This window comes from Gastrolobium bilobum, unplaced genomic scaffold, assembly GCF_033153095.1.
Source record: "Gastrolobium bilobum isolate Gb01-03AN ecotype WA unplaced genomic scaffold, APGP_CSIRO_Gbil_v1 utg32493, whole genome shotgun sequence".
Classification (NCBI taxonomy): domain Eukaryota; kingdom Viridiplantae; phylum Streptophyta; class Magnoliopsida; order Fabales; family Fabaceae; genus Gastrolobium; species Gastrolobium bilobum.
In genome coordinates, this window is record NW_026898542.1 from 7,312 (window position 1) to 79,400 (window position 72,089).

The following is a 72,089-nucleotide window of genomic DNA, read 5'->3' on the forward strand; positions in this document are numbered from 1 at the left end:
ACAAAAGGAGTTGCTCTCAAGTCCACTACCTCCAAGGAACATGGAATTGATGAATCAATTGAGGAGGACATTGACATAGATGAGATGAGACTCTTCATCAAAAAGTATGGTAAATTCTTCAAGAAAAGGAACTTCCAAAGGAATAAACAATATGTTGTCCAAGGCAAAGGGAAAGGAGATTCTACTCCATCTACTTAACAAATTACATGCTTTGAATATGGAAAACAAGACATTATAGAAATGATTGTCCTACACTTCAAACAAAGCCCAAAAAATGCGGGTGCTCGTCCCAAAGTTATGACCCCTAATCATAAGATCAATTTCAAGTGTCTTGTCAAACATGAGCCCTTTCTAAGATGGTCTCCAAGACTGATTCCAAGAATCCGGTCAAATTTGAGCTTATTCCGAGATAGTATTGGGGTCTATATGCATTAGTGTTTTAAATCATTTTGGACCTATACCAATTCTAAAGGGTCTAGTCAAATAAGGCCATTCCTAGATAGTCACTTGAATGGGGTAAATCTTGGTTAATACACATTAGAATATTTAATAAATACTGTAACAACCCGTTTTACACCGGTATTGTTAACATTAATTGTGATATTAAGCGCAGTTACAATCATAGCATTCATTTATAAAAATGCGAGTAAACTTTTTCCGTTTATTACGCGAGCGTTTAAAACAATAAAAAGCGTAATAAATAAAAGCTGTGACCGTAACTATAAACTCTTTGCGGAATAATTATTTAAACTACTTTTATAACTTATTTCACATCTCTCAAGTCACTAAGGGGTTCCCATAAACCCATTTCGCCAAAATCTCACTTTTACGTTTTCTACCTATCCGAACATAGTTCGCTCTTTAATTTTCTGCAGAAAAACCGCATACGACAAGACTTTCTCTTTTAGTATGTTATTCTAGATTTAATTAATTTTCTAGGAAGCTATCACACAAGTCATAAAGTTCTCGTTTGCTCCGGATATCGCTGTTTGAAGTTGGACAAGCAAATCTGCCAACCAACCCCAAAACAACTCCAAACATCCTTCACTCAATCAATTATTCTGGAACATCCACTCAACCAATTGCTCTCAAATTTTTATACAAAAAACTAGACACCTAAAGCTTCAATTTGATATATCATACACCTAATTTGACCAAGAAACGAAGCGGTAATAAATTTCCCAAAGTCGGTCCAGAACTGCCCAATGTGCAGTAGCCCACTGTATAGTCCAAGTTCTCTGCCTCCTATAGGCCGACGCCCAACCCAGAATTTTCTCAAATTTTAACACGAGATAGAGGAATATCAAGCTTCAAAACGGCGTATGGCACATCCCTCTCGGACCTTTGTGGAGGGAGATATGCTCTCTCAAAGTTCGCCTAAATTCTGCCAATTTCTAGAAAATTCGCCAGAGTTTCCTTTGTTTTTCCAATAATTTCCAAGTTTGCACAAGTGATCTATGACCTCAAAATGTACCTAATAACCATTGAGTGGCACACACAAGGACCAACAATTCCTTGGGGCTCTTACAACCCATCATCGTTTATATTAAATACTTAAATCATATCACATTGCTTACTTTGTTAATGCTTAACACATTTCAATCATCAAGGTCCATTTGCATGCATTTTCTAAACATACACATAATCATAATCCTAAAATAGGCCTATTGCCCTTTCATCATATTACATGCTTCCATATTACATCAAGTATTCATGTACAAATTACAACTTCCGATGAAATATTACACTTTACAAACCATAATCTTTAAATACAACATAATGAATAAACCTCAAAATGACATATGTAACTAGATTTAGGCAAAATGACATGAAAAAATATGACAATAAATCTCATCCTAAATTCCATATGCAATGTTCATGCCCTAAGTCTAGCCTAGGCCCAATGACCACCAAAATGCAAAATACATGATCCTCCAGCTACTCATCCCATGGGCTTCTTGCCCACCGCTCATGCACCACTGCTACCTCCTGAAATAAAGCCCCCGGGACGGGGTGAGATATACAAATATATCTCAGTAACCCAGAGGTTCTGGAGAATACTCCGCCCAAAGGTTCACTTCGATGCATATAAATAACATAACATATTAAAACGGGATAAAGCAATGGATTTAGTGAAATAAGGGAGCATAGGGATACAAAATATGACGAAGCTGGAATGGTCAATGCCAAAACCACGCAACGTCCAGCCTATTGGCCTCGGCATATAAGCCTACGAGTCTCAACCAAGACGTGTTCCCAGAACATCAAACCAAGGCACCCTCCATCCAATACCATCCGAGACTTCCTAGTGTGCTCCTATCTGGATCACACGCACGACCCTAGGTCAACTGGAACTCCCTCTCGGAGACCTATCCAATGGAAGTCCGTAACGCTTGAAGGCAACACGTCTACTGGCCAGAGACACGGTACATCCTATGTACCAACACACATACTATATGCATGAACATGTTATCCTACATTACTTACATACACTTCCTACCATCATCCTCAACGGGCATGGTGGAACACACAAGGGGATCAAGCCCCAGTACCAAGAGGTTACCTGTATAATCCTCTCCACTTAGCTCCAAAGTAATATATTCTCCGAGCTCGTTACACAACAGAAATGCCTACACAGAGGACATTCCCAATTAATTACAATTCATACCAACACATGCAAGCTATCAACTCTTCAAGCATGGTTTCAAATACTCACCTCAATCTCACTTGGTCCGGGACCAAGGGCAACCCACCGAGCTCACGGTTCGGGATTCAAATCCACGTACGGCAACCTACAACGACCATATACGGATCGTCAGAACATGACAATTCTATCAAACTACGAAAACGTCAAAATCTTCCCCCACACCTAGGTAGGTTCAGCCTTATTAGTGTATTTTTACAATTTATTTTTCTAAATTTTCTTTTCATTTTTCTTAGGCCTCCCAAGGTTACAAAAATACCATATTAGGTGCCACTTTTCATTTTATACCATCCTAACATGCTTTTGCCCAATTATTTCCTTCTAGGGACAACACACCACAATACACTCCATAATTTTTCTATTGCTTTTCAAAGCTTCCAACCATCACACAACCCATATAATTACCATTTAGTATACAACACATCATCCAAACAATTTTAACAACATCAATTCCCCATTTATTCCATTTAGGCCGAATTATATATAGGTACACCTCAAAGGATTTTCAATCCAATTCAACTATTCTACATCTCATACAATCCTATTATAACATCATACAACCATACAACAACTCGCCAACACAATCCTAACCAATTCCCAAATCACAAAGTCATGGTATCATCCATAGTTTCCTAAGTTAAAATCATATTTTCACCAATAATTTTTATTGCATTTATAGCTCTAACACATCATTCTAAGACATAATCATCTAATACACATTTTCCATTTGAGCTCTCTAATAACACAAATCATCAAAAAACCCTTTAGGATTCCTGAAATCAATCCAAGAATTAAACCATCAAAAGGGTAAAAAAAACTTACTCAAAAGCTTGGCACAAGGCTCCTCCAAAACATACTAAAACATTGGAGCATCAATCAACACCATGAACACACATCTAAGCAAAATGGTCGCGGGCTTAGGGGAGAGTTTTCTCAATTTCTAGTGGTTTTCAAGGTTCAAGGATACCACCAATGGGTTTAGGAGATGATTTCCAATAAATTTCAACTCAAGGATCAATGAATTTGGTGCCTAAATGACTAAGTTAAGTGAGGAAGAAAATTGAAGTGAAATGGGTCTTGGGAGGGAAGGGGCCGCAGGTTTGCACACGGGGATTGAGAGAGAAGATGATGAATAGTGTTATGCTTATGTGTCTTAAGTGGTTTTTAAGTGAGGTGGGCCCCACCGTCACCTCACACGATTTCAAATTAACTTGAATTTTCCTCCGATTCCACTAAACGTCCATAAATTCACAACCTATTTAGAAAATATAATTTTTAACATTAACCATTGTCCTTTAATTACCCTTGATCAGATGAATTTGGAGTTTTCCGGTCGTTCGGAGAAAATGCTGTTTTAAGCTGTTACGCGCGCCATATGTACGCTTATCCAAACTTACTAATTTCCGTCAAATTTCATCAGAATTCATATTTCCTAGTTCTATAAACCATTTATAACTTGTATTCCAAACCTAGAGCTCAAAACTCAATCGACACGCTTTACGGTGCAACTGTACCGCGATATTTTTACCCGGTAAAAACACTATTCACTGAATTTTTTGAAACTTTCCTAACCACTCAATTGTTCGTTCTGAATCCATTTCCAGAGTTATTTTCATCATGTGAGACCTTCTCAATTTTACCTTCCTAGGGTTGTGTGTTTGGCTATTTACCGTTTTACCCTTTCTTTGTATTTTAGCCTAATTTCCAGGATTTTCACTACTCCATTCCTTTAATTCTCATTTAATATATTAATACATGGTTTATAAATGTGAGGTGTTATAAATACCAAGGTAGTATTAGTCCCCTTTCGTTTTTTAAATTTTAGAAGTTGACAAGAGTATTCAAATGACATGTACATATATTTTGTTGATGGTAATAATTTATTTGTTTTACATTCTAGAATAAGACTAATGAATATATATAAAAAATAGTTCAAGTGATAAAAATAATTTATTATCAGTATAAAAAATTTATTAAAATTTAATAATAAATGATAGTGTTTAGTATTATCACCTTAAGTAATGAATGAGGAAATAAAATCCTTTACTACCTTATTGAGTTGCTTTGTTCTAAGTGTTTTCTGCCATCTATGGTTCATGTATTGGAATTGTAGTCCCCCTTTGCTCCTTTTGATGTATCGATATGAGATAGTAGACATCTTCTCTGTCATCATCATTCATATGGATATACAATTCAATTATTTAGACAAAATGACTAATTTAGTGAGATTTTTTTTTTTGGTTTTTCACTAACTATTACTTAAAAACAAAAATAAAATTTGAAAGATATTTTTTCATTAATTATATTTATATTAAATCTTATTAGTATTTTTTTATTCAATATTTTTTTTGTTTTTCTTAAGTAGATAAATTTGAAGTAAATAATACTCTTTTTATTACGTTTGTAATTCATATTAATTTTTTTAATTTTGATATATATATATATATATATATATATATGTATATATATATATATATATATGGGGCAAGATCCTTTGACACCAATGTTAAACTAAAAAGTTTGACACTAAATCTTAACTGTTGATTTCGTGAATCTAAGGTTATAATTTATTGGGTTATATTTATTAATTAATTATTAATTTTCAACAAATTATAACTGTTAGATTGATGGAAATCAACGGTTAAGATTTGATATCAAAGGTGTGGAACCAATGCACTCAAAATGAAGATTTCAACAATACAAGAGTTTTGATGATAACAAACAAGCTTGGAAGAGTGATACAACTCAGAACAATAAAAAAAAAGTATAAGGAAGCAATTCAACAAGATAACGAATACAAAACCATCAATACATATGATCAAGTCAAAGAAAGATCAAGAACCAATCTACAAAGAAAGCACCTAAGTCCGAGAACCTACAAGTAGTACATCTTTAGGACTAAGACCTAAAAGTAAAGGTAATCGCTTAATATTGCATGAATGAGCTCAAAGGATACTTAATTTTATGCCTGCTTTATCCATGACACTAATCACTTGAATTTTTTTGGAAAACTCTTGGAAAAGACCCTTAACATGTTCCATAACCTCAAAACATATCTATCACGTCAAGGGACTGCATTAAAAGTGGTTGGAGGCAAGTTGAAATATGTTTAAACTGAAAAACTGCATTTTCTAGTTGTTGTCAAGAAAGTATTCAAATACTTTATTGACAAGTAATCGAATACTTCTGTGCCCAGAAAAGTATTCGACTACTTTATGAAAAGTATTCGAATACCAGTTAAAGTATTCGAATACCTTACGAAAAGTATTCGAATACTTACTGTACAAAAAGCATTCCAACGACTATAAACGGCTAGTTTCATCCCAATACATATATATACCTATCTATTTCGTCCCCAACAAGTAAGAATCAATGTTCCATGGATTTTACAATCATTCTTAACTATTCTTCTTGAATCAAACATATTCATTACTCTTCTTTACTTATATTGATTATAAATTTTCTTTGAGCTTCATTCTTGTGATATTGATCAATACACATAAGCTTCAACTTGTATAATATGTATTTTAAGAGTACTAATCCATTTCTAAACACTCTCCTGCTGTTTATTTAAGTTGAGGATAATGAGACCTAGTGGAAATGTTGCTCATAAACTAAGAAAGTGAGTGAAAGTGAAAAGATTTCAAGAACCAAAATTCTTGAAGATTGTAGTGGTTTGTCAAGCACCCTTGAAGCTTGACCAATACTGGAAAGTTGATCGAACGACTTCAATCTGAACGTAGGTCACGGTGGTGGTGACCGAACCAGGATACATCTTGTTTGCAATCTCTCTAACCCTTATCTTTTTTTTTTTTTTTTGTAATACTTGAACATTGGTAGAATACTTGAACATATTTAGATTTATATTTTGCTTATTATTTGCTTGTGTTATTTTCTATTTATTCCACTTTACTTATATCAAATCATATAAACTTAAGAAATTTGTTTTTAAGAAAAAAATGAGACATTTTATGAAAATATCTTTAAAACTCAATTCACCCTCTTGAATTTGAGACCACTTGGCCAACGAAAGAATCTTGTCAATATATATATATATATATATATATATATATATCTATATATATATATTCGTAACTTTTTTTTAATTGAGGAAAAATTAACCTCTTCAATAAAAATGTCATAAATCTTTAGTTTATTAATATGATTAGCATAAAAATGTTATTAATATGATGTGGAAGGATATTGTAACAACCAAGTTATGTTACTACCAAGTTACTACCAATCAATCTCACCGTTAGATCGATTATGTTGATCTAACGGTTATATTTATTTCCATCTTTGTACGGTCATGATTTTTCAAATTTAATACTTCATATTTATTTCCACCTTTGTATGGTTATGATTTTCCATATTTAATGCTTTCACTTTAAATATGGGAATCATAATCATATAAATATGAAAATAAATATAACTGTTGGATCAACATAATCAATTTAACGATGAGATTGATTGATAGTAACATGGTAATACCACAACTTAGTTGTTATAATATCATTCCCCTAATATGATTTGCTAAAAATATAATTTATACTTAAAATATTTTTATTTTGAAATATTTAATGATATGAAGTCAATAATTAGTTTTAAAAAAAATGAAATAAGGTATAATTTATGATAAGCTAATAGTTTCCTATTACTTTTAGAAAAACTAAAGTAACATGATGTAATTTATCTATTTATTTATCTTTTAACCTAGAAAAAAATAACATTGCTAAAAGAACTTTTGAAATAAGGGTTTGATTAATCTCATGGTAAAAGATATAAGTTATCTCATGTCATAGAGATAAATTTATGGGCTCCACCATCTGAAAAATAAAAAGAAAAGAAAAGAAAAGAAAAAAGTGGCACAATTATGAAAGGATGTGTAGGAGAGAAAGTTATCACATGTAACATAAGAGTAGTTTTTCACTTGAAATAAACCCTTAAACCCTTTTTTGTGTTTGTCTAGTTCATAATAAGCTTTCGGCCGTCTGCCTCTCGGAGACCCGATAAGAAGAAAAACAAACACCGTTCCTCCACAGCATTTCTAATGGCTTCAGTCTGCATGCACAGTCCAATCTGCTTCCCACTGCTCTGAGCCGCCACTACCGGCGGTGTTGACGGTGGTCGCGTCTGGATCAACTGGTTTGGTTCGACCCGGACCCGGACCCGTTGCTGGGGGAGTTAGCGAATCTTCAAACCCTCTTTCAAAACTACTATCATACGTCGCCGTTTCCCGTGGTAACTTCCTCTCTCTTAGCCCCTCCATAATTACTATTGAAGTTCAAATTTTTCTTTTCTATTTAATTGTTGTAATAGTTTTTTGTTTTTGTATTTTCTTTTTTGCTGTTTGGAGGATTGAATATTCTTTTTCTGCACCCTTTTATGAATTTGAAGGTTTTAAGCGTAGAGAAAGGAGAGAGTGTGGACACAGAAACCATATCGTGTGAAAGTGAAAGTGAGGAAAAGAGTAATTTTTTTTTTCTTTTTATTCAAATGGAAGGAAGGGGGAAATGTGTTAGGAGTTTTTTTTTATTCGGTTTTTATAAGGTGCTGAAATTTATCAATAAGGAAAAATAGTTGTGGGTGAAACAGTTCCGTCTGCTCCCTTAGTTACTAGTTGCAATCTTAATTTTGTAAAAAATCTCTCAGTTAAAATGTATTAAGATTTAAATCGAAAATAGTTGATAGAATGGAAGCAAAATTTCGAAATACCGTTCATATGCAGGTGGACGTTTGTTCTGTAAGTTGGGTATAACTGTTTAATATTAATGATTCTTAATAATAGTTGTGGTTTTAGACTCTTTGTTATGTTGCTGAAACAAACACTGGATATGTCTATAAAATTTGGAGGGCCTTCTATGTTTTCCATATAATAGCTTTTGATTATGGGATAAGTAATGAGGGAAAGTCTCTTTGGTAATGTACTTTGTTACTGTTTGCTATTATTTGGTGGTAATGGTTGGAAAGGAACCCCTGAGTTTAAAAGGAAAATTTATGATGTTGCCTAAAGTTGCCTTCTTACTCTTTTAGCATCTTTGTGAGTTTATGGTGCTCGGCTAATGGCTATTTAGAAAGGGTGAGATTACTGAGTTTTGCTTGGATGATGCACTTCTCTTCTTTCTTGGTCTGAATTTTATGCTTTTCATTTTTCTGGTTTTCTCTGAGATGATTTCTTATCTTGTAATTCTTTCCTCCTTTTCTCACTAACAAATATAATATTTCTTCTTTTTTTTCCCCCATAAAGGAGAATAATAATAATATTTGAGTATTATTACTCATTAAATTAATTAAGAATGATGTAATATGTAGGTTGAAGGAACACTTTTGGTTCATTTCACATTTGGCATCAATTTCAATTTCAATTTCAATTTCAATTTCAATTTGGGACAAACAAAGAGAAGTTTTAGCATTATATCCATTTTGGTTTCTTTTATATAGGACTGAACTAAATAAAATGCTTTCTAATATCTTTCTTGTGCCTTTGGCTATTGGAACTATCTTTTTACTTTTCACAACTTTTGACAAAGGTTCTCAGTTCTCATAGTAGCTTGTCTTGAATGAGCTACACTTATTTCGAACTGAGATAGAAGTGACATTCTATCTTCTGCTTTTCCAGAGATGCTATCTTTTGTGTGCTGTTGAACTTGTTTGCATTGCATTTTGAAATTTGAATTCTGATTTCTGATCAGTGGTAGCTTTTGTTTGTTTCTGTATGTATGTGTGTATACATTGTTATTAGAAGTTATCTTTTATGTTTTTGTCTAGGATTCGTATTGATATTGCTACCAAATGGGAAAGCTGGGCAAGAAGGCAAGAAAGTTTGCAAGAAAGAATTTACAGTCAGTTTTGAGGAACAAAAGGAAGTTAAACTCTAAATTCAAAAGGAAAACATCAAAAAGTAAGGATTTTATATTATTACAAATGTAGTTATCTGTTTTTTCAACAATACTTGCTTTCATGTTGTCTTTTTATGTTATCTTTGTACTCTTTAGTCTTTAGCATAATCCTACATGCTAATTTCCCTTCTTAGGATTTTAATTCTAATTTATTTATTTTTGTGGTTATATTGTCTCTGAATGCAATTTGCCTATAACACATGTTGGTGGCCTCAGGGCGAAGGGGATTAAGATTTCTAATATATCCGCATATTGGTATTAATGAAATTGTTCTTGGTTTGTTGAAATAGCATACTATTGTTGAATGGCTTAGATAGTTTATTCATGAATGAATTAAATTGCTTGTCACCTAGTCTTTCATTGAACCAACTATTTCATGAATTAAAGTATTTTTTCCACAAGAAGTCTTCCTAGTTCTGACATTTGACATGGGATATGATTGTTTTTATAACCTCTCTTTGTTGTTTGGCCAAAGGTTTCTCTTAGATATCCTTCCTAACCAACAGACAAGGGAATTGGTTGCTTTACTATATTGATGTCTGTCTTTCGTAGGTTTCTTTTTTTGTCCTGGCTTAGCAGTGTATCTTATCTTACGATGGAACCTACTTTTATTAATATGAAATTGCAGAAAACATAAATAGAGACATGCTTTTTACAAAGATAAATTGCAAAAATTAAACCCAGAAATCTCAACTCCCAGAGATCCCCAATTTCCCCATAAGCCAATACTGATTTCATGCATACCCACTCTACACACACTGCCTATTTTTTATCCTATACTTTAGGAATATTCTAGAATAGTTTCCATAACAAACTAACTAATTCACTAACTTTCAGGCCCATGGCCCATCATCTTTCTTCTTTAAAGATCGTATTGTTTTCCCCAAGTTATTCTTATTTCTTTGGTCTATTCTCCTAAAGTTGAACCCAAACTCTGATAACTCTTGAATAAGTTAATTATAAGAATGCTTCTTATTTAACAAATGATTGAAATTGAATGTAGAGTCTGAATGTTATCGTTTTGTTTCTCCATGTATTAATACGAATGGCATTGTCATAGCCACCATTTGACAACACTGCTTACTTATCTTTGCATATATTAAATCATGATTTCTTTGAAACAGTTGGCCAGTTATTATGGGGTGCTTGATCAGTATGTATAATGAATTAGTTTAACAATTAAAAAGCACCGACTCAGTTCATTTCAGAACTCAAATTTCGGTTGGGTCTTTGAGAACAGATAATTGCTCTCTTGCATTCTATTAGTTTTCTTTCTAATTAATTTGTTAATTCTCTTGGGTTATTATCGATTTGAAATTTTAATGTTCTGGAAAATTTGACTGCTACAGGAGATAGTCATGATAATGTAGAAAACCAAGAGATTGGTGCAACAAAACCTTCAAATGAAAGGTAAAATGGTGACCTAAATACATTTTTCTTACAGCGCTTACTCTGCTGATTTTGATGTCATTGTTGCTAAAAAAATCGTTTTCTTTTTGTTTGGTGAATTTTGAACTATGGTGGCTTTGTCCACTAAAGCATTGTTCTAAAGGCAATAGAAAATTGTATTAAAGACTAAAAATTCTTAACAAATGTAACTGGTTGATGTTGTCTTAAAAGCCATGAAGGAATTCTTGTTTTCTCTAAATTTTTTCTCATACATAGTTTCACATAATAATCCACTCCGTTTATATGTTGTTTTTAGTAATTATGGGAATTGTGAAATTTCCTTCAAAAGGAAACTCAATGCTTCTGTTGCCTTCTCCACAGCCTCTGCTTTTGAACCAGCAAGTCTTATTAAGTCCATATCTTCAAGATGTTACCTTGGACGTTAGGCTCACATTTTTTTAACCTTAGATTTTGATCTCGTGGTTTTTTATGTTTGTGCTATGGATGCTCCATTTGTTGCCTCTGCATTTTCTAGAATTACGAGAGTAGTAGTGAGACACTGAGAAATATTATCATCCATTAGGGATAAACTTAATTAGTGAGGAACATTTAACAGAGAAGATTTCTACAATTAAATTCTTGGTGAAATATTTGCTGATGGATCTTTAGATGCTCTTGGACTAATAACTGACGATTCATTTTTTTATCAGAAACATAGCTGGTGAAGAAATTCTAGACACTTCCCTTGATGCTATATTCAATGAAAATGACAGTGAGGTGCTTGGAGATGATTCAGACAGTGATGGATTTCTTTCAGAGGTTTGAATTATAAGTTATTGTCGAAGCTCTTGTTAATTTTATTAGTTTTATTTGGTTTAGCCTTATATATTTGGTGTATTGATTTCTTGAGTTTGTGACCAGGACTCAAGTTGTGAACATGTTACTGGAAGTGACGGTGAAAATGAAAATTATATTCAGAGTAAAGACATTTCTAAATTCTCAGTTTTAACTAAATGCAATTTCCCCTCTTTGAATGTGTTTTATTAGATTTTGATGCAATGTATTTTCAGACAACAATGGTGGTAGTTCCTTATTAGTGCAAAACAGAGATATTTGTGCAGAACTTTCGAAGAAAGCAAAAAAGTTGAACAAATTGAAACAAAAGGTGGTTTTCTTGTATCCTATGGTTTCATGGTTGATATCAGACTGATTCTTATTTTCTTTATTTAAAATTTATTTTCTGTTAAATGTTTGTTTTACTTGAATATGGAAATATGAAATAATATGTTGTGTATTAAACTGATACAAATAGATACAATATATAGAGACCCTAATGAGCTTAAGTGAGAAGCCCAGACCTAACCCAAATCCTAAATAAGGGAAAGAATATTTACAAATAAGAATGCAATCTATACAAATCTATACATATTATATTTCTATTCTAACACTCCCCCTCAAGCTGGTGCGTATATATTGTGAGCACCTAGCTTGTTACAAATGTATTCAACCCGAGGACCTCTAAGAGCTTTAGTGAAGACATCCGCGAGTTGATCATTGGAGTTGACAAAAGCTATTTTGATTTCTTCTGACTGAATCTTTTCTCGAATGAAATGACAGTCAATCTCTATATGTTTGGTTCTTCCATGAAATACAGGATTAGATGATATATGTAGTGCAACTTGTATTGTATATATTAGAATTATTTTATTATTTTTGTAATAGTTAGAATACTATATAAGTGTATTTGGGCTTAACCCATTAGGTTTTTTTAGTCTCTTTAAATAGAGAACTCTTGTACAAATATTATATAATTCAATAATATTCAAATCTTCTTTTCTAGTTGGTATCAGAGCTCTCAATTCTGAGGGCTCTGCTTTCGCAAATCACTGCCTTTAAAAACCAAACCCTATTTGCCTCTCGCTGCCACAAAGCCGCTGCCGGAAAATATTTTCCGGGGACCTTTTGGATCGTGAGCTATGATGCACCGACACTTCAATAACCTTGACGTGTTGTGTTCGACACTTCCCGACACTCTCCGATACTCCGACACTCCAATATGCGTTGCAGAGACTTAAAAAAGGCTTCAAAGATTGCGTTGAATTGCATTTTTAGTTCTAAGTATTAGATTCGTTGAATTACGATTACCATTTTACTGAGTTTAATATAAATATTTGGGATATCTTATGTTTCTTTGCAAAATTTATGGGTATTAGAAGTTTAGCTTTATTTTTTTGTTAAATTATTGAATATTAAATATAATATATATTACATAAATTAAAAATATTATTTAATATCAAAATGTGTCCTAACGTGTCAAAATCTAACATTTTTTAGAATTAACGTGTCGGTGTGTCGTGTCGTGTCGTGTCGTATGCCGTGTTCCGTGTTAGTATCCGTGCAATATAAACCATGAGGACCCTTGTTTCACTCCGTTTTCTCAAATCTATCATTCTACGGAGGTTTCTTTTTCATCATATGACCGAAATAGCTCAGAAAAAAAAACCATACTATTCACTGGCACTGTACTGTTCATCGGTACTGTTTAGGTGTACTGTTCTTTAAAAAAAGAAACGAAAGAATTTTTATTTTATTTTACTGTTCTGATCGACTATGTTGGGTAAGATCACACACCCTACATCTCTTCTTACTTCTTGCATTGATTTCAAAATTTATGGATTATGGATTTTGGTGCAACTGATCATATGACCTGTCTAGCTGATTCTTTTCTTTCATATCACCCTACTAGTTGTATCCGTACTATAGCTGTAGCTGATGAATTCCACAAATCAGTTGTGGGTTCTGGTAACATTCAAATTCAACCTTATTTTTAAAAAACGTTCTTTATGTTCCTCAGCTTTCTATCAATCTTATCTCCACTTATAAGCTTACAACTGACATGAATTGTGGTGTCACCTTTTTTCCTACCCATTGTGTTATTCAGGATATCACTACGGGGAGGGCGGTTGGAGTTGCTAAGAAGCAGGGTGGGTTGTACTATCTCATTCCAGAGCATGCTACAAGGGATACCGAGAATCAATTATTGATGAGTCATCACCCGTCTACTTCATTCTCACAGATTTGGCTTCATCACAAACGTTTGGGGCACTCGTCATTTAGCTTATTGAAGTCAATGTTTCCTTCTTTGTTTAAGGATCAGTCAATTGACTCCTTCAATTGTGATGTTTGTGAACTTGCGAAACACCACCGTGTGCCATTTCCTTCAATTTCAATAAAGAGTATTGAGCCCTTTACTCTTATCCATTCAGATGTTTGGGGCCTTTCTAAAGTACATAATATTTCAGGTGCTAGGTACACTCGGGTGACATGGATATTCTTGATGAAAGACAAGTCAGAAGTACCATAATTGTTTATTCGATTTTATCAAATGATCGAGACACAGTTTGGTAAAAGTATTAAGCGATTAAGATCTGACAATGGTACGAAGTATGTCAACCAGCGTCCGTCACAATTCGTTTCAGATAAGGGTATGATTCATGAGCTCACATGCGTGGATACCCCTCAACAGAATGGGGTTGCTGAAAGAAAAAATCAACATTTGCTTGAAGTCACCAGAGCATTATTGTTTTAGACATCTGTACCCAACTCTTACCGGGGAGAAGCCTTATTAACTGCAGCCTATTTGATCAAGCGCCTGCCTTCGAGAGTCCTTGGCCATGTAAGTCCTGTTGATCTCATGACCTCTTTTTTTCCTTCTGTTCCAATTATGCAAAGTCTCCAGTCTCGTATCTTTGGATGTGTTGCCTTCGTCTATGTCCATAAACAACATCGGAGTAAATTAGAGCCTAGAGCCTTTAAGTGTGTCTTCCTTGGTTATGCTCCCAACAAGAAAGGATACAAATGTTACCACCCTCCAAGTCGTAAATTCTTTGTCTCTATGGATGTTAGCTTCTATGAATCTGAGTCTTACTTTCTACACCCTCAACTTCAGGGGGAGAATAGTATAGAAGCTTCATCCATTTTCTTCGAGTCTGAGTCTCCCTTTCTATTACTTACATCTTTTACTCCAGTAGTTACACTACATGACAATGAGAAGGAAAACTTAATTGCTTACATGACAATGAGAAGGAAGACTTAATTGCTGAGGCTGAAAATTCATCTGATTCCTCATGTGCATTCCTCCTATTGATAGACAGAAAGTACGTAAAGCTGGGACACCCGAATTACTGTACCAAAGGAAGAAACAACCCACTCTGCCCCACCAGCAACTGTAATCGCCACTTCATTAAAGAGAAGTTAGACAGTGAACTGATCACTACTCCATATATTCCTTCTGGTTGTCAATTGGCTGATGTCTTAACTAAGGGTGTCCCTAATGATAGATTTCAAGAATTTACTTCCAAGTTGGAAATGATAAATATCCATTCCTCAGCTTAAGGGGGAGTATTGTAAATATTAGAATTATTTTATTATTATTTTGTATAAGTTAGAATACTCTATAAGTGTATTTAGGCTTAAAATATGGATATTGTATAGATTCATTTTTTTTTTTTTACCTTATGCTTATTTAATTTCACCTAAAACCTTAAAAGACTTTCATCCAAAATCTTAAGATTTTGGGATGAAGTGATTCTTTACATGGTATCAGAGCCTTGTGCCCTTGGTTCGATCCTCGCCGCCCCCCATTTTCTTTGTGTAATTTTTTAGCATAGGTAGGCTGGACCTGATGCATCATCCACCTTTCAAGCCCAATGAGCTCTCTTGTGAGGGGGCGTGTTAGAGTATAATATAAATCATTAAAGAGGCCCTTACCTAATAGCTTAAATTTTTGGGTTAAATTGGTTCTTTACAGCTTGATTGTCACAATTGAGTGTCATGGGTTGTTTCTGTTCACAAAGATGAAGCTCTTGAATTAATTGCTTTAACCAGATTAGCTCACAGGTAGCAATTGTCATTGCACAATACTCAACTTCTGCACTATATCAAGCAACAACAGGTTGTTTCTTGCTCTTCTAAGAAACTAAGTTTCCTCCAAAGAAGACACAATAGGACACAATAGGCTGAAGTAGAGCGCCTATCTGAGGGTGATCTTGCCCAATCAACATCTGAATAACCACAAATTTCTTTATCTCCCTGATCTGAATACAACAAGCCTTTTCTTGGTGCTCCTTTGATGTACTGAAGGATCCTCACAGTAGCATCCCAATGAGAATCACAAGGGGAGTCAAGAAACTGACTAGCTATACTAACAACAAAAGAAATGTCCGGCCTAGTCACAGTAAGATAATTGAGCTTCCCAATCAACCTCTGATAACGACCAGGATTAGATAACGACTCCCCCTGTCTAGGGAATAATTTGATAGTAGGATCCATGGGTGTATCAACTGGTTTACATCCCAACATACTAGTCTCTTCTAGCATATCTAAGGCATACTTCCTTTGACAGATAGAAATGCCCTGTCTAGACTGTGTCACCTCAATCCCTAAGGAGTAACGAAGCTTACGAAGGTCCTTTGTTTGAAATTGACTGAACAAATACTGTTTTAACTGACGAATTCCAGCTTGATCACTCCTAGTGAGAATGATGTCATCGACATAGACGAACAAATAGATGCACTTATTAGGAGATGTGAACCTATAAAATATAGAATGATCAACTTTATTGCGGGTTAAGCCAAAAGCCTGAACAACAGAGATGAAACAACTGAACCATATCCGAGGAGACTGCTTGAGACCATATAAAGATTTACGAAATCGGCACATCTTCCCAGATGCGAATAGACGCCATCTTAGCGACCGGAGAGAATGTGCCACTATAGTCAAGTCCGAAAATTTGAGTAAAACCCTTGGCAATTAAGCGCGCCTTGAGACGGTCAACATGGCCATCAGATCCAACTTTGACAGTAAAGACCCAACGACAACCAACAATAGACTTCTTTGGTGGAGCAAGAACAAAATGAAGTGCAGTCATCTCATTAAGCATCACTTGGCGCCACCCTGGATGGGGAAGTGCTTCACCTGTGGTCTTAGGAATAGAAACAGAAGAAAGACTAGAAACAAAGGTGAAATGAGGAGTAGAAAGACGGTCATAGCTCAAAAAATTATAAAGATGATAAGAGTTACGAGTAGTACGTATACCTTTTCTTTGGGCAATGGGAAGAGCCTCTGGTGTAGGAGCCGGAGGGAAAGAATGAATAAGAGAGGGCGATGAGTCAGCCAGAGTCGAGTCTACAGGAGGCACAATTTTACAACGCTGATAGGTGAGAAAAGGACGGTCCTCAAGTATGAAAGCAATAGATCGCTCATCTGGGATAAAGTCACCTGCAGCTGGTAAATACAAGTCAAGAAAAGGAATAAGAAGAACATGATCAACCTGTGACAACTGAGATAGGATAGAATGAAAGAGTTGTTGATCAAGAAAAGTGACATCAGTGGAAACTATATAACGCATAAGATCAGGAGAATAACAATGATAACTCTTTCGAAGACGAGAATAACAAAAAAAAATACACTTGAAGGCTTTGGATGTTAACTTATCCTTACCAAGAGTGAGATCATGAACAAAACAGGTACAACCAAAGAAATGTAGGGATAGAGGATAGAGAGAAGCATCTGGAAGAAACAAGTTGTAGGGAATGTCATTATTAAGCATAGACGAAGGTATGCGGTTGATGAGAAAACAAGAGGCAAGGACTGCATTGGCCCAGAAGTGAAGAGGAACATGCATGTGAATAAGAAGAGTCCGTGCAGTTTCAATGAGATGTCTGTTTTTACGTTTGACCATTCCATTTTGTTGTGGAGTGTGAGGACAAGTAGTCTGGTGTAAAGTACCCTGTGTAGCTAAGAAATTAGAAAAATTAATAGAAACATATTCCTTAGCATTATCACTATGTAAAATACGAATAGAAGCACCAAATTGAGTATGAATCTCGGCAGAAATTTTTTTATAAATAGAGAGTAACTCGGAACAATTCTTCATTAAATAAATCTAGGTACAACGTGATAATCATCAATAAAAGTAACAAAATACTGAAACCCTAAAACAGACAAACTACGACTTGGACCCCAAATATCTGAATGAATAATTGAAAAAGGAGCATCAGCTCGTTGTTGACTTGATTGGCAAAGGAGGAGTGTATGTGCTTTGCTTGCTGACATGACTGACAATCTAAAAACTGAAGACCGGTTAAAAGAGGAACCATCTTCTGCAGTTTTGAAAAACTGGGATGACCGAGGCGACTGTGGATTAGTTGTGGAGATTATGTGAGAGAACAAGCAACTGAAGGATAAGGCACAACTAGGTAGAACAGACCCCGTGACTCACGGCTCATTCCAATCGTCTTTCCCTTACCCGGATCCTGCACAGAAACAGAATGGTTTGAGAGGGTAACAGTGCAAGTAAGAGAGTTGATCAATTTACTAATAGAAATTAAATTATAAAGGATGTCAGGAATGTAATAGACAGATGTCAAGGTCAAAGAAGAGGTTGGACAAACTTGTCCAATCCCATGAACAGGGGCTTTAGTGTCATCAGCAAGAGTGAAAGAGGGTAAATGATCAGAATAAGTAAGAGATGTAAAGAGTTCCTTATTACCACAGAGGTGATCAGTAGAACCTGAGTCAAATATCCAAGGACCAAGTGATGTAGAATGAAAAACACAAGCAACAGGATTACCAGTATCTGGAGCAGAAAGCTGAGATTAAGGATAAGCCTTCCTGAGAAGAGTTTGGAGTGCTGCATAGTCTTCAGAAGAGAGAGACTGTACCAGATGAAGCAGTATTTGACTGAGCTATATTAGCATCATAAGAGGGTCGCATGTAAGGATACTTTGTGTAACAACGCTCCTCATAATGACCAAATTGCTGACAATAATGACAACGAGGTCGCTGTCCACATCCGCCTTGACCACGTCCTCCTTGGCCTCTACCACGACCACGACCATGACCACCTCCATTGTTCCCGCGTAAGTCAGCACGGGAAACAAGAGCAGTGGAATCAACAACAGAAGATGATGCAGGAGCAGATTTCTTATTGAGGTTCAGAAGACGTTGACAAGTCAGTGATAAATCAGGATCCCCACTAGTCAAGATAGCATCACGGACATTATCATATTCTTCGGGAAGACCAAAAAGTGTGGCAACCATAAAGAGATGCTCCTCTTGTTTCCTATATGCAAAAGCATCAGTAGGGTAGGGCAACATATCTAAATATGCCTGTATCTGTAAAGAACCTCGGGATACACCACCCCAAAAGCTAGCTCAAAGGGTGGGAGTGCCCAAGACCTTATAAACTCCACATTAGTTGCACATACAACCAATGTGGGACTATGTATCTCAACACGCCCCTTCACACGAGAGCCCATTGGACTTGAAGAGTGGACAATGCAACAGGCCCAGCCTACCTGTGCTAAGAAACGCTACAAGAGAAAGTGGGGGGCGGCAAGGCTCTGATACCATGTAAAGAACCTTGGGATACACCACCCCAAAAGCTAGCTCAAAGGGTGGGAGTGCCCAAGACCTTATAAACTCCACATTAGTTGCACATACAACCAATGTGGGACTTTATATCTCAACACGCCCCCTCACACGAGAGCCCATTGGGCTTGAAGAGTGGGCAATGCAACACGCCCAGCCTACCTGTGCTAAGAAACGCCACAAGAGAAAGTGGGGGGCGGCGAGGCGCTGATACCATGTAAAGAACCTTGAGGTCACCATCCCAAAAGCTAGCTCAAGGGGTGGGAGTGCCCAAGGCCTTATAAACTCCAATTAGTTGCACATACAACCAATGTGGGATTATATATCTCAACACGCCCCCTCACACAAGAGCCCATTGGGCTTGAAGAGTGGACAATGCAACAGGCTCAGCCTACCTGTGCTAAGAAACGCCACAAGAGAAAGTGGGGGGTGGGGGGCGGCGAGGCTCTGATACCATGTAAAGAACTTTGGGATAATGTTGAGATACATAGTCCCACATTGGTTGTATGTGGAACTAATGTGGAGTTTATAAGGTCTTGGGCACTCCCACCCTTTGAGCTAGCTTTTGGGGTGGTGTATCCCAAGGTTCTTTACAGTATCAAAGATCGATTTTTTGCCAACATACGTCTCCATCTGAGTGTCAGATGATTTGCGCAAATCCATAAGTTGAGACATGATAGAATAGAGCTGCTGAACATCATTAGTGTAGAGGTGTTTTGCTTCCTCCCACACTTCATTGCATGTTTGAAAAGAATAGCAAATATCCAAAACGATTGGATCAATAGACTGCCAAAGAATACTCAGAAGCTGGTTGTCAATCCTTTCCCAATCAGATTTTTCTTCCTTAGGAATATAAATAGATTTAACTGTGAGATGTTGTCTATGCCCCTGTCCAAAGAACCAAACTCGAACAGAGGTAGCCCAATTCTTGTAATTAACAGAACCCTTCAGTTTTGATGAGGTAATGGGCCCAAGATTGGTGGAGATGATACTTGAGGAACTTATGGCAGGAGGAGGAGGGGAATTGACCTCCGAGTGAACAGGAGAAGCTTCTGCCATTAAAATAAATCACAAAGGTACAGAACCAAGTGAATAGAAACTAACCTGATGGCCAATCAAGAAGAGACACACACTGAAAGTGAGACCCACGAAGAACCAAAAGCAGATTTGGAAATGGGAGGAGAAGGCGATCTGTTATGTCCTGGAACGGCCGGAAAAGGGCGAGGGTCCCCAGAACAAAAGAGCTCTGGTACCAACTTGAATTTGGAAATATGAAATAATATGTTGTGTATTAAACTGATACAAAGAGATACAATATATAGAGACCCTAATGGGCTTAAGTGAGAAGCCCATACCTAACCCAAATCCTAAATAAGGAAAATAAATTTTACAAATAAGAATGCAATCTATACAAATCTATACATATTATATTTCCTATTCTAGCAGTTTTCATAATTTCATATGGATGTATACCTATTCTTTTATTTGACTAATACTTTTTTTTATACTGTATGGATGTATGCCATGCCTGTGTCCTGTTTTTATAGTGAAAGATATTTTATTAGAAAGGAGAGTACAGTTACAAGGAGGATAAGAAATACTCTGAAGGCAGAAAAAGAGATGAATAACAGTGAACAAGCCTAACACTATTACAAGATGTTGTCAAGCATAACAGTAATATGAAGCATGTTGTGTTTGAAGTTGAACCCTGTAAACTTTTGCAGTTTTTGCCTAGTTGAGACTTGTTCAGCTCCATAGCATAGTGGATTCAGGCCTCAAATTCTCTTATAGAAACGCTGACTAGTTACTTGCAATAATTAAGCATACAAGATACATGAAGGAATGAGAAGCTTTGGTTACTATTTTCAATGAATTTGGATTTGTATGTTTGAGTGCTTAATATTGTGCAGTGGCACATATTGCTCGTTGAATTCTGTGTGTATTTGATATAAGATGGTTTTTCTCACCCTTTGGGTGGGACTAGTTTACCAAAAAAGTGATTTTTATTTTCCATTTTACTTTTTGAGACATGCACTGTACTTAAAACAAGTACTTTTTATTAAAACAGTAAAGGAAGAAAAACTGAAAAGAAAAGCAGATTGTAAGCTTTAGCTCTGTCTCGGGCCCTTTCCTTGCCCCCTTTTAAAACAAATAATGTTAGCCTCATCACGGGAAGTTCCAGTGTTATTCTAACACCATGTTATTTTTCATTTTTCACCTTGTTTGATTCTAATAAATGAAGCATCTGGTTTCATTTTTTTGCCTTTTGATGTTTTATTGCACCAATATCTAACTTACCTTTCTGCTTGAAATCTCCAGGATTCAGGGTTTTCTAAATTTCTGGAAAGATATGATGTGGGGATCAAACACACCAAAGATGAAGAAAGTGTGAGTTGATTTATGACTTATTTGATAGAATGTGGAGATTTACATGTTTGAATCTTTGGTGAATAATTTACCAACATCTTTCAATAGTTCTCTCTACCTTCAATATTCCTTATATATATATGACAAAAGTATCCCTTGTTGATTTATTCTACAACTTAAATATAATTTTGCCCTTTGTTGTTGCTTTATCTTAGGTAATAATTGGTAGGTTAAAAAAATATGTCCACCTTGTTGAATTCCAGTGTCCTTGGCTGACTAATGTATTTCGCTTTATGGATTAGATGTTTGTATTTCAAGCTTTTTAATTCATTCATTTGGTTTAGCATGGATGATAGTAACCGCAATCATTTGGTTAGTTGCTGGGCTGTGGTGCATTTGGATTGACTACAGCGCTACCTGAGATTCCAGCTTTTGCATTTGTTGTCAAATGGATTCCTTTTTGGGTCTTAGGCCTTGCATCCCTAGGATTTGCAGATGGATTGGAAAGCTCGATTAATTTATAATGATACTTTATCCTCCATATCCTCCTTTTCTGGAAATTTCTGGGATTTTAAAATGTTTCCTGGAATTATTTTAGGATTATATTTCTCTACAAGTGTGTAGTTGAGAGTAGAGATATGCACAAAAATTAAAAATACTAAATAGGACAGCTGCTAATTCAATAGATATATTATTTCATCATGTTATTATCTAGTTATTTACTAAAATATACATTGAATTTTCATCCTGAATAGCACTGTCGTTAATGAAAATTGACTGTCTTTTTCTTATGTGGTTCAGAGTTTAGATGACGAAGAAAAGTTAGATGGGGTACGACCAATGAATGATGACAAATCATGTTCTCGTGTGTGGAAACCGTTGACAAGTGCGTCTGTGGATTCTTTGCGTAAACTGGTCAAAGAACAGCATAGTGTGCCTGCCCTCACTAGTCTCATAAATGCTTATAGGGTGGCATGCCACAATGATTCTGAAGCAACCAGTGTCAGTGGTTGTGTGTTATCTCATGGCATTCAGAAGAGTGAAGCTTTCTGCAAGATATTAATATTCATGCTACAAGAGGCTGATACTATATTTAGGACGTTACTTGGAATATCAAACTTGAGTTCCAAGAAGGAAACTGTTTTGGAGCTAAAGGCTACAAAAAAATGGCTATCTCTTAAACCACTTATTAAGTCATACTTAAGGAGTTCCGTGTTTCTCCTGAGCCAGGTTTCGGACTCTGAGATATTGACCTTCTTAATTTGTCGACTTAGAGCTTCAATCGTTTTTCTGGTTGCATTTCCATCGTTACTGCACAAGCTTATCGAGGTATTCTTTAATTTAACAGTTGTAAAAGATACTTGAATTTCATCATATTTAACAAATGCTTGTCTAGTTAAGAGAGTAAGGGTGTGTTTGAATATGTTTTTGTTTTTTTGTTTTTAAAAACTGTTTTGAACATAAATTTTGAAAACTGATTTGGAGAGTACACGAACAATAAAACTTGTTTGAGTGTAGTTAATTTTAAAGTTATAAAGAAGTTGTAATTATTTACAATTATGCCATTAATGAAGTTTCATAATTATAATATTGCCACTGCAAAGTAATATAAAAAAAATAGATTTATTTACCAAAATGCCATTAATGAATCCCATATTTACAAGAATGCCAATGCCAAAACAAAAAACAGCTTTTGAAAACATCCCTAAGTTGTTTTGCTTTTTTAGTTTTTAAAACTAAAAAACAGATGCTGTTTTTAAAATTGATTTTACGGAACACTCTTACCAAACAACTTTTTTTGTTTTATTGTTTTAAAAATTAAAAAATTGTTCTGCAGAACAGAAATCAAACAGAGCTCTAGTTTCTCTTAATTTCATTTTCTTAAGTTATAGTAGCTCATATTACCCGTGTCGTTTATTTTTTGTTTGCTATACATTGTTGTATGAAGTATGTTCCACTTTGAAATTATGTTATTAGACGATTATTCCTTATAGCTTCTTGCAAGAATTTTAGAAACTATGGGCCTGTTTGAATTCAGTTCTTAAAAACAGTTTTTTAATTTTCAGAACAAAAAAACAAAAAAACCTGTTTGGTAAGGCTTGTTTTGTAAAAATAGTTTTAAAAATTATAATTGTTTTTTAGTTTTTAGAATCAAATTTAGAGAACATGTGATAAGAACTTTGGATGCATCATCCCAAAAGCTAGCTCAAAGGGTGTGAGTGCCCATGAATATAGAAGAATTATTCAGGATTTGTGTTGTTATTTGTTTAATTCCTATCAAATTGGTATCAAAGCTCTGAATGGGAGCAGGGTTATGGTGCGAACGCAAACCATGGAGGGAATAGAAGAGAGACTATGACGGACGAAATTGGGACATGATGAATTGATTAAGCGAATGGATGCGAGCAATACAAATCAGGCAGAGATCATTAGGCAGCTGAGGGAGCTTGGGGCTGGAATTCAGCAGCTCCGATTTGAAGAGTTTAGGGGTGAACGTAATTATGGAGGAAGAAGGAGGAGTGATTACTCTGGTTCGAATGGTAACCAGGGAGGGGCAAGCTTCGGAGAGTTGAGATGCAGGAAGCTTGAAATTCCCACATTCTATGGGAAAAACGCTTATGCATGGTTTAGCAAGGTGGAGAGGTACTTCCAAGTGAACGAGGTTGGGGATGACGAGAAGGTTGCGGCGGTCATGCTAGTTCTGGAGGGTGAAGCTCTCTCTTGGTACCAGTGGTTGGATCTCAGCAACGCCAACATTACTTGGGAGTTGTTCAGGCGAGAAATTTTATGCCGGTTCCAACCAGCAATGCTTGATAATCCATATGGACCCCTATACACGTTGAAACAATCTGGCTCGGTTGCAGGCAGCGAATTCGAAGCAGTGGTAGGGACGATGAGATACACTGATGAAGAAGTCTTGAAAGGAGCATGGCTGAGTGGGTTGAATGCTAGCATTAGGGAGGAAGTTCTTATGAATCCTGGGCTTCGTTTGGCCTCCATGATGAAGTTAGCCCACAAAATTGACATCAGAAATGTTGCACATGGGCTGAGGAGGGAGTTGGGTTCTTTGGTCCAAAAAACAATAATAGGCTTTTGAAACCCAATTTTCGCCCAAAGACCACGTCTTATTTGGGAGCCTCTAATAGGGCACAATGTATCTAAGGGAGTTTTTGAAATCCCTAAATCGAATCAAGGGCGTGTGACGCTGAACGAGTCCTCGCGTGGCAGTGTTGTCGGAAGTCGTGCGACGGAGACCTCCAAAAATAGATTCCGGCGTCTCTCCGACGAGGAGACACAGGAGCGGAGACATCTAGGCTTGTGCTTCAAGTGTGACGAGAAGTAGGGACCCGAACACAAATGCGCAGCGCGACAACTTCATCTCCTCATCATCGATGACGAGGATGCTGTGGACCCATCGACTGTGAATGAACATGACCCGTCGGCTGTAGCTGATCAATTGAAGAAAGATGAGGACATGGCTCTTCAACTAGCGTTGCAGAGTCTGAAGGGAATATCATCTAGCCAGTCCATGAAGGTTTGGGGGCAGATTGGTGGCCAAAGTGTTGAGGTGCTCATTGACTGTGGGGCATCGAGCAATTTCGTCAAGCAAGGGTTGATTGATCAATTGGGGCTGACGGTGGAAGTGACTCCTACATACTAGGTTGAGATTGGGAATAGGCATAAGGTAGCTTGCCAGGGGGTTTGTAGGGGAGTTGATATTGAGATTTAGGGAAACACTATTGTTCAAGACCTGTACCTATTTGATTTGGGTGGCGCAGATGTGGTGTTAGGGCTGGATTGGCTCAAAGAATTGGGGGAAATAAAAGCAAATTTTAGGGAGATGACTATCAAGTATGTCTCTGATGGGCATTAAGCAACCATTAAAGGTGATCCGTCACTCTCTAAAACCATCTCTTCACTTAAATCGATGGCAAAGGTACTGGTACAGGAGGGACAAGGTTATTTTGTGAAGTGGAAAATTCACTACCCTCTCAAAAATTCCAGGATGGGTGGAAGGAGCTCGATGACCTACTAGCTGAATTTGAAGACATTTTTGCTGAAGCCAAGGGCTTTCCTCCAAAGAGAAGTCAGGATCACGCCATCATCTTGAAACTAGATGCACAGGTGCCCAACAGCAGACCCTACAGGTACCCCTTTTATCAGAAATCTGAGATTGAGAAGTTGGTTACGGAATTGTTAAGTGATGGTATGATTAGGCCTAGTGTGAGCCCTTATTCGAGACCAGTTATATTGGTAAAAAAAAAAAAATGGGAGCTGGAGGGTTTGTGTTGACTATAGGGCTTTGAACAAAATCACTGTCTCTGATAAGTTTCCTCTTCCAATAGTAGATGAATTATTGGATGAAGTAGGAGGGTTGAGGGTGTTTAGTAAGCTGAACTTGAAATCCGGATTTAATCAAATTCGAATGAAAGAAGAGGATATTCCCAAAACGGTATTCCGGACTCATGAGGGGCATTACAAATATTTAGTAATGCCATTTGGTCTTACTAATGCCCCCTCTACATTTCAAGCCCTTATGAATGATGTTTTGAAACCACATTTGAGGAAATTCGCTTTAGTTTTCTTCGATGATATATTGGTCTATAGTAAAGGGGCTGCTGAGCATGTAGGTCACCTGAGGAAAATATTCGAAATTCTGCGAGAACCCATAAATTGTTTGCAAATAAAAAAAAATGTGTTTTTGGACAGATGCAAGTGGAGTATTTGGGGCATATAGTTTACTGAAGAAGGAGTCAAGGCTGATCCTATAAAGATCAAGGCCATGGAAGAGTGGCCAATTCAAGGAACGTTAAGAAGCTAGGGGTTTCCTTGGATTAACAAGCTATTATAGAAAATTTGTCAAGGATTATGGCAAGATAGCAAGACCATTAACTGACTTATTAAAAACGAATGCCTTCAAATGGGGAGATGATGCAAAGATTGCTTTTGATCAATTGAAAAGATTAATGAGTGTTGTTCCTGTTTTGGCCTTACCTGATTTCTCCAAGACATTCGTTGTGGTAATTGATGCTTTCGGTGGGGGCATAGGAGCAGTATTAATGCAAGAAGGCAGGCCCCTGGCTTATATTAGTAGGGGGTTTTCGCAACGGGCTATGGGGAAATCTGTTTACGAAAAGGTACTATTGGCTGTTGTATTTGCTGTCCAGAAACGGAGACCGTACTTGTTGGGTTGACATTTTATAGTTAAAACAGATCAAAAGAGCCTCAAATTTTTATTGGAACAGAGGGTTTTAGGTGTGGACCAGCAAAAGTGGGTTTCTAAACTATTGGCTATGATTTCGAGATTCTTTATCAACCTGGTAGAGGAAACGTTGTCGCTAATGCATTGTCTCGAAATGAAGAGTTCTTCATTCTCTCCAGGGTGCAGTTATCTCAGTTGGAGGAGATTGACAGAGAAGTGCAAGCTGATCCGAGACATAGAGGCATAATTTAGAATCTACTAGAGGACCCAGCCTCACACCCGAGTTTCCACTTGCAGGGAGGACGTCTTTTTTACAAAAATCGGTTAGTCTTATCCAAATCTTCGAGATTCATCTCCTCTGTTTTGTCAGAATTCCATGATTCATGTATTGGTGGGCATTCTGGTTTCTCTAGAACTTTCAAGCAGATGGTTGGGGTTGTTTTTTGGGAAGGAATGCATAAAACGGTACAACAATATGTGGTGGATTGTGCCATTTGTCAACAAAATAAAATTCAGAATTTATCCCCGGCTGGTTCACTCCAACCATTACCAACACCGTCTCATATATGGACAGATGTATCCATAGACTTCATTGGTGGTTTACCTAAAGCTCACGGTGTGGATACTATTTTTGTTGTAGTGGACTGGCTCACCAAGTATGCTCACTTCCTGCCTTTGGCTCATCCCTATTCTGCCAAGAAGATGCTGAATTATTTGTTAGAGAGGTGGTAAGACTGCATGGGTTCCCCATTACCATCGTGCCGGATAGAGACCGGTTGTTTCAAAGTCATTTTTGGTCTGAATTATTTAAATGTGTTGGAACTAAATTTCATTTCACAATTGCCTACCATCCACAATCAAACGGGAAAACGGAAGTGGTGAATAGGAGTCTCGAAATTTATTTACGTTGTTTTTGTAGTCCCAAACCCCGTACATGGCCTAAGTGGTTGCATTGGGCGGAGTATTGGTACAACACTGCTTATAAGAGTTCCGCAGGGATGACCCCGTTTAAGGCATTGTATGGTGTTGATCTTCCTAGTCTTTTGCGAGTTGGTAATAGTTTTAGAGCACTGGATGCGGTTTCCCAACTATTGGCTGAAAGAGAAGTTATTTTGGATGAGTTAAAGGAGAATTTACACAAGGCTCAGGAACGCATGAAGACTCAGGCAGATAAAAAGAGGAGGGATGTGCAGTTTGAGGTGGGCAATTCCGTTTATTTGCGTCTCCAGCCTTCAGGTTGAAATCTTTGGCTTCTAAAATTTATGAAAAATTAAGTCCCCGATACTATGGACCTTTTGAGGTGTTGGCAAAGGTTGGTGACACTACTTATAAGCTGGATCTTCCAACTAATAGCAAAATTCACCTGGTTTTTCATGTTTCCCTGCTCAAAAAGGCAGTGTGTTCTGTTACTAATGCTCAACCCCTTCCTTAGCGGAGCCAGAACAGGTGCTACAATGGCGAAGGAACCACAAGGGGTTTGTGCAGGTCCTAATTCAGTGGCGTGACCTTCCTTCCTTTGAGAATTCTTGGGAAAATTTTGATGTTGTCCAAGCTCAATTCCCTGAATTCCACCTTGAGGACAAGGTGCTTTCGTTAGGGAGAAGTATTGATAGGGCCCAACTCCACAAAGCCCAATTTGGTAAAGTATATGTTAGGAACCATAATAGGAGTAAGTGGCCCAATGAGGATGTTGCACTGACTCAACAAGTTTGTTAGAGGATTGGAGGAGTTTGTTACAAAAGCATGCGTGTTCGTGAGAGCTGGCACCGTGGAGGTCATTTGGGTTTGCTGAGGCGAATATGGGAGATTCAGGGTATCTCGAAGGACCCAATAGTGTTCTAGATTGCTGTTAATTTTCTTTATTTTCTTCTGCAAATTTCTGAGCTATAGCAGCACTATAGTGCTGACTTGAATATAAAATAATATGTTGTGTATTGATTTAATTCAGAGAGTTACAATATATAGAGACTCTAATGAGCTTATAGGAAAAACCCAGACCTAATACAATTAGAATAATTACAGACTAATCATATCTAATCAGACTAATCATATCTAATCATATCTAACACTCCTCCTCAAGCTGGTGCGTATATATTGTGAGCACCAAGCTTGTTACAAATGTATTGAACCCGAGGACCTCTAAGAGCTTTAGTGAAGACATCCGCGAGTTGATCAGAGGAGTTGACGAAAGCAGTCTTGATTTCTCCTGATTGAATCTTTTCTCGAATAAAGTGACAATCAATCTCTATATGTTTGGTCCTTTCATGAAAGACAGGATTAGAGGATATATGTAGCGCAGCTTGATTATCACAGATGAGTGTCATTGGTTGTTTCTGTTCACAAAGATGAAGTTCCTGAATCAACTGCTTTAACCAGATTAACTCACAGGTAGTATTTGCCATTGCACGATACTCAACTTCTGCACTAGACCGAGCAACTACAAGTTATTTCTTGCTCTTCCACGAAATTAAGTTTCCTCCAAAGAAGACACAATAGCCAGAAGTAGAGCGCCTGTCCGAGGGTGATTTTGCCCAATCAGCATCTGAATAACCACAAATTTCTGTGTTTCCCTGATCTGAATACAACAACCCTTTTCCTGGTGCTCCTTTGATGTATCGGAGGATCCTCACAGCAGCATCCCAATGTGAATCACAAGGGGAATCAAGGAACTGACTAGCCGTACTAACAGCGAAAGAAATATCTGGCCTAGTCACAGTAAGATAATTGAACTTCCCAATTAGCCTCCGATAACGTCCAGGATCAGATAACGGCTCCCCCTGTCAGGGCAATAACTTGACATTAGGATCCATGGGTGTATCAACTGGTTTACTCCCCAACATACCAGTTTCTTCGAGGATATCCAAGGCATACTTCCTTTGACAAATAGAAATGCCCTATCTAGATTGCGCCACCTCAATTCCCAAGAAGTAACGCAGCTTCCCAAGGTCCTTTGTTTGAAATGCACTGAATAAATCCTGTTTTAACTGACGAATTCTGTCTTGATCACTTCCGGTGAGAATGATGTCATCAACATAGACTAACAGATAGATGCACTTGTCAGGAGATGTAATCCTATAAAATACAGAAAGATCAACTTTATTGCGGATTAAGCCAAACGCCTGAACAGCAGAACTGAAGCGACTGAACCATGCTCGAGGAGACTGCTTGAGACCATATAAGGATTTTTGAAGACGACACACTTTTCCAGACTCCCTCTGAGCAACAAAACCAGGTGGTTGCTCCATGTAAACTTCTTCTTGCAAATCACCATGAAGAAAGGCATTTTTGATGTCAAGTTGAAGGAGTGGCCAGTGACGAACAACAGCAAGGGCAAGAAATAGTCGGATAGATGCCATCTTGGCAACAGGAGAAAAAGTATCCCCATAGTCAAGACCAAATATCTGAGTGTAACCTTTGGCCACCAAACGAGCTTTGAGGCGATCAACAGTGCCATCAGGACCAATTTTGACAGTGAATACCCATCGACAGCCGACCACTGACTTTCCGGGAGGAGCATGAACAAGATCCCAGGTGCCATTGGAGTGAAGTGCTTGCATTTCATCAATCATTGCCTGACGCCAACCCGGATGAGATAGTGCTTCACCTGTGGTTTTAGGAATAGAAACAGACGAAAGACTAAAAACAAAAATAAAATGTGGTGAAGAAAGTCTATCATAACTCAAGAAACTATAAAGTGGATGAGGGTTGCGAGTGGATCGAATACCTTTGCGAAGGGCAATGAGAGTAATCTCTGATGGAGGATCCAGAGGGGAAGAGTCGACTGGAGCAGGCGGTGAGTCAGTAAGAGTCAAATCTGCTGGAGGCGCAGGCTGACGACGCTGATAGGTGAGAAAAGGACGTTCCTCAGGGATGGAGGCAAGGGGTAGCTCCTCCGGGATAGAGTCATCTACAACTGGTAAAGACAAATCAAGACAAGGAACAAGATGAACATGATCAACTTGTGCTATCTGAGACGGGATAGAATGAAAAGGTTGTTGATCAAGGAAAGTGACATCAGCCGAAACCATATAACGCTTGAGATCAGGAGAATAGCAACGATACCCCTTTTGAAAACGAGTGTATCCAACGAAAACACACTTGAAAGCTTTGGATGTTAACTTATCTTTACCTGGAGTAAGATCATGAACAAAGCACGTACATCCAAATACATGTGGAGGTAGAGGATAGGAAGGTGTTCCTGGAAATAAAACACAATGTGGCACTTCATTATTAAGTACGGAAGAGGGCATGCGATTGATGAGAAAGCGAGAGGTGATTATAGCATCTGCCCAAAAACGGAGTGGAACATTCATGTGAATTAGTAGGGTACGTGTAGTTTCAACCAGATGTCTATTTTTACGTTCAGCCACTCCATTTTGTTGTGGAGTGTGTGGGCAAGTGGTCTGGTGTATCGTTCCACGTTTCTCCAAAAAATTAGAAAATTCAAAAGACACATATTCTCTTGCATTATCACTGCGCATGATTTGAATAGAAGCACCAAATTGAGTAGTTATTTCAGCACAATTTTTGATAAATTGAAAATAATTCAGAACGATTTTTCATTAAATAAACCCAAGTACAACGAGAGAAATCATCAATAAAGGTGACAAAATACTGAAAACCCAAAACAGACATTGTTCGACTCGGACCCCAAATGTCAGAATGAACAATAGAAAAGGGAGCATCAACTCTCTTATTGACTCTATTAGCAAAGGAGGAGCGAGTGTGTTTTCCTTGCTGACAAGACTTAAAACTAGATAAAAAAGGAACCATATGCTGAAGCTTGGAGAGGCTTGGATGACCCAGACGATTGTGAAGTAGCTCAGGAGTCTCTGTGAGTGAACATGCTACTGGAGAAGGTGGAGCAATCAGATAGTAAAGACCTAGTGACTCAATGCCCGCTCCAATCGTCTTCCTCGTACCCGAATCTTGCATAGAGAAGGATTGTTTAGAGAAGGTAACAGTACATGAAAGAGACTGAATCAACTGGCTAACAGAGATTAAATTAATAGGAATGCCAGGTATATAATAAACAGAGGTCAAGGCTAAAAAGGGAGTTGGGTTGGCTTCCCCAATTCCACGAGCAGGAGCCTTAGTGCCATCAGCAAGAGTAACAGAGGGTAAATTATTAGAATAAGAAAGTGAAGTAAAAAGATCCTTATTACCACATAGGTGATGAGTAGCACCTGAATCTATTATCCAGGGTCCAAGAGATGATTGAGAAGGGCAAGCAACATGATTACCAGTGTCTTGAGTGGGATGCTGAGAGGAAATCTTCTTGAGAAGTGCCTCATATTCGGCACTGGAAAGAGTTACTGATCCAGCGGAAGGTGGTGTAACATCAGTCTGAGCAAAGTTGGCAGTCGGTGGTTTCAAGTGAGGGTACTTCCTGTAGCAGCGTTCTTCAAAGTGTCCAAGATTCTGGCAATAATTGCAACGAGGCCTTTGTCCACAACCACCCTGTCCACGGCCACGTCCGCGACCGTGTCCATTGTTCTAAGAATCATTGGAGCGAGAAAAGAATGCAGTGGAATCGGTAGCTGACACACGTGTGGGAGCTGTTGATTTATCCTTAAGATTCAGAAGGCGCTGGAAAGTGTGTGACAGGCTAGGAGTCTCAGCACTGGTTAGAATATTTTCACGAACACTTTCTAACTTCTCGGAAAGACCAGAGAGGGTTACGACCATAAAGAAGCGCTCCACCTGCTTCTTGTACGCAGTGGCATCTGCAGCATGAGGTAACATAGCTAAGAATTCTTGCATCAAAGAACGAATCTTACCAATATAAGTTTCAATTCGAGACTCCAGAGATTTGCGCAATTCCATTATCTGAGACACAATGGAATAAAGCTGCTGAATGTCTTTGGTGTACAGGTTTTTAGCTTCCTCCCATACGTCATTGCAGGTCTCAAAGGAGATGAAAATGTCTATAAGTGTCGGATCAATGGACTGCCAAAGGATACTAGGAGTTAAGCATCAATCTTTTCCCAGTCAGATGCCTGATTCTTGGGAAACTTAGTTATGAGATGTTGACCGTATCCCTGACCAGTAAACTAGATCTTAACTGAGGTAGACCAGGTCTTGTAAGTAGCAGCTCCGGTCAGTTTGATCGTTGTAATGGAGGGGGTAGTACTGGTAATGTTTTTGGATGTACTACCTAAGCCTTCCATCTCAAAAATATAAAAAGAATGACCAGATAAAAGCAAAGAACTGCAAACTCACAAGAAATCACGCAAAAAAATAAATAATCAGAATGACCAAACTAACGGAACAGTGCTATGGAATAAAATGCTTTTGTCCGATATCTTCTCAACGGAAGAGACCCACGACAAAAGGACCACAGATCTGGAAAGGTGAGAGAAGGGCGAGTCTGTCTGTGCTGGTTTCACCGGAAAAGTCCACCGAAACAGTGCTCACGCGTCGGTGAGAGGCGGCGTGTGAGGACCACGCGTAGAGAAGCTCAGCCGCGCGTGAGGGCGCGTGGCTTGGCCGCCGGTGATGGGCCTTCGGCAGAGTTGGTCGCCGGAGGAAGAGGGTTCTGATCGCGTTCTGATCGAGCTGAAAACTTGTCGGAAAAGTGCTCTGGCGGCCTGAACGGTGGCGACGGTGGTTCCGGTGACCGTCGGAGGTGCTGACGCGTTCGAAAATTGCTTGGAAGGGACTTACAGTCCTTGATGTCTTGCCGGAAGGACGCACGACAAAGAAAAGATGACTCCTAAGCAGTGGGCTTAGGTTTTAAGGCGAAAACAAGGTTTCTGAGCGGAAGCAAGGGTCCCCAGAACGAAAGAGCTCTGGTACCAACGTGAATATAAAATAATATGTTGTGTATTGATTTAATTCAGAGAGTTACAATATATAGAGACTCTAATGGGCTTATAGGAAAGGCCCAGACCTAATACAATCAGAATAATTACAGACTAATCATATCTAATCATATCTAATCAGACTAATCATATCTAATCACATCTAACATGCTGTAATCAGATTTTTTTCTTGTTGAACCTTGTTGATTTTACTGGAATGGAATTAATATAGAAGAATTATTCAGGATTTGTGTTGTTATTTGTTTAATTCCTATCAGTTTCGTACAAATTGGTTAATGACTTGGTAGACATAACCAGTTTCTGTTGATACTTTAGTTATAGTTTGTGTTTAATGTCAGATCTCATATACTTTTCTTGGCCTTTTGACTAAGATCAAATGTATAATGTGGATCTCATATCATGTAAAATCCTCCTTACCTTGCACTCAAATTGATTGCAGATTTCTGTTCATCTCTGGGCTACAGGTGATGGGTCTCTATCGTCACACTCCTTTGTCATCATACGAGATATAGCTTCCATGTTTAGCTCTAATTGGTTAGACTTCTGCTTTGTCAAAACATATAAGGCCTTTATTAGTCACTCTCAATTTGTTGAGCGAAGGTTGTTTGAACATATACACTTTCTAAGGAATTCCTTTGTGGAGCTTTGCTGTTTAGATGTACAGAAGTCATCTAACAAAGCTATGATATGTATACGGCATCTAGGTAAGATATTGCAGAAGGGGTGGCAAACAAAAACGAAGGTAAGCTTTTTTCAATATTCAGTGCCACTTTTTATTGGTGTAAGTTATATGTTAAATGCTCAGTCTTTTAAAGAATTAGATAGCATGTGTAAGTATCTAGAGAATCATAGTCTTACCATGTTGAAGAAAGTTTTCTGATATTTTGCTTTTTAATTTACGGCAGGAGGTAGTTAAGAAAATTTGCAGTTGGCAGTACATCAATTGCATCGATCTCTGGGTTACATTTATATCGGCAAACATACATGACTATGATCTTCAGCCATTGCTGTATATGATTGTACAGATTATAAATGGAGTTGCTCTCCTTTTTCCTGGGCCCAGATATTTACCACTGAGACTCAGATGTATCCAATGGCTTAATCATCTTGCTGGTTCTAGTGGGGTTTTCATCCCGGTTACATCATTGGTGCTGGATGTTTTAGAATACAAAATTACCAAGGTTGATGGGAAACCTGGCAAAGTCGTTGAATCTTTGTCTACCATAAAGGTCAGAGATGAATATGACAGTGCAGAGTTTTTTTTTTTTTTAAAGATTAGTTTAAGAATTTTAATTTGTCTAATAGCTGTTGGTCTCTTAATCCACAGTACCTATTTGAATTAAACTTGTAATTGGCATTTAATAATTCTTGCAGCTTCCAAAGTATTGGTTAAAATCACGTGACTTCCAAGAAGAGTGTGTCTCATCTGCCATTGAACTCCTTTCGGAGCACTTTGCACAATGGAGCTACCATATATCTTTTCCCGAGCTGGCTACAGCTCCAATTATCCACCTCAAGAAGTTTTTGGAGAGAACTTCTATTGAGAGTTCCAGACGTGTTATCAAGCGATTTATTGATCAGGTACAAGTTATAATGAACGCCATTTTGTTTTCCTGTCTCTCTTCGGAGTAGAATAAATGCCATCTTGTGTTTTGACATTGAAATGAATATCTGACACTACATAAGGCATGTAATAACCTTACAACAACCACATAGCAAAATGGCTATTTTCGCTGTAACTTCTGTGCAGTGTGTGGTTCAACCTGTTCTGTGATTTTCTTGGGGGCCTACCCCTGCTGGATTTTTAAACTATCCAGCATTTACTGTGTACTGTTTAGTTTGTTTAACTCCAAGTTCATCTAAATTAACCATTTAATAGTTAATATTGCCAAAACCTTTTCTTTTGTCCTTTTTTAAAGCGGATATTGAATTATAACCAACCACCTTACCCAACTCTTTATTTTGGCTTGTTCCTTTTGGCGGTGGGGAATTCAGGTGGAGATGAATATTGACTTTGTGCAAAAGAAAAGAGATGAGGTGCCTTTCTCACCGAAGGATCAACAGTCTGTTGAATCATTTGTTCAGGTTTTTTCCCTCTCAGAATATCTTTCCTCTTTGAATCAGGGTTCCAGTCATTGTTGTATCTAATAAAAAGTGCCTGTTTGAGAGGTCCTTTTTTAGTTTCTCTTCTCCTTATAAGCAAAAATTAGGTCAAATAAGTTTTTACAACAACTCTTATAATAAAGAGTTTTTTTTTATAACGAAGAAAAAACCAAAAGTTCTTTGGAAGAGTTTTTTTAAGTTGTATTAGCTTTTTTGAAATGAATAGCTTTTAAGTAATTTTTTAAACTAAAAATTTTATATAATCATCAAATAATTTTTAGCTTTACTTTTAAAGCTTTTTTTTTTTTTTAACTTTAGCTTAAAAGTAGTTTTTAGCTTAAAAAAATGAAATGCCAAACAGGCTCTAAGACTAGTTAACCGGTTCATTTCGCAGGTTGAAAAACGTAATGGTAATACTCCGTTTACACAGTACTATAAAAGCATCATCAGCAAGGCTGCTTCCAGGCAAATGATTTCAAATATAAAGGTATGATTGACTTGATCACTTGCTTCTTACTATTTCTGTCTGTTTGGGTGCATTCATGCTATTTATGATTTGGGTGTATGAACCAGGGTTTGGACTGAATATCTCATTTCTACTACAATTAGTCTGAAGATTGATGATTGTCTATGATTACAAATTTGTTAACAAGTTCTTCAAACTTTAAGAGGATCGGGGGAAGCCGTGAATTGAATTTGCTAATTTTTTTAGAACTTTTTGCAAACCTTTGCTTTAATGTATTTAAATAAATGGATAATGATAATATGGGCACTTCTCCGTCAAGTATACTAGCACACAACCAAGAAGACAGTATTTTAAGATTGCTTTTGCTATGAAAGCCTAAGTCCTATAAATCTATGGTCCCTGGACTTGGCCTTGCTCATCTGCTCTGTCATTATCAAAATCACAATAAATTATGGATTCACAAAATTCACCATTCATCCTACTTTAGGTTTAATATATGATGAGTAATGATTTAGATTGCAGAATATGTGCTTCTCAACAGATATTTATCAATAATGCTGAGCCATGTAAAATTCCCTAGGGTAAGGAGGTAGAGGAGACACAATTTAAGATATTGTGTTCTCAAATTTAAATCCTGTAAATTGTGTTTCTGACATTATCAGTGATATATGCTGCTGCAGTCTCCCGGCAAAGAAGGAAAGAAGAAAATGCAACATCCAAATGGCATCGTTGATGCGACCGGTATTGATTCTTGAAAGAACCAATGCTTTCTTCTTGCTTTCATGATTTGTTTGATTCGACTCGAGGTTGAAGGAAACCCGATGTTACTTTTTGTCCTCTTTGAGACACCTTACTTTTATATTTAGAAATTATTGTGTAAAATGGAAACGTTGAAGAGAAATGCAGTTTCATTCATTAGACCAAACGAGCATTATTTTTTATTTTTGGATTTGGAGTTGGAGTAAAGTATCAATATTGAAAGTTGAGTTACTAAGTTAATTTTTTTCATAATTGATTTAAGTGTATTCACGTGAAAGTTGAAATGGGTGCTTTGTTTTGTTTTTTTTGGTTTTTTTCCTCCTTTTATTTTATTAATCAAAATATTGCATGTATTAACTAAAACATTCTTCAAACAATTTACATATATTGCTATTGATTTAATTAATTTTTTTATGAATTTAGCTTTAATAATGTTTAATTGTTTTAAATAGGTGTATTGTTTCTTCAAAAAATAAATAAAAAATAGTCACTTATTTGTTTTATACTTTTATTAAATTGAATTGTAAGTGAAGTTGACTTAATTAACTGAATTAAATTAAATGTTTTATGTTTGATTTTATTTTCATTAAAAAATATCCTAAATAAATTATTTAAAAAAATAATTTTGAATAAAAAAGATTTGAAAATACACTTTGATAATTAAACCTTAATTACAAAATGTAACCTATAACATTATAAATTTTATTATATTATTTTGCATAAATACAAAATAGGTTTAGATATCAAATATATAACTAAGTAACAAGTTCTCTTTTAACTTAATATTGAAATATTAAAACAAATAAATAAAATGAGTACAAATATAGGCAAGAATTGAGCCAAGATTCAAGTAGAATACATAGGTCTCGTACTAGTGTTTAATAGAGTAAAAATTATTTACTCGATTGACATGCCCTTTATTTGGCCGAATGCATATGAATATTTGTCATAAATTGTGCATTGAAACGAGTTTATCAGAATCGTCATTCAATAATCGAAATTGGCACAATCACATCAATATTGTAGGATCATTTCAGTTAAAGACTTAAAGTATTATTGAGACTAAATTATTACAATATTTCGTGATCAGGCATCTGATCATAAAATTTTAGATTATAAAAACTTATTTGAAATGAAATAAAACTAATGAAAGCATTTCAATAAATTTTTTTAAGCATGTTTAGATATATAATCGTATAATAGATTTTCAAAGCCTCATAATTTTATAGTGATATAATTAATTATCTAAATAAAAAAAAATTAAGATAATATGATAGTATCGTTTGTAGTTACAGACTTCAAAAAATGCAACGTATATATAAGTATAAGGGTTTTATAAGAGTTATGTTGTAAGAAAAGTGATTTTGTTATGTTATAGAGATTCGTTTTGCGTGCTGTAGTTTTTTTTTTTTTTTTGCTCCAAAAAATGCGAGCCTCACAAAATATTGTGTGTAGAAATTTTTTTCTTATCATGTTAAATGATGAATGCAAATCCCTAAGTATAATTTCAAATCCGTAACCAAATATCCATTTAAAATATCGGTCCATCCAAATACATGCACGAGTCATTTAAAACGTGTGACATAAATCAAATCTATACAAGCATATTAGCTTACTAAAATCTGGACTGTTGTACGTATTACACTCATAGTGAATCTCTCAATCCCATAGGTATATGCCGCATGCTATTAGTATTTTTTGCCATAATTCTTTCTGCACTTTTCCTGATTAGCCAACGGAAAGAGCCAGGGACTGGCTGGGTCTAATTACTTCATATAACAGTCATGGCAACAGGTGCTCCATGAAATGAAAATATAAGCATCCAATATAACATAAACACAGGATCTAACTTCCAACGGGATAAGAATAAGAAGTGGAATACTTAATTTTTTTAATTTTTTTTTAACCATCGATTTCCTTGTATCCAATAACTCAAATAATTAATAATTTAAAACTATTAAATATAAGTGAGATCAACTGTCATAACTAAAATCATAACTAAAAATATTATAGTATAAAATAATATTATATAAAACCAATAGGTAAAGACACCAAAAGAACAATTAATGAATACTGCAACATCAATAGTAATTTTGACAAAGACTTAATAAAATCCCGAATTTGCATCAAATACTCCCAATAAAGACTTTATTAATAAAACCAAAATAGTTTATGTTATCACAACAAAACAGATTAAATCTCAAGAGTAAAATTTCAACCACAGGCTGAAATTGAGACAAGGTTCCAGCTTACTCTCCCCATCCTAGCAGTAAAAAACAAGAGAGCTCATGCCAGAGTATGTTTCAAATCACAAGTTTTTGAAAGCTGATTCATGAGTTACTTTCTGTGGTGTGAGTCTAGCCAGAAGTGCCTTATTGTGACAGTGTTCTGCGTCCACAAAGTAAAAATTCCCATTAGCCTTAAATGTCACAAAAGGCCTATTGGTTTCTGCTGGTCGAATATCAGCAAACTTAATAGTCTTTGGAATAGGAGTTGCCAGCCAGGACATCATCTCCACCTCAAAGGTGTCCGAACCCGGCTGCCACCGGAGTTTGTGAATGTACGGGCTAACGAACCAGTGAAGGGCAGCAGTTGTAGTAGCACTAAAGAATATCACAGATGATGCCACTGCACCCTTCAGGATGACATTCATATCAGGGGATGTCATGAAGGTTATGACAGGACCTAGAGACACTGAGAGGCAGCAAGTCGAGAGAGACAGAAGTTTTACTTTCTTTATGGTAGCTGAGATGGGACCGTGATAAACAACTCCACTTTCCTTGTCACCTTCCCCAAATTGTCCTCCACTTCGAGGTCCAATGCTAATCTTGTTGTCTTCCTCTGTAGCTGTGGCTTGAGATGCCCATCTTCTTTGGGGAACAGCAAGTTGGGAGGATACTTTGAAAATTGGATTAGGACCAACGGGCAGTCCACGAGTCGATGACCTAAAACAATGATATGCTGAACCATGGAAACAAATATATACAGATAAAAATATTAATTGGTATTTTTTTACAATAAAAACAAACTTAAACATCATTGGCATTCTAACCAGCTCACAATTCAGAAAAAAAATAAAAAATAAAATCCAAGTAAGAACTCTACATATTTAAGAACATAACTTTTTTTTTTTTTTTGGTACATGAGATCATAACTAATTAAGTTTTGCTAAATTAGAAACATTAGATACACAACATAGTTCTAAGTACTGAATAGAAAAGGAGCTTTACATTAAGACTGGCAAGAAAAAAAATGGTAAATTAGCAATATAAATTTTCAGAACATATGAAACACCATAAAAGAGGTGTTTCTTCAAGAGAGCATTACATGTGAGGAACCATTAAGTCCATTACATTAGTGATCTTTGGTTCACTATAGGTATAAGGCTAACACTTTTAATCTCCAGATTATGGGTGTTCAGAAGTATTTATTAGATCCTAATTTGAAGTTTATGAGTGCACTTGTCAATTTCCGCTACGTACAACTTATATCTGTCTTTTGATGGTAAAAATATTTGTTATAGTTGATAGAGTATTACAATTTGGCAAGAACTAAAAAACAATGAACCAAGGCTTGGAATCTGATACAACCCCATTGCAACATGTCTACCGTAGGGATAAACATAGGAAGAATTGGGCTCATCTTGCAACAACAGACTCAAGTGTGAATGCTGGTCCAATCCTTACAGCAACAGGCGCAAATATGGTTGCTGGCCCACCTGGGAATGCTGACAGAGCAATGAGCAGCAAGGACAACAATACCCTCCAACAGAATGCAAATGAGGAGTGGCTGAGTTAGTTACGCAATTGCTTAAGAAGGGGAACGCAGGCAGGGTGGAGGCATCCGGGAAAATTAGTTGAACTTGGGCCCTTTTTGGGATTGGGAGAGAGTGGAACCTCTCATATGTGTTCCACACTATCTTTTCTTTTGCATTGTATTTTCCTTTAGAACTCTGTATTTCTTTCAAGGTTATTTCCTCATTGTAATGGAAGTTCTGTGTAATGGCTGTTGAGCTTCATATAAATGAGAAATATTCAGTTTATTTCCTTAATTAATTACTGTTAATTCATTATCTGAGTTGGTCCTTATCAATTGGTATCAGAGCTCCGATCTAGGAGCTCTGTGGAATGGTCAGTACTAGACTAATGGAGCATCGAATGGAAACTATAGAAGAAGGGCTGCGCAGAGGTTGTGCTCGGCAGGAGGAGGTTTGCATCAGACTTGATGCGAGTGAAGCTCGCCATGAGGAGATCCTCCAAAGGCTGAGCAACAATGAGAGAGGAATGACGGAGATAATCCAACGGTTGGATGAAATGTCCAGAAATAGGCAAAATAGTTCCAGAGACGGTGAGAACGAAATGGAAGATGACGAAACCCAAACCAGAGGAGAACGTCATCCGCGGAGGGGCATTTCGACGGTGCCATTAACACGTCGTCTGGAGATTCCTATTTTTACTGGTGACGACGCTCTAGGATGGTTGTGTAAGGTGGAAAGATATTTTGTGGTGAACAACGTCAACGAGCATGAGAAGTTGGCTGTGGTGTTGGTTTTCTGGAGGGAGAGGCCCTCCATTGGTGTCAGTGGTGGGAAGTAAGTAATCCAAACGCAACGTGGGGTTTTTTCCGACGAGAAGTTCTCAGCCGATTCCAACCAGAAGCTTTGGACAATCCGTTTGGAGCTCTTTACACGATGAAGCAAACCGGTAGCGTGGCGGAGTTTCGGGATGATTTCGAGAAGATGATGGTGGCTCTCCGTTTTGAGGACGAGGACTTATTGAGAGGGGCTTGGCTGAATGGGGTGCGCACCAGCATCAGGGAGGAACTTCTGATGTACCCCCACCTGAGCCTTACAGAGACGATTAAGTTTTCTCTCAAGATTGAGAAGAGAAACTCGGCTTGGAGAGACGAAGGCTGGGGACCGTTGGCCAAGGGCTGGGCTCAAGGTACAAATCGGAACGTGGGCTCACGTACGGGTTCTGGCCCAAACGAAAATAGAAGCTGGAGTAATAATCAAATGGGCCAGTCGTTTCCTAATGGCCCAAACCGTTCCTCATTTACAAACAGCGGCAACCCTAATACGGGTCCGTCAAACTCGAAAATGGGGTCAAATGAAATCAACAAGGACGGCTCTATGGCGAAGACGGCAGCTTCGACGGTGGAAAATCAAACGCCTGAGGGGTTTTCCGGTCAGGGCCGCCGTCTGTCTCAGGCCGAGTTGCGTGAAAGGCATGACCGTGGGTTATGTTTCAAGTGCAACGAACGATGGAACCCCAACCATAGGTGTCAAGTCCGCCAGCTACACCTTTTGTTGGTCGATGATGATGACGCGGAGGAGAGGGATGGTGCCGAGCCAGAGGTTCCGTCGAACGCCAAAGAGGAGAGTCAAGAAACTGGTGTGGGGTTGCAAATTCTAGGGCTCACTTCAAACCAAACCCTAAAGGCTTGGGGGGAGGTTGCAGGCCAAAGGGTGGAGGTAATGGTCGATTGTGGTGCTTCTATTACCTTTGTAAAGGCTGAGATCGTGGAGAAGCTTGGGCTGATGGTCACTAACACTTCGGCTTATCATGTCACAGTAGGAGACGGTCACAAGGTACTCTGCCAAGGGGTGTGCAAAGGGGTTAAATTAAAGTTGCAGGGAGCTTAGATCGAACAAGATTTGTATCTGTTCGAGCTCGGTGGGGCTGATATTGTTTTGGGGTTGGAATGGCTTACTCAACTGGGGGAAATTAAGGCTGATTTCAAGAAATTGACCTTGCGTTTTGTCCAAGACGGCAAGGAAGTGTTGCTTAAAGGGGACCCTACTCTCTCTCGATCAGAGGTGTCATGCAAGTCTATTATGAAGGACCTCCAAGAACAGGGGTAGGGGTACTTCTTGAGCTCAAGGCCTCGTACAGTGGAGGTTTTTGATCAGGGTTGGGGAGGGTTGCGTTCCTTGTTGCTGGAATTTGACGATTTATTCCAGGAGGCTCATGTTTTACCTCCTGAGCGTTCTTGTGATCATTGCATCAATCTCAAGCCAGGGTCTCAGGTGCCTAATTTGCGTCCTTACAGGTACCCTCATTACCAAAAAACAGAGATTGAAAATTTAATTGCTGAATTAATGGGAAATGGGTGGATAAGACACAGTACCAGTCCCTATTCGAGCCCTGTGATCTTGGTGAAAAAGAAGGATGGCAGCTGGCGGGTGTGTGTAGATTATAGGGCAGTCAATAAGCTTACTGTGCCTGATAAATTTCCAATTCCAATCGTGGAAGAGCTGCTGGACGAATTGGGCGGTGCAAAAAAAATTTCCAAGTTGGATTTGAAATCTGGGTACCACCAGATACTGATGAGACCCGAAGATATACCCAAGACTGCGTTTCGCACGCATGAGGGTCATTACGAATATCTCGTAATGCCATTTGGATTAACCAACGCTCCTTCAACCTTCCAGGCTTTAATGAATAATATCTTAAGGCCATTTTTACGAAAGTTTGTTCTGGTTTTCTTGGATGACATACTGATATACAGCAAGTGCAGGGAGGAGCATGAATGTCAATTGCGAAAGGTTTTTGAAGTGCTCAGACAAAATCAGTTGGTGGTTAATCGTAAAAAATGTAGTTTTGGGGCTGCTCATGTGGAATATTTGGGTCATATATTAGGAATTAGTGCTGATCCTACCAAGCTCAAGGCTATGGCTAATTGGCCTTTTCCGAAAACTATCAAGGGGCTCAGAGGATTCTTAGGATTGACAGGGTACTATCGACGCTTCGTGAAGGACTACGGGAAGATAGCTAAGCCTCTAACCGACCTGTTGAAAAAGGATGCTTTTAAGTGGAATGAAGAAGCTGAATTGGCCTTTCAAAAGCTTAAAAACTGCATGGTCTCGGTCCCTGTCTTGGCTTTACCGGATTTCAGTAAAGCTTTTAGTGTTGTGACAGATGCTTCAGGAAGGGGTATTGGTGCTGTCCTCATGCAAGATAATAGGCTGTTAGCCTATATTAGTCAGGGTTTTTCCTTACGGGCTCAGGGTAAGTCAGTCTACAAGAAGGAGCTAATAGCAATAGTGTTCGCAATTCAGAAATGGAAGCATTATTTAATGGGTAGGCACTTTGTAGTGAAAACAGACCAGAAAAGCCTTAAACATTTGCTGGAGCAACGAGCGTTGGGGGAGGAACAACAACGGTGGTTATCAAAAATCATTGGGTTTGATTTTGACATCCAGTACCAGCCAGGCAAGGAGAACATGGTGGCTGATGCTCTGTCACAGCAGGAGCATTTTCACAGCCTTTCCCGAGTGCCTCTACCCGATTTGGAGCTGCTGGAACAGGAAGTACAGCAAGATGACAAGTTGAGGGGAATTGTCCAGGACTTAATTGCACATTCTGATGCTCATGACAGTTTCCAGCTGAGGGGAGGCAGATTATTCTTCAAGGACAGGTTAGTTATACCAAAAAATTCCAGTTTGATCTCTCCTTTGTTGAGTGAATTTCATGATTCGGGCATTGGGGGGCATTCCGGTTATTTCGTACTTATAAGAGGTTAGCTGGGGTAGTCTATTGGGAAGGTATGAAAAAATGTATTCGGGATTATGTCGCTATGTGCTTAGTTTGTCAACAAAGTAAAATTCAAAACTTGACACCGGCAGGCCTATTACAACCTTTGCCCATTCCTGCCATGGTGTGGGCTGACATATCCATGGATTTTATTGGGGGGCTGCCCAAGGCTTGGGGTGTGGACACCATTTTTGTTGTGGTGGACCGGTTGTCCAAGTATGCACACTTCTTGCCCATTTCCCATCCTTACACAGCCAAAGGGATGGCTGATTTGTTCATAAAGGAATTGGTGAGGTTGCATGGGTTTCCCTTGACCATTGTGTCAGATAGAGACCGTGTTTTCATGAGTTCTTTTTGGACGGAGCTGTTTAAGAGTGCCGGTACCAAGCTTCATTACAGCACAGCTTATCACCCACAAACAAATGGGCAAACGGAGGTAGTGAATCGTTGCTTGGAGGTTTATCTTCGCTGTTTTTGTGGCCCAAAACCCAAACAGTGGCCTAAATGGGTTCATTGGGCTGAATATTGGTATAACACTACATACAAGGACTCCACGGGCATGACTCCATTCAAGGCCCTGAATGGAATTGATCCTCCAACATTGCTTCTTGGCCAGCATTCTGTTTCGGCAATTGAGGCTGTGTCACATGCTCTTTTGGAAAGAGATAGGATCCTGCAAGAGTTGCACCAAAATTTGATTAATGCCCAGAATCGGATGGTCAAGCATGCAAACCAGAAACGTCGAGATGTGTCTTTTTCGGTTGGGGACTTGGTGTATCTTAAACTCCAGCCTTATAGGCTGAAAACCATTGCTCGAAGGGTCAATGAAAAGCTTAGCCCAAGGTTTTATGGCCCTTACCCGATTATTAAGAAGGTGGGGGAGGCTGCATACAGGTTGCAACTACCTGCCACCTACCTAGTGCACCCTGTGTTTCATGTTTCTTTGCTTAAACGCACTTCAGTTTCTGTGCCTAATTTACAGCCATTACCACCAGCTCTTTCTGAGAGTTGGGAGTTACATGTGTTCCCGGAGGAAGTTTTACAGTGGCGGGTTACCTCATTAGGTTCGGTGGAAGTTCTCATTAAATGGCATGATCTCCCTTACTTTGAAAATACCTGGGAAGCTGCTTCTGTGATCAAAGAACAATTTCCCACTTTCCACCTTGAGGACAAGGTGCTTAAATTGGGAGGGAGTATTGATACAACCCCATTGCAACATGTCTACCGTAGGGATAAACATAGGAAGAATTGGGCTCATCTTGCAGCAACAGACTCAATTGTGAATGCTGGTCCAATCCTTACAGCAACAGGCCCAAATATGGTTGCTGGCCCACCTGGGAATGCTGACAGAGCAATGAGCAACAAGGACAGCAATACCCTCCAACAGAATGCAAATGAGGAGTGGCTGAGTTAGTTACGCAATTGCTTAAGAAGGGGAACTCAGGCAAGGTGGAGGCATCCGGGAAAATTAGTTGAACTTGGGCCCTTTTTGGGATTGGGAGAGAGTGGAACCTCTCATATGTGTTCCACACTATCTTTTCTTTTGCATTGTATTTTCCTTTAGAACTCTGTATTTCTTTCAAGGTTATTTCCTCATTGTAATGGAAGTTCTGTGTAATGGCTGTTGAGCTTCATATAAATGAGAAATATTCAGTTTATTTCCTTAATTAATTACTGTTAATTCATTATCTAAGTTGGTCCTTATCAGAATCAAATCGAACTAAGACCATGGTTCAATTGAGTCAGTTCCACAAGATCCAATAGTTCAGATTGGTTTCTAAAAATGTTGGACCACCAGAGGTCAGTTTGGTTCAAGTTTTATCGAGCCTCAAAATCAAGCCAACATGGGCAATGAACACCTCTGATATTTGAATAACTGGGAGAAAATAAACTACAAATTGTAAGTTTACAATAGAATGTAAAAAAAATATTGGCGCAGAATCATTTGACACTGATGTCATACTTTTTAGTTTGACACAAAATCTTAGCCGTTGATTTCTGTCAATCTAACTGTTAATTTATTGGAAACAAATAAATTATAACCGTTAAATTGACGGATTAACGGTTAAGATTTGATGTCAAAGGATCTTACCCCATATATATTTGATTGTAATGGAAGGGAAGAAGCATTGGAAAATCTTACTATTTGTCAATGAGCCCTTTTTTTTTTCTTTTTGGTAAATAAGGAGCTTTTCCTTATGTGGAATTGATTCAATCTTTCAGCTTATATATATATATACATATATATATATATATGGGATAAGAGATAAGATTAACTTACACCGTTAGATGCACGAAAATCAACAGTTAAAATGTAGTGTAAGATTTGTTATTCTTACACCGGTGTAAGAATAATCTGCCCCTATATATATATATATATATATATAAAGGAAAAAGCTCTTTGACAAATAGTAAGATTTTCCCATGCTTCGTCCTTTCCATTACAGTCAAAGCTTATATTGTGTTACAAAATGTTACATGAAGAAAAAATAATATAAAGATACGCAGTCAGAATTCTCTGAATCAGGATATGACTGTCATATCTACTACCAAGTGAAGAACTAAGGGAAGCACACCATTGATAGACCATGATAGTTGGAAGAAGTCATCCACAATACTGAAGAGATGTAGAAATTCAGCATTACTCCCTATAAGGGATATTTTAGAAGAGCCAATTTCTTAGCAACAGAAGGGATAAACATCAAGTCAACAAAATTCACAGATGAAAGAGTGATGGCAATTACAACCATACATCTCTTTCCACCAGTCATAAATAGATTTCAGCGCATATGAGACTTATCTTTAGGGCTTAAGTACTGCACAAACCAAAACATCTTTTTGTTTGTCATCAAATTTATATTGATGGGACAATCTGACTGGGGTCCTTTGTGATCTAAGTGTTTGTCCAACTACTTTTGAATAATTTTTATTGATTAAGTTCAATGATTTTGACAAAATCATGGAAAAAATTGTGGCAGTATACAGTCTATGAATGCTCAAATTTTTTAAGGGTGTTTCTCTTCCCTTAAATTTACTTTGGGTAGGATTGAGTTTTTGGCTTCTTTATGGTGCTCCGTGCTCCACTAATGGATGTTTCAAGAGAGTTGCCATTTCAGCCTTGTATGGCCATTGGTAAGCCTTCCTACAATTTTTACTTATACTTTTCCTCCTATTAGTTGTACTGTACCCTCACTCTTTTCTTTCTAATATAATTCTTTGTCAAGAAAATTGACATTGATGAAAACAACATCTAACTTGTTTCATTCATTTTTCAAGGTTAAATGAAAGGTTTATATAACTTTATTATTTTAGTCAAAGGTAATATATGCCTGCAGAGCATTTCTTTTCTCTCTCAGTAGGCTAAATGTAGAAAACAAATTTACAAACAATAGAAAAAACATCTCTTGTTCTGGGTGGGCTGTACTGGAAGAAATAAGCTAACTTCAGATACTACGCGCCGCCAACAGTTTTTGAATTCAGACAAGACTACAAACACTTTAATCAGCAAGAAGCATCAAATAATAACTTGACTTCAATCGAACTAAGGTTATCATTTGGAGTGAGATTGTTCATAATAATGACCTACTTTCCAACATTGGGTCAACAACTGAAAAATAATTTTAGTATAAATTTCGATGGAATATGAGAAACTGATCCAAACCCATAACTGTAATCGATTTAAATTCTGATTCATGTTGCTCAAAATTTTATAATCTTGCAAACTGTCCAGCTAGCCTATCAAATCTCTACAATTGACCAGCACATCCTCCAGTACCCACTATTAAATTCTTTCCTCCAGTAATCGATTTAAATTCCTCACACCCATCTTGTCAAAGAACACCTTTTCTCTTCTCTTCTCAGTATCAAAAATATTCGAACTTTGAAATTTAATTAATTGTAAAACCCGGTAGTGCCCAATACCCTATTCTTGTGATATCATATAAACAAAGAATACACAAAGTGATCCTTAAGTTCAAAACTTTTTTGGGTAAGGAAATAAGGAAATTTTGAAAACCCAGAAAAAGCAGGAAAAGAATGAATAAGAGAACCTGAGGGAGTGTTTGTCGAAAAGTGGTGTCTGCTCTGTGACCGCAGCAAGTGAAGGAAAGCCGCTCTTGCCATTGCTATGCGTAAAGTTACTCCGTCACACTAAGGTTTAGGGCCACTTTCTGGAGGAAACTTTCGGTACAACGGCTACACCCTAATTAAATAGGAACGGTGAACAAATTGTCACTGGCCAAAAAAATTACCAGACTGCCACGCCAACCGTAAATTTTACCAAAATGTCACGTAGCGAAATATGTGTGCAAATAATTCGCTACACAGTGTAGCGAAATATGCCACGTCAGACTGCTCAGAACAAAAAATGTCATGTGTCAAATTGAAGAAATTCGCTACATAGGGTAGCGAATTTCTATAATTTTGACACGTGGCATTTTTGGTTCTGACGTGGCATATTTCGCTACACAGTGTAGCGAAATATGACACGTGGCATTTTGGCAAAATTTACTGTTGGCGTGGCAGTCTGGTAATTTTTTTGGCCAACAGTGACAAAATAGTCACTGTTCCAATTAAATAAGAAAAGTAAAAAAATTTCCTACATGACGGGGAATATAAAAAAATAAAAATAAAGATTAGAATGAAAGAAAAAAAATACCCATTTTAGTAAATGGGCATAGTATTAAAATTTTGGATAATTACAAATTATCCCTTTTTTACTTTGGTCATGTTTCAAAAGAGCACTTTGTATTTTGTATTGTTGCGATTAACCATCTTATACTATGTGATTTTAGGGCTTTATTAATTTCATACAATAGGAGATAAGTTCTCTTATGCTATAGAGATAATAATGTGTGAGATCCACCCACTATAGAAAAAGAAAAAAAGATAAAAAAAGTAACACAGAAATCAATGTATGTGTAGGAGAGAAAAACACTCTCCTATAACATAAGAGTATATTTTCCCGTGATTTTAACACATAAACATATCTGTTAAGATTTCTTAGCTTCAGGTTGAAAGCCTCCATGTTCAAAGAATATTTCACTTATCTTCACACACTTTGGTTGTCTTCTCATCTCACCTCCATGTTTTCTCACCTATGTTGTCTTCTCATCTCACCTCTATAATACTTCGTAGATTTAAAACACATAATTATGATTAAAATAAGGATTTAAGAATATGATTAGTGAAAATCTTGAGTTTTGGGTCAAAATACGTAAAAAGAGTTGAACAGTAAATTGACAAATACGTAACTCTAATAGTAAAATGCTAGGAGAAGGTCTCAAATGGAAAAAATAATCCTGGAAATGAATTCAGAATGAAAAATTGAGTGGTTAGGCAAATTTCTGGAAATTTGATGAATAATATTTTTACCAGATGAAAATACAGCGGTACAGTTACACTGAAAAATGTTTGAGCTCTAAGTTTGAATATAAGTTGGAAAAGATACTTAGAAGTAAGAAATATAATTGTTTATGGAATTTAGGATTTTTGGGAAAACGTGCCAACGGTGCACATATCAGGCTAAAATAGTGATTTCACCGAATAACCGGAAAACTGATTCATCTGTTCAATGGCAATTAAAGGACTTTGGTGAATGTTAAATTTTGGATTTTATAAATAATTTATGAATTAATTGGAGATTAGTGATTTAAGTGGGAGATTTGAAATAATTTGAATTGAGTGAGGTGTCAAGTGGTTTCCACCCACTTAAGTTACTAAGACCACAACCCCAATCAGTCACTATTCATCTTCTTTTCCCCTCTTCTCTATCTTCAAAATAGTGGAGGTGCCACTGGAGGGGCTTTGAGTTTGTTCCTTCAATCCTTGCACAAAACTACTCACAGTCTACATGAAATTTCAAGGAAATTGCCTAATGAATCCAACCCACGCCTCCATTACTTTTGAAAACCCCTGGATTTTGAGAAAATCCCCACCCATTGCTATGAAAATTTGGAGACTTTGCCACCATTGGAGCTTGTTGGTTGAGCCATTGCTTGGGTATTGTTCTTAGGGGTCTTAGACCTTGATTCTTGGTAAGTTTCACCACCTATTGTTGATTAATTTGTGAGATCAATTTTCAAGACCTAAAGCATGTGTAGCTTGATTGATGTAGTTGGGGATCTCAAATGAATTTTGTGCATTAGATAAATGTGTCTTAGAATGATGAATTAGGGTGATTGAGCTCCTAAATTTTTTTGAGAAAAAGTTTGTAACTTAGTGAACATTTTGATGATAAGCTTGAGATTTTGTGAAATTAGATTATTGTATGATTGGGAAATTGAGTTGTGGATTATAGTTAATTACATGATGTGAGGTGCATTGGATGTGTGAAAAATGAATTGAGAATCCTTGGTATTTAGCCTTGTGCAATTCGGCCATTTAAGTGAATTTAGGGGAAAATGATGCAAAAATTGTGTAGTTGAATGTGTGATGATTTGAATCAAGTATAAATAGGTTGTGTGAGTGTGTAATGCATGTGAATTGAAATCAAGATCATTGGATGTTCCAAGAGCATGCATTCGGCCAAATTAGGGGAAGTAAGGTGTGATTGTGAAATTGGACATTTGACATGATGAATGGAATTGTTGAGCAATTGGATGAATTAGTATGGACAAAAGAATGAACCTTGAACCTTAAAAAGACTAGAAAAATCCCTTGGTTTCCTTTGTGCATCAATTCGGCCATATAGGCTATTCTAGTGGAAAATCGTGCTAAGTTATGGTTTGATGAAATTGGGTGATGGATATAGTGTTGTAATTGGCTAAAGGTACCATAGGAATGTTAAAAAGAAAATAACAACATGAATTGTACAAAATGGCCTTAATGGCCGAAGGGTATGCGTGGGAGAGGGAAGTACATTGCTTTGCATTTTGATTTGTATGACAAGTGGATTGATGGTCCTATGTTGTGATCATTGTAGGTTGCCTCCCACGGACGTGATCCTTGAAGATCGAAGCTTGGAGCTTGTGGATTGCCTTTGGTCCTTGACCAAAAGGATATTAGCATTTCTTGGTTGAAGAAAGTTACAGGATAACTTGTGTTTGGAGCTATCTAGCTCGGGAGCTTCAAAAAGGTAATCTCTTGGTACTGGGGTCATTACCCGTGTGTGCTCAACCATGCCCATTGGGGTAGTGGTTGGAAGTTGTTTGATGTAATGATGTAAGCATAACATGATCATGCATGTGTTATTATTTCGGTACATAGAGTTGTACCGTATCTCTGGCCAGCAGATAGTTGTCGTATGCCGTAGGGAACTTCCACTGGAAATGCCTCTATAAGAAGTTCCAGTTGACCTGGGGCCGTGGAGTTGTTATCTGTTAAGGAGCACTATAGGAATGTCTCGGGAGTTATAGTTGGAGGCGCCTAGAATGATGTCTCGGGGACACATTCTTGGATAAGAGCTCGTATGCCATATGCCGTAGTCCATTGGGCTGGATGATTTGTATGATATAATACCTCGCATTCCTAATTTTAAATATTAAGATATTAAATGAGAATTAAAGAGAAGGATTAGTGAAAATTCTGAATATAAGGCCAAAATACAAAGAAAGGGCAAAATGGTAAATTAGCCACGCACACAACCCTAGGAAGGAAATTAAGTAGGAGGTCTCAAATTATAAAAATAACCCTGGAAATGGATTCAGAACGAAAAATTGAGTGTTTAGGCAAGTTTCAGAAAATTTAGTGAATAGTGTTTTACCGAGTCAAAATATCGCGGTACAGTTGCACCGTAAAGCGTGCCAATTGAGTTTTGAGCTCTAGGTTTTAAATATGAGTTATAAATGGTCTATAGAACTAGGAAATATGATTTCTAATAAAATTTGATGGAAATAAGTTAGTTTGGGGAAGCGTGCCAACGGCGCGCACAACAGCTTAAAACAGCGTTTTCTCCGAACGACCGAAAAACTCAGGATTCATCTGATCAAGCATAATTAAAGGACAATGGTTAATATTAAAAATTAGAGTTTCTAAATAAGTTGTGAATTTACGGACGGTTAGAGAGAATTTGGATTAGATTTAATCGCGATCGGTGGGACCCACCCCACTTAAGTCCACTTAAGCCACCTAAGCTTCACTATTCATCATCATCCTCCTTACCCCTTTCTCTCTCCAAAACCCGCGCCCTCGCCCTCTCCCTTGCAAAATTTTCTTCAAACTTTCTCCTTCCATTATTCACTCATCCAAGCACTAAATCATGAAAAGTTTGACTTGAAATTCATTGGAAATCACCTTCTAAATTCATTGGTAGTACTCTTGAGCCTTGAAAATCATTGGATATTGAGAAAAACCCTCCCCTAGGCCGCGGCTCACTTGGCAAGATTTGTGTTCATGGAGTTTCTAGATGCTCCAATGGTGGAGTATGTTTAGGAGGATCCTTGTGCCTACCATTTGGGTAAGTTTCTTCACCATTTTAACGGTTGAATCTTTGGATTGAGTTTATGAACCCTAAAGGGAAAATTGATGATTTGTGATGTTAGAGAGCTCAATTGGAAAATGTGTATTAGATGATAATGTCTTAGAATGATGTGTTAGAGCTAGAAATGCCATGAAAATTATTGATGAAAATTATAAATTTTTAACTTAGAAAATTTTAGATTGTCATGACTTTGAGTTTTGAAAATGTGTTAGGATTGGATTAGTGAGTTGTTGTATGATTGTATGTTGAGATAATGGGATTATATGAGGTGTGGAGTGGTTAAAATTGAATGAAAATCCTTTGGAATTGCATAGGTGATATTTCGGCCATTTAGAGAATTTTAGGGATTTGATGTTGTTGGTATTGCTTGGATGATGTATCATGTGTTAAATGGTATTTAGATGGGTTGTGTGGTGGTTGGAAGGTTAGAGAATCAATGAAAAATAATTGATGGTGTTGAGAGTCATAAAGGATCCTAGAGTGAAATATTAAGCAAAATAACGTTTAAAAGACGTAAAGTGAAAAACGGAACTTGATATGGCCTTTTGGAAACCTAAGGATGCCTAATAAAATGAGAAAGAAAATCTAGAAAAATAAATTGTAAAATAAGCCTTCAAAGGCCGAACCTACAAGGGTGTAGGCCGAATCCCGAACCGTGAATCGGTGGATAGCCCTTGGTCCTGGACCAAGTGGATTGAGGTATTCTGTGGAGTAACAAGTTTGGGAAATAAGCTGCTGTGGAGCTAAGTGGAGGAACGTATTAAGGTAACCTCTTGGTACTGGGGCTTGTTCCCCTTTTCTGTTCCACCATACCCGTTGAGGGTAATGGTAAGAAGTGTATATGAGTAGTGTAGAACAGCATGAGCATGCATGTAGCATTTATGAGGGTACTTATGTACCGAGTCTCTGGCCAGTAGACAGTGTAGCCTTCAGACAGTGCGGACTTCCACTGGATAGGTCTCCGAGAGGGAGTTCCAGTTGACCTAGGGTCGTGGTGTGTCATCCGGGTAGGAGCACACTAGGAAGTCTCGGGTGTATATAGATGGAAGGGGTACCTTGGTTGTGGTTCTTGGAACACACCTTGGATGAGACCCGTAGGCTTATATGCCGAGGACGTTGCGTGGTATTGGTAGCTACCATTCCAGCTTCGTCGTATTTTATATCCCGATATTCTCCAGTTTCTCTAAACCCCTTGCTATATCCCGTTTTGAAAGTAGTTGTTTTATATTATTTATATGCATCGAAATGAACCATTGGGCGGGGTTTTCTCCAGAACCTCTGGGTTACTGAGATATATACATATATCTCACCCCGTCTTGGGGCACTATTTCAGGAGGTAGCAGTGGCAGTGGAGCGGCGGGCAAGAAGCCCGTGGGATGATTAGATGGAGCATTTCATTATTTTGCATTTTGATGGCATGTGGCCTAGGCTAGACTTAGGGCATGAACATCTCATATGTATGTAGGATGAGTTTCATTAGCATATTTGTTCTTGTCGTTTTGGCTAAGTCTAGTAGTTATGTCATTTAAGCTTATGTTTCGATTTGTAATTAAAGTTGTAATATTTGGAAGATTGTAATTTAAAGTTGAAGTTGTAAGTTGTAACTTGTAAGTTAAATGTTGTAAATGTACCAGAAATGCATGATATACTATGATGGAAGGGCTTTAGGCCTATTGTAGGTTTATGATTCCTTGTATGTTGAAAATATGCATGAAAAGGGACTTTGTTGATTGAAACCATTTAAGGATTTAAAGTGAGCTATGTTGTGTAATAAATATAAACTGAGATGAGTTGTAAGTTCCCCAAGGCATTGTTGGTCCTTGTGTGTGCCACCCATTGGATTATTAGGTACATTTGAGGTACTAGTGAGCTTGTGCAAATTTGGGGATTATAGGAAAAACAAAGGAAACTCTAGCGAATTTTCTATAGAATTGACAGATTTTAGATTAACTTCGGGAGAGCATATCTCCCTCCACAGAGGTCCGATAGGGACGTGATATACGTCATTTTAAAGCTTTTTGTCCCCTACATGGTGTTAAAATATGAGCAAATTATAGGTTGTACGAAGCCCTGTAGGATGTATTGAATACGGACTGTCCAGAACCCCCTAATGCAGGGGCTGTTTCTGGCAGTTTTTGGGAAATTAATTCCCGCTTCGTTTCTCAGTCAAATTAATCGTATGATATATCAAATTGAAGTTTGAGGTGTCTAGTTTGTAGTATAAAAATTTGAGAACAATTGGATGAGTAAAATTTCTGCAGTAATTCGTGGAGTGAGAGATGTTTTGAGCTATTTTGGGGTTGGTTGACAGTTTTGCTTGTCCAACTTCAAACGGCGATAACCGAAGCAAATGAGCTCGGAATTGAGCGTGTGATAGATTCTTAGAAAGGGAATTAAATAAGAAAAAAGGATAACTAGAGGGGAAGGTCTGATTTGGTCAGGTATGCTTGCAGAAAAATAATTAGTGATCCATGTTCGGATAGGTAAAAAGGTAAAATTGAGAAATTGGCTAAGTGGGTTTATGGGAACCCCTTAGTGACTTGTAATATGTAAAGTAAGATGTAAAAATAGTTAAAATAAGTATTCTGCAAGAGTTTACAGTTAAGTTCACAGCTTTTAATTATTACGCTTTTATGGTTTTAAATGCTCGCGTAATAATCGGAAAAAGTTTATTCGCCTTTTTATAAATGAATTGTTGTGATTGTAACTGCGCTTAATATCATAATTAATGTTAACAATACCAGTGTACAACAGGCTGTTACATCTAGCCTAGGACAAATGGCCATCAAAATGCAAAAAGTGCAAGTCCTCCAATGACTCATCCTACGGGCCTCTTGCCAAGACTGGGTGAGATGTATGAATATATCTCAGTAACCCAGAGGTTCTGGAGAAAACTCCGCCCAATGGCTCACTTCGATGCATATAAATAATATAAAATAACCACTTTTCAAAACGGGATAAAGCAAGGGATTTAGAGAAACTGGGGAATATAGGAAGACAGTTTTATCCCGTCAGATATTTTTTCTAGTATCTGGAGCACGTAGAAATATAGTCCCACATTGGTTGTATGTGCAACTAATGTGGAGTTTATAAGGTCTTGGGCACTCCCACCCTAAGAGCTAGCTTTAGGGTGGTGTATCCCAATGTTCTTTACATGGTATCAGAGCCTCGCTGTCCCCCACTTTCTCTTGTGGAACTTCTTAACACAGGTAGGCTGGGCCTGTTGCATCATCCACTCTTCAAACCCAATGGGCTCTTGTGTGAGGGGGCGTGTTGAGATATATAGTCCCACATTGGTTGTATGTGCAACTAATGTGGAGTTTACACAAAATACGACGAAGCGGGAATGGTAGCTACCAATACCACGCAACGTTCTCGGCATATAAGCCTATGGGTCTTATCCAAGGCGTGTTCCTAGAACATCAACCAAGGTACCCCTCCCATCCGCATACACCCGAGACTTCCTAGTGTGCTCCTATCTGGATCACACACCACGACCCTAGGTCAACTGGAACTCCCTCTCAGAGACCTATCCAGTGAAAGTCCAAACTTCCCGAAGGCTACACTGTCAACTGGCCAGAGACTCGGTACATAAGTACCCTCATAAATACTACATGCATGCTCATGTTATTCTACACTACTCATATACATTTCCTACCATCACCCTCAACGGGTATGGTGGAACACACAAGGGGAACAAGCCCCAATACCAAGAGGTTACCTCAATGAGCCTCTTCACTTAGCTCCACAGAATATACTCTCTGAGCTCGCTACTCAACAGAATGCCTACACAGAGGACATTCCCAATTACTTAAAACTCATATGAATACATGCAATTATCAATTATACAAGCATGATTCAACCACTTACCTCAATCCCACTTGGTCCAGGACCAAGGGCAATCCACCGACTCACGGTTCAGGGTTCAATTCAATGTACTGCAACCTACACAACCATGTACGAATCATCAGTCCATCGGAATACGAAAAACACCAAAAATCCCCCTACACCCTTGAAGGTTCGGTCAAACAAGGCTTATTTCCAAATTTATTTTTCTAAATTTTCTTTCTCATTTTATTACGCATCCTTAGGTTGCCAAAAGGCCATACCAAGTGCCGTTTTTTATTTTACGTCTTTTAAACGTTGTTTTGTCTAATCTTTCACTCTAGGATCCTTTATGGCACTTAACACCCTTAATTATTTTTCATCGATCCTTCAACCTTCAAACCACCACACAACCCATCTAAATACCATTTGACACATGATACATCATCCAAGCCATGCCAACAACATCAATTCCTTAAAATTCCCTACATGGCCGAATTGTCACCTAGGCAATTCCAAAGGGTTTTCATTCAATTTTAACCACTCTACTCCTCATACAATTCCATTATATCAACATACAACCATACAACAACTCACCAATCCAATCCCAACACATTTTCAAATTTCAAAGTCATGATACCTCAAATTTTTCTAAGTTACAAAATCATACTTTTCACCAATAATTTTCATGGCATTTCTAGCTCTAACACATCATTCTAAGACATTATCCTCTAATACACATTTTCCATTTGAGCTCTCTAACATCACACATCAACAATTCAAGGTCTAGGGTTCATAAATATGATCTACAAAATTAACCATGGAAATGATGTAGAAACATACTCACAATCAAGGCTTGATACTCCTCCAAGACTTATCCAAGCAATGGAAGGCCAAATGACTCCATGAACATCAAAACTCCCACCAAATTCGTGACTAAAAATTGCCCATAACTCACCAATGAGAGGGTTTCAAGGTTAATGGATACCACCAATGTGTTTGGAAGGTTGTTTCCAACAAATTTCAAAACAAAAATCACTTGATTTGGTTAAGAAATGATACATTTAGAAGGAAATGAAATTTGAATGCAAAATGTCCAAGGGAGGGGGGCTGGTCGATTTTTCAAGAGAGAGAAGGTGAGATGAGAGTGATAGTGAATAGTGAATAGCTTAGGTGTTTAAGTGACTTTAAGTGGGGTGGGTCCCACCGCCACCTGACGCGATTTAAAACTAATCTGAATTTTCACTAACGTCCGTAAATTCACAACCTATTTAGAAACTCTAATTTTTAGTATTAACCATTGTCCTTTAATTATACTTGATCAGATGAATCCTGAGTTTTCCGGTCGTTTGGAGAAAACGTTGTTTTAAGTTGTTGCGCGCGCCGTTGGCACGCTTCCCCAAACTAAATTATTTCCATCAGATTTGATTAGAAATCATATTTCCTAGTTTTATAGACCATTTATAACTCATATTTAAAACCTAGAGCTCAAAACTCAATCGGCACGTTTTACGGTGCAATCGTACCGCAATAATTTTACCCGGTAAAAACACTATTCACTAATTTTTCTGAAACATGTCTAAACACTTAATTTTTCATTTTGAATCCATTTTCAGGGTTATTTTTACCATCTGAGACCTTCTACTCAATTTTTATCTTCCTAGGGTTTAGTATTGGCTAATTACCGTTTTGCCCTTTCTTTGTATTTTGGCCTAATCTTCAAGATTTTCACTAATTCTTCACTTAATTACTCATTTAATATATTAATATTTAAACTTAGAAATGCGAGGTGTTACAAACGGCCACCCATCAAACATTCACCTCACCACAATCACATCAACCATCTCCATCAAAACACTCACATGCACTCTTATAAGCCACAAGGTCAAAATAAAGATCAAGGAATACAACAAAATGAGCAGTCAAGGACAAAGGAACAAGAATCCATAACAAAAAGAGGGAACAACATTTGAGAAAAATTTAGAAGAAACTACCACAAACAAAGAAAATGAGTTCCTCAACAGAAATGTCCAACAAAAGCTCTCAACAGACAAATTAATGCAAATGTTCATTGATCCAAGACCAGTCCATACATTACCTTTTAATCCTGTTTCCATAATTTCTCCACACAAAGTTCCTTTGATTGGAAGACACCAATACCTCATAGGAAAGCAGCATATTAGCAAGTCTGAAGAATCGCACCTAGGAACGGACAGAGAAACACCAGCCCTGAGTGACAGTGAGACAGAAGATCAGTAACCGTCACTTACCTTGGAACAAATTCTTTCTATTCTGCCATCTATGGATAGTAATTTGTTTTTTAATATGATTATGTTTCTCATTGGTTAAAATCCTAATGTTGAGCTTTTCTTTCAAATTAGGCAACTTAGCCATTATTTCTAAGTTGTAGGAGGACATCCAACAATTTAGTTTTGGGGTATTTGATGGGACATAAATTCGTTCACATCTAAGCTCATTTTGATGGTAAAATTTCATATGTTCCTTCATATGGTGACCAATTTTTGCCCTAAAAACACATTTATAGATCTTATGAACTAAAACACCAGAAGGAAATAGATGATGGTGTAATCAGTTGAGAAAACAAGAAAAGTGAAACAGATTGACTCATTAATACACCTGCTCCACTAACCTTCTCTCTCTGACCACTTTGCAGGAAATGTTGAAAACAAGCTTCCAAAAAGTAGAAAGAAGTTCAACAATCAAGCAGGAAGAAACGTGTACAGCAGAGAATAAAGAGTTACCATTGGGTGAGAGAAAAAGTAAGCATGGGAGACTCAGAAGAAAAAGGAAAATCTCAACCTTAAGTTGTCACATCTAATAACTTGTTTAACATAAGGGCACTGTTTACACCACCTCTTCATGCAATCAAGGAACAACTCAGGAAGAATTACAAATTTGCCATCCACTCTTTTGGCCTATAAATAGGACGTTCCAACACGAAGAAAGCATGACATTCCTTAAGAAGAGATAACTTAGGATAGTTTCAATTTTTGTTTTTCAGTTGTATAGTTTTAGCAATAATTAAGTGACAGCAACCCTTCCCTCATTCTCTTTCCACCATTTGAGACTCCTTACGAGCATTAACCATATTTCTCCATTTTATTTCCTTGTAATCTAAACTTGTTTCTTATTAATATATGTGTGTTATTTCTCTTCTCTTCCACTCATTATTTTCAAACAGAATCTCGGGTCTATGGGACTTCAGTTTGAAATATGTTTTCAGCCATGGGCTAAGTTATTTTTTTTTTTGATAACACGGGCTAAGTTATTTTGGAATGGAAAAATTGTGAAGTTCTTAAAGAACTATGATCAAAACTTTTATACTGAAGCTTTTTGCATTTTTGTGATTTAAGTAAGCTTGACTCCTTGTGTATCAATGGAAATTGAACTCAAACTGAGAAAGGAACTTCCATAACGAAGGAATTTCAGACAACTTAATGATAGGAGGAAGGAAGGGTTGTGAAAACAATGTTACTGGTTGCCTTAGGAATAAGGAACCACCTCATTCTCTGAAGGTTCTGAACTTAGTAACTGTTAGAGTCAAGGGAACCATAGGAATATGGAAACTTGTGAGCCATTAAAGTCCATGAGTTGAGGAATCAGAGTTGGCAGTGAAAAGACCTGAACAGATTCAGAAGGATTAAGTCTTAAGTTGAGAGTAGGGGTGAAAGTGGGCTGGGCTGGGCCGAGCTTTGCCCCGTAAAGCCCAAGCCTATGCCAAAAAATTTCAATTTGGCGTGGCCCAATAGCATAGTATGAGTCCAATTGTTAGCCTGTCTTAGCCCATTTATAAAAAAACAAATGGCCCGGCCCGACCTGTTAGCCTGTTAATTTTTAACTTCCAAGCAGACCATGAATCAACTTCACAAAATACTCAAATTCTATTGTCAAAACAAAAATCACAATTTTAACGTACAAATAGAACCATGAATCAGAACAATAACTCATCACAATTTGCATTTAAGTCACTGTCAAAAGCAAAATGCTCAAACTAAATAACATATATTTCATCAGATCCAACAAGCCAATTCATACTATGTAAATTAAAATAACTACATGAATACAACAAACACATCTTGATGACTACAAGAGTAGCCAAAAACTTCATCTTCTCTCCCCTGCAAATACAATTCCAAGGTTACATAAGTTGGCAAATAATTTATAAATGTAGAAAACAAAAAACAAGAATAAAGAATAGAAACAAAAAACCTGTTAATAGATTCACATAGGCAATCTCACATGCTGAGATGTTGGTTCCTTCTACATAAAAATAAAGTCAAATTTCAATTAAAATTTAATCGAATATAATTAAATTATAAAATAATTTAAATTGATTAAATTTATACCTTTTGTTTTTTCTTCAAGTCATACTTATTACGTAGCCAATCTCCACCACATATTAAAGCTTGGATGGTATCTTCAGCTAAGCTAAAACGATAAGCATCAATAACTCTTCCTCCAGCACTAAATGTTGATTCTGATGCTACTGTAGATATTGGTACACCAAGTACGTCTCTTGCTATTTGTGATAAAATTTTATACTTTAAGCTATTACTCCTCCACCATTCTAAGGCATTAAATTAAAGATGAGATTTTTCATGATATTCATAAACACCTTCTTCAAGATATGACTTCAAGTCTGACTTTGCTGTAGGAATAGATTCCTGTTCACGCACCATGCTCATGATTTAGAAAACCCAGAGGTAGAGCACGTGGAATTTGAGTAAAGGGAGTAGAAGAGGATAGATTCATCCTAGATCCCACCTGACTATCATAGGATGATTCTTGCAAACTTAAAGCTGAATATTCATTATACAGAGCTTCTAAAGCTTCACTCACCTTATCCATTATAATTTGTGCCTCATATTCAGATTTGTATATAAGTGGAAAGCAAATTTTCACCACATGGAATTTACATCGTGGGTCTAAAACACTAGCAATGGCCATCAACATATTGCATTCCCCCCAATATTTATCAAATTTATCTTTCATAAACCTTGCCATTTCTCTCATAAAATCATAATTGTCTTCAGCTGCAACATCAATCACTTGTTTCACCGTAAACACTTCAGGAAGATATAAATTTGCTGTAGGATAATGAGTACCTAACATAACATTAGTAGCATGACTGAAAACTTCTAAAAGATGGCATACCTTTTCAACCTTTTCCCAATCCTCAGTTGATGGCAAATAATTATAATGTGGCTCTCACTCCTTATATTCTGGAAAACATCTTTAAATTTATAAGCAATATATATAACATTTCATATGTTGAATTCCATCTGGTGGGACAATCAACAACTAGTTTCCTTTTTTTTACACCCATCGTCTTAACAATATCACAGAATGATTAACATATTTAATATAACACCTAACATTTCTAAATTATATATTAATATACTAAATGAGGATTAAAGGGAAGGATTAGTGAAAATCCTGAAAATTAGGCTAAAATACAAAGAAAGGGTAAAACGGTAATTAGCCAAGCACACAACCCTAGGAAGGTAAAATTGAGTAGGAAGCCTCAAATGATAAAAATAACCTTGGAAATTGATTCAGAACGAAAAATTGAGTGGTTAGGCAAGTTTCAGAAAAATTGGTGAATAGTGTTTTTAGCGAGTAAAAATACCGCGGTACAGTTGCACCGTAAAACGTTCCGATTGAGTTTTGAGCTCTAGGTTTGGATATAAGTTATAAATGGTGTATAGGACTAGGAAATATGATTTCTGATGAAATTTGACGGAAATTAGTGAGTTTGGGGAAGCGTGCCTACAACGCGCATAACAGCTTAAAACAACATTTTCTCCGAACGACTGGAAAACTCAGGATTCATCTGATCAAGGGTAATTAAAGGACAATGGTTAATGTTACAAATTAGAGTTTCTAAATAGTTTATGAATTTACGGACGTTTAGCGGATTAAGTGGGAGTTTTAAATTAGTTTGAAATCGCGTGAGGTGGCGGTGGGACCCACCCCACTTAAATAACTTAAGCCACATGGACAATCACTATTCATGTTCATCTTCCCCTCCCTTTCTCTCTCCTAAAACCGATCAGCCCCCTTCCTCCATGGCCTTTGCTTCCAAAAATTTCTTTCTCTCATAACTCCTTCAATACTACTCCGAATCAAGAAAAGTTTGTGAGCAAAGTTGTTGGAAATCATCACCCGAACACATCCCATCGATTATTTTCCCTTGAAACCCTCTCAAATGTGAGATAAAGGGCAAAGTCAGCCACGAAAATGAAGAGGATTTTTGTGATTTTGGAGTTGTTTGCTCAAGCCATTGCTTAGAGATCAATTGGAGGAGTCTTGTGACTTAATTGTGGGTAAGTTTCAACACCTTTCATGGATTGATTTGATGATTTAATTTCATGAAAACCTAGGGCTTGCATGCTTGATTTATGGAGTTAGAGAGCTCAAAATGAAAATGTGTATTAGATAAATATGCCTTGGAATGATGTTTTGGAGTGACGTATCTCATAAAATTTATTGGTGAAAATATGTTCATAACTTAGGAAATTTTGATGAGAAATCCAACACTTTGTGATTTTGGATTGTTATAGGATTATGTAATTGAGTTGTTGGATGTTTATATGATTTAATAATAGGAATGTATGATGTGTGGAGTAGTTGAATTGGATGGAATAATCCTTGGTATATGGCTTGGTGCAATTCGGCCATAATGGGTAGAATGAGGAATTGATGTTGTTAAATTGTATGGTTGATATGTTGTGTTTTTAAATGGCAATTAGAAGGGTTGTGTGATGGTTGGATGTGTTGAAAATCAAAAGAAAAATGGTTGGATTGTATGAAATTGGTCATGGAGCCTAGAGCGAATTAATTGGCAAAATGATGTTTGAATGATGTAGGATGCAAATTGACACCTAAAATGACATTGGGGTAACCTTGGGATGCCTAAGAAAAATAGAAAGAAAATAAAGAAAAATATTTTGTGTTTTTACACTATAAAGGTCGAACCTCACTAGTAGGGGGAGGAGATTTTGATAGGTTTGTACTTTGGTGGGTTTGCCGTGTTTTAATGGTCCATATATAATTAATGTAGGTTGCCTTTCTTGGATTTGAACCCCGAACCGTGAGCTCGGTGGGTTGCCCTTGGTCCCGGACCAAAAAAGATTGTGGTAAGTATTTTGGAACCATGTGTTTATGCTTGATAATTGGCATGTGATTGGTAAATGGAAAATAAATTGGGAATGTCCTTGTGTAGGCATTTTTGTGGTGTACCTAGCTCGAGAATTATATTGCAGTGGAGCTGTGGACGAGGATTATACAGGTAACTTCTTGGTACTAGGGCTTGATCCCCTTGTGTGTTCCACCATGCCCGTTGAGGGTGATGGTAGGAAGTGTATGTGAATAATATAGGACAACATTTTCATGCATATTGTATGTGTGTTGGTACATAGGATGTACTGTGTCTCTGACCATTAGACTGTTTGCCTTCTGGCGTTACGGACATCCACTGGATAGGACTCCGTGAGGGAGTTCCAGTTGACCTGGGGTCGTGGTGTGTGATCCGGATACGAGCACACTAGGAAGTCTCGGGTTGATATGGATGGAGGGTGCCTTGGTTTGATGTTCTGGGAACACGCCTTGGTTTGAAACCCGTAGGCTTATATGTCGAGCCAATAGGCTGGACGTTGTGTGGTTTTGACATTGATTAGTCCAGCTTCGTCGTATTTTGTATCCCTATGCTCCCCTATTTTACTAAATCTCTTGTTTTATCCCGTTTTCAGAAGTTATGTTATGTTATTTATATGCATCGAAGTGAACCATTGGGCGGAGTATTCTCCAGAACCTCTGGGTTACTGAGATATATTCGTATATCTCACCCCGCTTTGGGGGCTTTATTTCATGAGGTAGCAGTGGTGTTGGAGCGGCGGGCAAGAAGCCCGTAGGATGATTTGGACTTAGGATCACATATTTTGCATTTTGTTGGCCATTGGACCTAGGATAGACTTAGGTCATGAACAATGCATACGATTAGGATATGATTATCATTTTGTTCATGATGTAATTTGTCTAAGTTTAGTCTTGATTTATCATGTTTATTTTGGATTATTTATTATGTTATTTGAAGGTTATGGTTTATCAATTGTAATATGTCATTTGGAAGAATTGTAATTTGTACATGAAGACTTGATGTAATATGAAAGTATGTAATATGATGAAAGGGCAATAGGCCTATTCTAGGATTGGTTTATGTTTTATGATGTAAAGAATGCATGCAATCGGTATTTGTGATTGAAATAAGTTAAATTGAGAAAGTAAGCATGAATGATGTATAATGATTAATTTGGATATAAACTGTGTGGGTTGTAAGAGCACCAAGGCATTGCTGGTCCTTGTGTGCCACCCAATGATTATTAGGTACAAATTGAGGTCATACGACACTTTTGCAAACTTGGCGATTATTGGAAAAACAAAGGAAACTCTGGCAAATTTTCTAGAAATTGGCAGAATTTAGGCGAGCTTTGGGAGAGCATATCTCCCTCCACAGAGGTCCGATAGGGACGTGCCATACGTTTTGAAGCTTGAGATGTCCTCTATCTCGTGTCAAAATTTGGGATTTTTCTGGGTTGGGCGTCGGCCTGTAGAAGGCAGAGAACACATACTGCCCTGTTGGCCCCTGCATATGGGGCTGATCTGAACCGAGTTTGGGAAAATTATTCCTGCTTTTTTTCTTGGTCAAATTAGGTGTATGATATGTCAAATTAAAGCTTGAGGTGTCTAGTTTGTTGTATAAATTTTTTTTAGAGCAATTGGTTGAGTAGATTTTCCAGAATAATTGATTGAGTGAAGGATGTTTGGAGCCGTTTTGGGGTTGGCTGGCAGATTTGCTTGTCCAACTTCAAACGGCGATATCCGGAGCAAACGAAAACTTTATGACTCGTGTTATAGCTTCCTAGAAAGGTAATTAAGTCTAGAATAACATACTAAAAGATGGGAGGCTTGTCGTATGTGGTTTGTCCGCAGAAAATTAAAGACTGAACCATGTTCAGATAGGTAGAAAACGTAAAAGTGAGATTTTAGCTAAGTGGGTTTATGGGAACCCCTTAGTGACTTGAGAGATGGAATATATGTTATAAAAGTGGTTTAAATAATTATTCTGCAAAGATTTTACAGTTACGGTCACAACTTTTAATTATTACGCTTTTTATTGTTTTAAATGTTCGCGTAATAAACGAAAAAGTTTACTCGCATTTTTATAAATGAATTGCTGTGATTGTAACTGCGCTTAATATCATAATTAATGTTAACAATATCGGTGTACAACGGGCTGTTACATTTTATGGTATCAGAGCAGTTTTGCTAGGGAACTCTGATTTTGTATGATTGTGTTAAGTACTGTATAGTTGTATGTAGACTCTTATTGATTATTGCATATGTGATTCCTTAGTGTGGGTCTGATCAACCCATTCCTTTGTGTTACATGTGTGGTCATCATATGCGTGGCAACCCTGGAGCACCGAATGTAAGTCCTTAGCCTGATGTTGTGGCTGCAGTGTTGACTGCTCCATGGACAAAGATGGCGGTAAGTAAAATATGAATATTAGATGAAATTTACAAAGCTTTATCATAAGTAAAATTTGTAAACAAACCTATTTATTCTACAGTTTTATCATAGGTGAAAATTGTGGTATTATGGGTAGTAAATATAATGGAGATGGGTTTATAGCCTGAAGATAGTATTGGTAAAATTCCTATATATATGTGTAGTGTAGTAAAACAATTATGTATAGGTGGACTTGGTGAATGGACTTCATTAGGGTGAGTGACTTGGAACCTGATGAATTACTGGAAAATATGAACAGTATGCTTAGGTACGAGCTTGAATATTTTATGGTAGGTTAGAAGTTATAGGTCCCTGATAGATGGTGTACATTTGAATAAATTGATATGGTTAAAGTAGAGAAATAAATGGAATATTTGAGGTCCAATCCTAAGGGATTTGACCACTTGAAATTATTATGCTAGTGAAGTGTTAATTTGAAATATATTGAAATATGGAAATTAAGTCCATAAGGAGGTAGTGTTGATTAAACATACGTGACATGAATTAATTAGGTATTATGTGTATAAGGAAGAAGTTGAGAGAATCTCCATGGATGGCATAAGATAAATGTACAATGAAGGCACTATTGTAGTTAATGGATGTCGATTCAAATTGGCAGACTTGTCAATGATAAAATGGATAGGATGGTTGAATTATATAATCATATGTAAGATAGTTACGAGAATTGTAAAGAAATTATGATCTAGTGGTCTATATATATATACTACTAATAGTAGTGTGCTTGTGAAATAATTTGGTATTTGATATGGATTGATAGATGGAGTGGAGGTATTTTCAATGTAATGAATATTTTACAACCACCAAGGGTAGAAGTGAGCAAGAAAATTGATGGGTTGCTCTACAGTACTGAGTATAGGTTTATGTGAGCCGTAGCAGGCAATGGATTAGAACGGTGATAGGATTTTGTGGGCTATTGCTTTACAACAACAAGGTGGAATGGTATGATTAGTGAATGAGCTAATGTACAACTTAATGTGAAATCATATGATTAGTGTATGAACTAATGTGCAATAGAGTGTGAAATTACGTGGTTAGCGAAAGAGCTAATATGTAATGTAAAAATGAAAATGATAAGATTAGCTAATGAGCTGAAGTATAATTGTCAGTGCAAGGACTGGCGTGTAATTGTCAGTGCAAGGACTGGCGTGTAATTGTCAGTGCAAGGACTGGCGTGTAATTGTCAGTGCAAGGACTGACGTGTAATTATCAGTGCAAGGACTGGTGTACAATTATCAGTGCAAGGGCTGATGTACAATTATCAGTGCAAGGGCTGATGTACAATTATCAGTGCAAGGGCTGATGTACAATTTTCAGTGCAAGGGCTGATGTGCAATTATTAGTGCAAAGACTGAGGTGTAATTAGTTCTCTGTGATTGGAGGGTTGTGTTTAGAAAATCCCTGTGTGATGGGAATTATATGTGGGAAATATGGTACATTATATTAAGAGATGTGGGATGTGTACAGAAATTTGAGACAGATCTTGGATTCATGGAATAGAGATTATGTTATGAACCATGTCATGTGACTAATCAAAATAAAAGAGTAAACTATCTGTGAGAAGAATAATCAAGGAAGAAATAATGGACTATACGTATATGTGATATGGTTATTATACTACTACTATGATTATGGGGGAAGCCCCATGTGGATATACAAAACACTTCTGCCGTTATATACAGATATGATACAGACACCAAATGGACTGGGTTCATGTGTGATCTGGAGTGTACTAGGTACACGTTTGCTGTTATATACAGATATGTTATAAATATGAATTCCCCTGTGCACTGGGTGCATGTTATACGACTTGATAGTATGGATATCTTCGTGCGGCTTATGTGCCCGGAGGGTATGACTATCTCCGTGCGGATTATATTCCCGGAGACTCTTGTTATCTCTGTGTGGATTATATTCCTAGAGACTATTATTATCTTATATGAGGAATGTGATACGAGGGAGTATCCTGCGTCGATGTGACTGCTTGTACAGATGAGATGCCTTATGTAAATGCACAACGGGGATTGGGTCGTGTAAAGAACGCAAGATATGAAATCAGGTAATTTTAATTGAACAGTAATATATCAAATGGGATATAATATATGAGGCGTCATGAGAAGGTGTTTTGAGGTATGATTTCTGAGCACTCGGTGATGCGTATGTGTGTGTACCAAGTGTGGTGACATGGATTTTGGGTTTCACAGAAATTGTGAAGTTAATCAGGGGTTCTTGCCCTATGGGAAAGGATAGCAACTTGTTAATACTGATAATTGATTAAATGTTTTGCTAGGAGGACTAGTGAGGAAAAAACATGGAGTTAAGATGGTGGCCTGAGGGCCTTTCATGAGAAGTTAGTTGTGATGGAGTCAAGTGAAGATGTCTAATAAGGATCAGTAACTTAAATCGTGGTGACTAAAGAAAGGTTGATAACTCGATGGAGTGACTTGGAGTACGGTATGTGATACATGCTAGGTGAGAGAGATATATCCTTTGGAGATACACTGTATTGATAAAATTTTAGAAATTTGTTTAAGGATGAAAGTGGTTCCAGGTGATAGAACGATTATGTTTGGAAGTTACCAATGTGAGGAGACCTATATGTGAGGATTACGATATAGTATTTTAAGTTGGACATCCATGATAAAGTGTCGATGATGAGGAAATGGAGGTATAAATGAATGAAATATATGTTGAATCTACAATATTGGTACGAAATGATGAGTAAAAAAAATGGTTAGTTGGTGAAAATCTTAGGCATAAGACCTTTGATGCGGAAGTCATTGATGGATTTTGTGTTTAGACTTGCAGATGGCTAATTTGATAGATAGATGAACAATAGGTGAAAATTATTGATATGACGTTGTAGGTAGAAAATTTCATGAATGGGTTTGTTGTTGAAGACCTTAAATGACTAATCGGAAATATAAAATGTTATGAGGTGTAACACCCTCCCCTGTATGCATCCAAGGGAAGTGTCTGCTAAATTTTATTAGAGTCACAATGTTACGTATGGAAATCTGAAGCTGCACTTTTAAGTCATAATTAAAAAATTTGTATTGAAATCGGGTTTCATAGAAAAAACAGCAAAATTTTCTTAAAACACTTTGCTTAATGAAACAGTGAACTTTTCAGAAAAACAGTCTGTCTTGCAAAAATCATAAAAAATCAGGTTTGCAATCTTTCGAAAATATTCTTTGAGTATAAAGTCATGCAGCAGCAGAATCTAACACGATTACAACATGTTCCAAATTCAATACTTCAACCGAACATAAACAGAGGGCGCATGACAAGCATTGCATCAGCATATAAACTTAAACAGAATTTCCCATGAGGTCACGTCATCAAATACTTCTTCGTCCTCCTGCAATTTTATAAAAATTGAGCCCCCGAAAGGGTGAGAGAAAATCCCAGTAGTGTGGAAGAAAATCCAACAATGCAATAATGTTAACTTAGTTACAGAATTTCCAAAATTGTTACATCATCAAATATTTCCCGAACAGATGCTAACACGAAATCAGAGTGCGTATATAACGCCAGAATAGTAATCATAATGCGTATATAATGCCAGAATACTGTATGTTCATAGCACCAAGGTGCACATACTAGCTAACACAGTGGAGATTCCATTTGGCCCATCAGAGGAGAATTCCAACTGCGACCTATGCGAACTGAGCCACGGTTCCTTCTCCCTGGTACCTGAGGGATGCCTATATGATGCGTGCTCAAACATATGCTTACTTTTATTATATATTTCGATTTCCAAATTGAATGCATAATGCTGTATGCTATGATATGTTTTGCTTCGCACACACATGACAAAATGCAGGCTTATGATGTTCATTGTATTACTAAGTATCAGAGTCAGGGAATCATAGTTTATATGACTATGACAACAGAAATTCGAAGCATATTGTATCTCCAAACCGAATTTCCAACAGTTCATATTCCAAGTCAAATTATCATTACCTTCCAACAGAATCAAATTGGGACACATAAGCAACAAATCAAAAATTCATGAACTAAATTAACAGTCACAAAGGGTTAATCCACCAAACACTTACCTTGCTGCGTGCAAGTCTTTAACCAAACGTATCACCCAAGTCAGTCCCCTTTTCTTTAGAGACTTGCGCACCTAATTAACCAAAACGTCAAATCAGAATTTACATCTTTGTTTCCTATACTTTGCAAATAACTCCATGCCTCCTACCCATGGTATTTAATCGATTTTCATGATTCTTATACTAAACTAATTTTCTGACTTCATATTAATTTGCCAACTTGTTAACAATAACAAAATCCAAGTCTCTTATGCATGCTGATTCGGTTTTAGTCCTCAATTAGGTGCTTAGAATTTATTTATTTACATAGTCTTTTCTACCATGCTCAGGGGTGCGCTATTGAACCTTTAAACATGCTATCCACTAGTATTTTATCACCTACAAGGCTATCTACATCATTCTAGTCCAACAAACAGTCCCACAATGATGAGGGTTGTTTTCCAAGCCCCAAAATCGGTTCTTAGGCATGCATACAGTGAGGGTTTACGGCTTGAACAGAATTAATAGAAGAGATGACAAAACAGAATTTTTAACTTCCTAGGACCTACATGCCAGCCGAAAGAGTATAGAGGAGGAGAAAAGGGAAGCTTGAAACTCAGTTTACCTGCTCACATGCGCACAAAAATTCACAATCGAATGAGGAGCAGCTCTCCACTTTTCCTATGCTCCAAGAGACCGGTTCCATCTGCATGCAAGGGAAGGAATGATTCGATCAAAGCTCCATGATGGGTGTCTTCGGCTGAACCAGTGAGAGGGGAGAAAATTGTTGAGCTTGGTCTCAATCTCCTTAGATGTTGATCTTCGGCCGAGCAAGGGTAGAGGGAGTGGGAAGTTAGATGATGAGTTTTTCTCTTGTGAAGCTCACGGTTTTGATGGAGGTGTGAGGAGGAGGAGGTGCAAGCATGGTTTTTGATGTCCTTCTTGCAGGACTTACGGCTTTGAGGGAACGAGAGTGGAGCTGAGTTTATTTTTTTGGACCAAAAGATAGACATGCAAGCAGATTGGGGTTGCTATGCGTATTGGGGAAGAGAGGAAGATGGCTTGTGATTATGAACAAAAGAGAAGGACAAGTAGTCAGATTTTCTTGTGTGTTTTTCTCTCTTTGTTATGCGCACAAGATGAGGGGAGTGGGATGGATTGGTAGGAAATCTTCTTAACCAATAAAAATACGTGCATTCTGATTTCACCTATCACTTACTAGGCGTGTAGGATAGATATAGAGCTGACTTCATTTTCTTTTTGAACAAATGGCACAAACCGATTTTCCTTTCAATGGTTGCATGGGGTGGCAAATCTAATTTAAGTCTGGATAATATGACAAGCACTCAGCTTGTTTTCTTTCCCCACAATGCGCATGAAAGAAAAATATAAGGATAGATGGAGGTTTGGTCTACTCAATGCGCATGACTAGAAGATACAAGGGTGGATGGGTTGATTGCAAGTCCTCCAATGAGGCTTGGGTCGTCGCCCTCTAGGATAATAGGGTCCACAATAT

The 72,089-nt window shown here is 37.4% G+C and overlaps 2 protein-coding genes across 4 annotated transcripts; one reads left to right on the top strand and one right to left on the bottom strand.

The window, feature by feature from the left end:
- The first annotated feature begins 7,706 nt into the window (after positions 1–7,706).
- Positions 7,707–37,344, top strand: LOC133317300 (protein REBELOTE). 3 transcript variants are annotated; one of them, XM_061519162.1, is made up of 14 exons: positions 7,707–7,945; positions 9,473–9,605; positions 10,953–11,013; positions 11,703–11,811; positions 11,914–11,971; positions 12,063–12,157; positions 21,745–21,813; positions 22,594–23,121; positions 34,259–34,561; positions 34,725–35,048; positions 35,194–35,400; positions 35,815–35,904; positions 36,317–36,409; positions 37,069–37,344. In XM_061519162.1, exons 2-14 carry the CDS (start codon positions 9,497–9,499, stop codon positions 37,141–37,143), a joined length of 2,121 nt encoding a protein of 706 aa, XP_061375146.1. In that variant the 5' UTR covers positions 7,707–7,945; positions 9,473–9,496; the 3' UTR covers positions 37,144–37,344. The 3 variants fall into 3 exon arrangements, with proteins under 3 accessions (XP_061375146.1, XP_061375147.1, XP_061375148.1); XM_061519163.1 differs by having other exon boundaries at positions 34,728–35,048; XM_061519164.1 differs by having other exon boundaries at positions 37,051–37,149.
- Positions 37,345–39,266: 1,922 nt separating this feature from the next.
- LOC133317301 (uncharacterized) lies at positions 39,267–48,854 on the bottom strand. The gene is made up of 2 exons (XM_061519165.1): positions 48,732–48,854; positions 39,267–40,108 (listed from the first exon to the last, which is right to left on the bottom strand). The coding sequence occupies exons 1-2, from the start codon at positions 48,802–48,804 to the stop codon at positions 39,456–39,458; spliced, it is 726 nt and encodes a 241-aa protein (XP_061375149.1). The 5' UTR covers positions 48,805–48,854; the 3' UTR covers positions 39,267–39,455.
- Positions 48,855–72,089: the final 23,235 nt, after the last annotated feature.

Bases quoted from the DNA above. Each gene is read 5' to 3' on its own strand.
- LOC133317300 (XM_061519162.1), top strand. From the start codon at position 9,497: ATGGGAAAGCTGGGCAAGAAGGCAAGAAAGTTTGCAAGAAAGAATTTA. The intron at 11,014-11,702 runs GTAAAATGGTGA...TTTTTTTATCAG, and splicing joins ACAAAACCTTCAAATGAAAG to AAACATAGCTGGTGAAGAAA. The intron at 12,158-21,744 runs GTGGTTTTCTTG...TGAAATCTCCAG, and splicing joins TGAACAAATTGAAACAAAAG to GATTCAGGGTTTTCTAAATT.
- LOC133317301 (XM_061519165.1), bottom strand. From the start codon at position 48,804: ATGGCAAGAGCGGCTTTCCTTCACTTGCTGCGGTCACAGAGCAGACAC. The intron at 40,109-48,731 runs GTTCTCTTATTC...TCCATGGTTCAG, and splicing joins TTCGACAAACACTCCCTCAG to CATATCATTGTTTTAGGTCA.